We start from the raw sequence: 70,996 nt of genomic DNA, 5'->3' as shown, positions 1-70,996 counted from the left end.
TTCATCTTCTAGAGCATCCAGGATGGAGAGATGGAGGAAAGGCTCAAAGGTTCATCCTCTAGAGCATCCAGGATGGAGAGATGGAGGAAAGGCTCAGAGCTTCATCCTCTACAGCACCCAGGATGGAGAGATGGAGGAAACACTCAAAGCTTCATCCTCTAGAGCATCCAGGATGGAGAGATGGAGGAAACACTCAAAGCTTCATCCTCTAGAGCACCCAGGATGGGAGAAATGGAGGGAAGGCTCAAAGCTTTGTCCAGCAGAGCTCAGTGGTGGCTCTGGCAATGCTTCCCCAGTGGAGTGAGCACCTCATATTCCATATTTACTTGTTTAAATCAGTCACAAGCTCTGTGCCTTCCCCACATGTAGAGCCCATCAATAGCAGCTTTATGCAGGCAGGAGCAGAACCTGGGCACTGGAGCAGCAGCACAGTGTCAGGGGAAGTCAGTACAAATTGCTCCATCGGCTGGACATTAAAGCAAGGAGTGATATCACTCTTAAAATAAGAAACTTCATGTAATGTGCTTTAATGGCTGAATAATTGCTGTGAGCAAAGAAAGAGGCTTTTGTGAGGGAGGATCAGTGAGAGCCAGGAGTGAGTGCTCATGACATCACGGCAGTGCACAAGAGGAACTTTATTCTCACAGCTCCTCCAGAACGGCTCCTCGAGCTGCCAGCCCCAGATAACTCAGTGGGAGACTTTAGAGAAGAGTTAATAAAATGATTGATTTACAGCTGGAAAAAATTACAGCCTGAAAACTGGCAGGCTGACATTGTTTGAAAGATGTGCTAGAAACCTCCCCCACTTTTTTTTTTTTTTTTTTTTAATGGGAAGAAGGTCATTTGCACCTAAATTTGGAGCTTGCAGCGCTTGAACTGGTATTTTGGGGGGCTCACTGTCAGTTACCCTTCATGGGAAACAGTTCTCAAACTATTATCATCCTAATTTAGCTGTGTAAAAATAGATCTTAAAAGTCTGTACCTTCTTATGGGAAGGAGTAGGTTTAAAATATTTTATTTTCATTTACCAGCTGTGGATCAGACCCAAAACCTTTATGTGTTTCTTATTGCAGGGTTTGAGTGCAGCATGTTTTCTTTACTTGTTAGGAAAAACTGTCAACTTTGTCTCAACTCTGTATATATTTTTAAGGTGGTTTACAAGCACAAGGCAAACTAAGGGTCCTTTCACAACTTTTGGAGCTGGTCCATCATATTTTTTTTTTTTTTTTTAATATTTACTTTGTAAAAATACTTCTTAAGGTTGAAAGACATAATTCACTGTTGATAGAGACAAAATCCTGGGGACACTGCATTGTGTCTTTGCAGAGAAATAGTATTTTTATTTTTTTTTAATGAAATTTCTCAGGCATGATGGTAGAGACAGCTCCAGGAGCTGTTTGCAGCAAAAGGCAAAGGCATCCATAAAAAGTAGATGTTGAGAGGCAGCACTTTTATGCTTTCAATCTTCAACCACTCATTTAAAACCAGATTTTTATTTTTGGTGTCAATATGTTTGATCCATCAGTTATGCAGCCAATAAGGCACAAGCCTGGCTTTCAGAAATCCTTCATGGGCTTCCAAAGATGAAACAAAACTTGCTCCAGACTGGATTTGACTCAGACTAGACGTGGAAAAAAATAAAAAAAACACCTTCACAAGTGCGTGTGTGACTTGAGGGTAATCGTGTAAGAGGCAAGGAACAGAAATTAGAAGGACGTGGTGTTTATTGCAGATGAAGAAAAAGAAAGGAAAATAAGGCCAAGCATCAGCAATAGACACTTTGGGGTGTATTGCTGATGAAACAAACGCTGTGACATTGTGTCCACAGCTCATCTCAATCATTGAAGCCACTTCAGAAGGCGAGTGTCTGAAAAAGAACAACACAATTGATGAGCTTTAGTCTCTCTCAGGGAGAAGTGTAGGCTCTGTGTTGGCTTTTGCATGAGATAATCATCAAGCTGGTTGTATTTTTAGAGAAGAATAAAAGGACCAAGGTGAACTGCAGAGGGAGAGCAGCTGAAGAGGTTTTAAAATTTCCTGGTGTTTGAGTCTAATGGACTCTGAAGGCAGATGAGTTTTACCAAGAAGTCACATCTTTATTTAAGGCATATTGAGATCTTATCTTCCTCAGACAAAAATCACTGGTGTATCAACAGTCTGTTATCACATTCTTTTGGAGTCTTGTCAAGTAAATCTACTTAAGGAGTTGTGCTCTGTGCTAAAAACCTCCTAAACAACTCAACAACTCTCCCACGCTAAAAATAGCCCTCAGTTTTACCTAAATCTATGCTGACACGTCAAATTAATTTCATTTCCTCCTTGGGAATGAGAGCCAAGTGATGGCTTTGGAATAAGGAAGCTTTTGGCAGTGTTTGGATTGATGCTCTCCTAACTTAGGGCAGTGGAGGAAAACACCAAGTGGAAGAGGTAATTTCAATGTACACTTGGTTGAAAGCTCCTCATGAGAACAAAAAGGATCTTAACAAGCCCTGCAGCTGATCAGGAAGCCAGCAATGTAACATTCAGAGAGGAAGTGTAAAACAGGACATTTTAAAAGAACACAAATGCACAAGTGCCACATCAAAACCAATTGGCTGAAAAACGGTCTGGCATAAAAACGGATCACAAGTTAAACGTGGGCCAAAATCACAATATAATGCAAATCCTCAGTCAAATCTCAGCCAGGGATGGATGAAGGGAACTTCTTTGCTCCAGGCTGAGGCCAGGAGAGCTGTGAGGTGCAGGAGGGGCAGCTGGGGAAGGTCAGGGTGTTTGGTGGCTGTGACAGCAAGGAGGGGCAGGCACTAATTAACCAAATTAGCATTTCTGGGGGGTCTGCAGCCTGGAGGAGCAGTGCAGGGGCTGAATCTCTTCCCTTTCTCTGGAAAACTCCTTGGAGCAGCTCCTGGTGAAGCTGAGCAGCAGTGCCATTCCCAGGTGGGCAGCAGGGGATGCTGTCCTGGCAGCAAAGGTCCCAGCAAGGACTGGGCAGGGCCACCACTTAAAAATGGTTTTGTGACTCTGGGATTCTTCATCTGGAGCATTCTCGTGATACCAATTTAATTTCAGTGCAAATGTTTGTGTCTTTGTCACAATGTTGTTTCTTACTGAGTATTTTCTAACCACAATGAAAGTTTTTCTTTCTTTCTTCTTTTTCTTCTTTTCCCATTTCTGGGGAGGGGAGGTACAATGATTAGCAAAGCAGGCAGTCAGGCAATCCTTTAAAATGCCAGACTGATCTTTTTTCTTTAAATTAAACCCCCAACTAAAACAGAAACCAGCAGCTCAGGGGTGGAAGCCACAGGAAGATTATTGTTAAGAAGAGAAGAACAGGAGGATAAAATGTGCAGCTTTTGAAAAGTCCTTTCTGTAATGACACAGTTCTCTCTGTTTGCAGATGACAGAATAAATTAAAAATACTTCTGCCAGTCTAAAGATCCTAATTTAGGAAGCCAAAGTTGCCTAATGGACTGGAATATCATCTCCATGTTTTCAATTTCCTCCATTTTACCCAAATCATTCACTTCAATAATTAAGGGATAATGAACCAAACAGTTTTCCCTTTTATACCCAACTCTCTCTGGCTAGAGATTCGAAACAATCATTAAAAATAAAAGGGATTCCTGTCTGCAGAACATGCCTGCAGATAATGGGAATATCCTTCACCTTCCCTCTCCTGGCTGCCCTTCCATCAGCTGCCATTCCCTGGGATGCTGTTGGGGCCATCCTGGTTCAGGATGATCCATCCAGACCCACATTCCTCACACAGACACAGCCTAGAAATGGCTTTGTGTCCATCCACACACACAACCTCATTGATTAGGTAGAAAGAAAAATGGGCTGATCTTAATTAAAGCACTTCTTAAACTTTCCTTGACCTCTCCCTGATGCCATCACCTCTGAGCTCATCTTCCTCGGCCAGCCTGTGGCAGGGATCAGGGAAAGGCAGGGCTGGCCTTAGCCAAGAGGTTGTGCAGAAATGGGGATTTTCCACAAAATTGGGATTTTCCACAGAATGGGGATTTTCCACAAAATGGGGATTTTCCACAAAATTGGGATTTTCCACAAAGTCTGCACTTCTTGCCTTTTTCAAACTCCAGTGCGAATGCAGGATAGACCCCGAGCAGTTCAGACAGGAAAACATTCCTAAATCTTGGCATTCAAAAGCAGCTGGATGGATTCACACCACCTGGGTGTGGGGATTCCTCTGGACAACCCAAGGCCACGAGTGTCACCTTCAGTCCCTGTCCCCAGCAGGGAGCTCAGTGCTGTTCCAGTGATTCCCAGCCTGGTGCTGATGCCTGGAGAGGCTGAGCCAGAGCAGAGACTGGACAGAGTTACAGAATAAAGCAGGGATTTATTCCAAGGATCTCCTCCATGGATCCACCTTGGGTAGCACCAGAGCCCAGCCAGGGCTGCACCCAAGGTGAACCAAAATGGCCCCAAAATGAACCCAAAATGAACCAAAATGGTCCCAAAATGGTCCCAAAATGCCCGGCCGGGCACGGGGTCTCTCCCTGGGATCAGCTCTGCTCCATTTGCACCTTGCAGTTCATTGTCCCATCCCAGCTTTAGCCCCTGCAGTCCCACCCTGCTTGTTTTTCTCTCTCCAGCCCACGGGGTTTGTGCTCCTGGGCTGAGATTGGGATCATTTGTCCTTGGTGCCCAGCTGGAGCAGGAATTGTTTTGTCTCCCTGCTCTGTGCACAGAGCTCAGCATCCCCTGGTGTGAGCCCAGACCCACACACTAAAGCAGCACAGAATGTGAAAAATAGAAAAGCCAAAACCTGAGGCATCAGTGCAAGCAGCAGCTCTCCTGGCCCATGCCCAGCACTCAGCTCTCTCCTCCAAGGAGACTGAGACCCTTCAAACATCTCAGAGACAAGGAGCAAGGTTTTTAAAAGTGGTTTGTGTGACAAAAGTGTCAATCAAGACAGATCAACATTTGATATTTGAAAATATCAAAATTATTTCTGATTTTTTTCCTAAAATCCACCCAGTGCCCATTGCCTTCCCCCATCATGGTTTGCTGCCCCTGACTACCAGAGGCATAAATAAATTAGTTATGAGTTTTTCCAAGCAGTAAACTTTCTTCTTTGAAAAAAAAAAAGAAAGAAAAAAGAAACAGCAGTATCTAAGAGCTTTCCATGCTGGAGTCTAGGAGCTTTTCAGAGCCATGAAGTATTTATTTTATTTTCTCTCTCTCTTTTTTTTTTTTTTTTTCCATTAGGTCCTAATTCTCAATATTTTATAAGAAGTTAAATTATCCAGGAGAACTGAGTTTTCATTTGGGGAGAAAATAAAAATCCCAAAAGGCGTTTTTCTAATTAAAAAATGACCATCAAGCACAGAGTGCAATGAGCATTTTGGATGGAGAGAACTGAGCACACAAGGAACCGAGCACAGACTTTAAAAAAATCAGAACTGTTTGTTTTTCCCTCAAAGAGGATCAGTTTTAAGAACTGAGCAGGCTGCAGTTAATTTAGACTCCTTTGTATTTCACCCCAAAAGCAGAGCAGTGCTTTTTATTCTTTCCTTTCACTCCCCTCTCTGAGCCCTCCTGGCTCCCCACGTGCCTTCACCCCACCACTCACCAAGTCCTCTGGGGAGCTCCAGGGAGGGGGAGAGGGGCTGGGAGAAGGGAGATGTGTTTTGTTATAATGAAGCCACCCTAAAACAGGTAAAATGTGATAATTCACTTGTGGGGGTTTTTGGAAGGAATTTGAGACAGGACCTCTGAATTGTTCTTGATGATGGGGTTTATTTTTCTTATTTTCTACATAGGCAGTTCAGCTCACATCTTCACAGCATGGCTCAGAAGGCCACAAGAGCCTCAGTTACAAGACCTTTTAAGGAGTTATTGACCAATAAAGCACTGCCAACAAGGATATTTATGTTTTTGACCCAATCTTTAAATATTTCGTCCTATACACTCATGCTACAGTGTTGGCTTTCTTAGCCAATCTTGTTATGGCACACAAACCCACAGTGCTGCATTCTAAACTCCTTGTTTACCTCTGGAACTGCTTCATTTTTTCTATATTTTAAACTCTAAAAGCCTAAACTTTCCTTAGCTTAACATGTCTCTGCTTTAAACTACAGATCCACATTCTGGCTTCTAGCACCTGAGTTTGGGAGGTTTTCCAAGGTCTCAAATCAAATCCTGGGTTTAATTCTAAGCTTGGCTTACAGGCCCAAAGTTCTGAGTTCCTTGCATTTTGGGTTCCACAGTAAAACCCCAGTTCTGGGTTTTCTCATGTGACAGATCAGTTTGGTCTGCCTTGGCACAAGTGTAAATAAATGATGGGCAAAGAGCAGGGGGGAATTCCCACCCCAGGAAAAGAGGGAATGGCCAGATGAGGATACAGGGGACACCAGGGAGGGAGAGCAGGTGGAAGAGGTTTTACAGAAGCTTCTGTGATCCAGAGAGGAGCTTGATCAGAGGATCCACATTTACCCCTGAAAGAATTTCCCACCAAGGTCATTGACATAGAAACCAAGAAAGAAAGAAGGAGAAATGAGAGAAAGCTGAACTGCCTGTTCCAATGAGAACTTTGTTTGTCTTTCCTGACCAATGAGTAAAGGGTGAACTGTGCAAACCCAGGGCACTGGGAATATTTCTTTGTCTGCTCTGGGGTGCCCTGACCCCCAGGGCAGCTCTGACCCTGACCCTCATCCATGGAGAAAGCTTCCCAGACCCCAAGACAAACTGGAATCCACAAAAGTGTGCAATAGATCATAGAGAGCAGTGTGGGTGTGTCACTGGGTGAGAAATTTAGATTTTGGGGTTTTCAGTGTGCTGTGGGTGGCAGCAGGATGGAGGGCACAGGGTGTCATCCTGGGCTTCTTCATGCTGCTCCTTCCTCCTTCTCCATGGGTTTGGGTGGCATTTTGTAATTGGGCAGAAAAGTCCCCATTGCAGCTCTGTGGGATCAGTTATTGGGTTAAAAGGGGAAATGATCCAGGTGTCAGCTCTTAATTGGATAGTTTATTCCTAAAAGCCCTTGCACCAAGAGACTGTTGGCCATTTTGTGCCTTCTCATGAAAAGCTGCAGAACTCGGGGTTGTGAGGCTGTTTCACTGATAAACAATAAACACCTGAGTCCCAACATGAACTGCTGTCCCCAGTGCCTTCAGTCCAGACCCAGAGAAACCCATAGCAATCTTCTGAGCTTTGAGGGAATGTGTAAAAAACATTCATGCTAGAATAAAAACAGTTTGAAACCTTCTGAAAATGGAGTGTTGCTTTGGATGGTGGCTCTCTCAACTATAAAACCCACCTGAACAGTCCTGGGTGGGCACATCCAGCCTTCCACCAGTTCACTCTAGGCTGAACTCTGTCAGGGGAAACCCAACCCTGGCTTATTTCAGACCTTGCCTAAGCATAAAAAAACATCTGCTGTGACCCATTTCAGTGTCAGAGCTAGCTGGCCTCTCTGCTGACACACCCAAGGCATCTCAGTGTCACAGATGTCACAGCTGTCCTCCCAGAGCTCTGTGCCTGCCCTGCTGCCTGTGCAGAGGCTGAGCTGGAGCAGGGAGCAGCACTCACATGGTTGGGGGTTGGAATTTGCCATCACTTTTCTCATTATTTATATTCAGATGTTATTAATTATGACCTCACTTGTCAACATTAAGCTGTTTCACTGTCCAAGAGGCAAAGCTGGGTTGGGCACAAAGAGTTTTTGCTTCCTTGTGATGAGCCAGCCACCTTCTCTCAACACCATCCCCATCTCACCCCCTCTTTGTCCCCCAAATCGGGAAAGAATTTGCATTATTCCTCTGAAAGCGTTAATTGAGAGGAGAACAAATGGAGTTCCAGGCAATTTGAAGAAGCCTCATTACTGCCTGAGGGCTTGTTGTGAATCAGTGTCCATCAAAGCAGCGATTGCACCGCCCTGGCCCGGCACCAACACCGTTCTGGGCTGGGGAGAGACGGGGTTTTGTTCTGCAGGAGACAGTTGTGCACATCTAATGATGCCCACTGCAGCCAGCCAGCTCCTGGCTGATTGCTGCACAGTCCAGTGCATCCTTTCCAGCATCAAACCCTTATTATCCAGCAGCAGGACCAAGCCCAGGGCCTCCACCCCGTGCAGGGGCTCCCAGACAATGTCACACTTCTCTGCCTGGAGACCACCCGCAGCAGGAGGTGCCACTTGCAATTAGGAGGGGTTTTTTTCTGCTTTGCCTGACTTTTTCCCAGCTGGAGGAGAGCTCCAGCCTGGGCCAGGGTGAGCTGGGAAGGCTTTGCAGAGAGCCCAAAGGGATGAAGTACCTCCGGCTGCACAGGTTTTCAGCTGGGCTCTGCAACACCTCCTGGAGATTTTTTAATTTTTTTTCTCTTTCCTCTTGCTTCTCTTCTTTCCCTTTGGCCCAAATTCCCACCTTCAGTCACTTTCAGTTCACTGGATGGGATGACCTCCTGTATCTCCAGGCGTGTGAGGTGTCTAAGAAAGGCACAAAAGTCAATGTGGAAAGGAGGGAGTTTAAATCAGGGTTAAGGGTGTTCCTGCCTCTCTCCATTACCCTTAAAGACATCAACCCATCGACCTCCTTCCTCCATAACTCACTGCCTCAAGGTGCTGCACTACCCTGAGCTGGCTGGTAATTCTGAGAAGGATCTAAGGGATGGAAAGAGAAGAGTTTTCCCAGCAGCATGGACCCAGATATTTTGCTTTCAGCCCATTTATGCTCCTGGGTGAGCAGTGTAAGGGCTATAAGCAGGATAAGGGTAAGCAGAACAAGCTGCCCAATCCTCCTGAATTCTCAGAATTCCCCTGATGCTGGATCACTGCAGATTCAGGGATCATCTCCCCAGCTCTGTGGGAGGATCACTGAATTCAGACAGAGCTTAGGGACACCCCTTTAGGGGTAAGGGCAATCATTTTAACAGCTTGCTTTGTGTTTGCTCCTTGCCAGTGATGCTGAAATAGGAAAGGAGCTGGGCTCTGCTTTGGTAGGCTGAGCTCTGCATGTGCAGCTCATCACCAGCACTGTCCTCCTACAAGAGCCCAGCTGACTCAGAGTGCTCCTCAAACAATCCAAGAGTTTCCTCTAAACATTTACAACCAACAAAATGTGCCTGTGTACATCAGCAGAGAGCTAGGCAGAGCCAGGGCAGCTGCTCCCCACATTCCTGCTGCAGCCTGTGTATATTCCAGTGCTATTTACATTTTCAGTTTTGGCTTCCTGAGAAGGTTTGGCCAACTGCAGGCCTGGGGCAAAGAGGAGGCATTGCCCTGGCAGGGCACAGCCACATCCTCCTGCCAGGCAGAGGGGGCACCTGGGGTCTTTACTTGTGAGTTTTGCCTTGTCTTTTATATATTCTTTGTATTTGTAGCTTTGTAGGCTATTATTGTAGCTTAGCTTCAGTCTTTCCTACAGCAAATCATATTCCAAAATCCCTGCCCTGTCCTGGCTCTCCTTAGAAACCAAGGTTGACACCAGCTCTCCGTGGCATATTTTTTATAAACAACGTTTAGTCCTCAGCAGAGGGAGGAAGATTTAGAACTGGGGGATGACTTCACTGAGTGTGCTTCTAATTGGGGATTGTTGTCAGATATGGAAATTTGCAAAATCTGTAAAAATTTGCATACGTGATATGCAGGGTGTGCATTTTTTGGTTTTTTTCCACCTGACAAATGATGCATCTAAGGATCCTTATATAAAGGTAACCCCTTTTATCACCCCAACTGTGTCTGGCTCATAATTCTAGGACCAGCAAGAAAGGCATCAGTTGTCCTTATGAAAAAAGGTACTTGCACTTGGCAACCTTACTGGAGTGTCCAGGCTGTGGTCTGTGCTGGACTTGTACCTAATATATTTATATTTTTAAGATATTTTATTATTACTTTATATTTTATAATTTATCACACCATTTTGGTGCGACAAAAACCATTTTGTGTGATAAAAACATTATTTGAGGCACACCTGAGGTCCCTGGGACCTCCCCAGCAGGCAGGGATGCTGCTGAGGGAATATTGCACACCATGGAAGGCTGGAGAGATCCAAGGAAACCACCTTGGACATCCCAGCTTCACCTGCACACCAGCGTGGCAGCACTGCAGCTCCTCTGCTTCCAAACTGTGCACAGCCACTCACAGGAGTTCAGAGATTTTCAGAGCTGGAGAAATTGTGTTGGCTTCAGCCAGGAGCACCAACCCCTCACAAAGAATGCAGGAAACAGTCTGGCTTTCTGCTCAGCCTGGTTCTCACCAGCTCCTTCTAGGAATTAATGAAGCTACCAAAGGCTGGGAGGAGAGAAATTGCCATCCAGCCCATGCTGGGCTCTGGGGAGCTGTGTTTTTATCAGGCAGCGTGTGATAATTTCAGTCTTTCCCTCCTTAATGATGTCTTGGAGCAGCACAATTCCCATCTCAGAGGAGCCTCAGTGCCCAGAGAAGCAATTCTCAGTGTGTGTGTGTCCTCCTGGATCCCAGTCCCCTTGGGAAGGCTGCACAGCCCCAGGAGCAGTGGGACACTGCCAGGGCAGGTGTCTGCAGCCCTCTCACTCCTCCTGGCATCAGGTGAGCCTGCTGTCTATCACCATCACATTTTCTGGAAAAGTCCCTCCGCCCAGGATTTCTCTCTGGGGAAATTGAGAAGCCTCAGAGGAAAGGAAAACAATAATTATCTCATTTGCTTCTCCTGTGTTGTGCTGCTTTGGAATGTGGTTTGGAGATTGTTTATCCAACAGGTGGTTGTTTCATCGGTTTCATGGGAATTGATTTGACTCTTTGGCCAATCAGGGCCAAACTGTGTTGGACTCTGAGGAGAGAATCACAAGTTTTCATTATTATCTTTTTAGCCTTCTGTAAATATCCTTTCTGTATTCTTTAGTATAGTTTAGTTTAGTATTCTTTGATATAATATAGTATAATAAAATAATAAATCAGCCTTCTGAGCACATGGAGTCAGATCCATCATTCCTGCCTTCCTCTGGAACCCCACAAATACAAATCTGCAGCTCATGGGTGTGGGTTACAAGGAGTGCTGTCCACAAGGTTAACACTTTGCTCGTTACAAAATATAAAATATGTGAGGCTGCTGGGGCTGGTTTTGCAATCTCAGAGCTTTCTGATTTCTGCTCAGAACATGCCTTGAAGCTGCAGGTAGTTGAGAAGGTCAGGTGAAGAGGAAAAGGGCACTCTGGGGTTGTATCTGATGCCTCCCACTCCCTCCCTTCTTTTTTCCCTGCCTGTGCATGGAGGGGATCCTCAAAGCAAAATAAATATATTTATATTTGTTTCATTCCAGGTGGTTTTTTCCTTTGTATGGAAGAATAAAAAAGCCTTTTCACACAGTGAGACACAAGTGATCTTACACATTAAACAAAATGCTGACTATTTAAGGCCAAAACCCTCCAGGGGGGATTTTTAGAGCATTGCCATAGGACCAGAAGGGAATTGGAATATCCTGTGCAATGTGCTGAAATATCCTATAACTCCTTCTGCAGGGCATGATCCCATAAACCCAGGTGTCCCCCTGGTAGAACACAGGGACCTCCTTCTCTCCCCCAAGCTGCCTCCCATTCACTTTAATTATCTGTGTTTAATTTACCTGCGCCACAGCAGGTACCTTGCACGGTTGGTCACCTTTAATGGCTGCTCACCAGGAGAGATTTAATTAAATTAGCAAGTTCAAAAACAAACCTGGAAATGAAGAGAAAATAACCCTGGCATGTTAACCATAAAAAACTCCATCCCTTAATAGTGACACTAACAAATGATGCTCGCTAGTAATTTTCCAAATGACCAAGTCTGATATCTGATGGAGACACAGGGAATTCTGGTAATTCCCTTTTAATCATTTCCCCTCACATGATGGCAAGTGGGAACTGCTCACCAGCAGCGCAGTGCTGGGCCCAAGGGGAGAGGCAATTCTTGATGGAAGACAAGCTCAGGTTTTGTCTTGGTGCAGCATCAGTGTGACCAGAGACAGAGGGAGAGCAGAGTGCAGCAGGGCTTTAATCAGAGAGCAGGTTCAGGCTGCCAGGCTCAGCAGAGCTGGCTGATCAGCTTTGCTTCCGTGTGGCAGCACCTCCAGAGAGAACATAAAGACCTGAGTGGTGTAAAGCACTGCAATTTCATAGCAGTTAACAGCAAGAGACCATAAAATCTGTGTTGCTTTTTTGCTTTAGCCTCCCCTGGAAGATCCATCTTCTCGTGCCCACGTGAGTCTCTGATGAATCCCTAAGAGCTGTGAGTTTATTTATATTTCTGTGCTGCTCATCCCCTGTTAACTGCCACCATCTGCTTTCACCTCTGCGAGTTGTGCTGTGCATCCCATCTTGGACTCTGCTTCCACTCCCAGATTTCATAAATAAACCTCACCAAAAAGGCAGTGGGAGCTGGCACTGACTGCAGCATCTCTCTCCATCAGCATTTGCACTCCTCTAGCAGCTTTATCCTCTCCTTGCTCACCTTTCAGGGCAGCTTTCCCTTTGTGTCACCGTCACATTTTCTGAAAAATCCCTTTGCCCAGGATTTCTTCTCCTGGGAAGCTGAGAAGCCTCAGAGAAAAATGAAAACAATAATTATCTGACTGCTTCTCCTGTGTTTTGCTGCTTTGGAATGTGTTTGGAGATTGTTTATCCAATAGGTGGTTGATTCATTGGTTAGTGCTGTGAGTTATTTTGACTTATTGGCCAGTTAGGGCCAGGCTGTCAGACTCTGGAAAGAGTCACAAGATTCATTATTATCTTTATAGCCTTCTGTCTGTATCCTTTCTGTAACATTTGGTGTGTCATTTTATACATATTTTATAGTAATATTAAATATAATAATATTTAATTATTATATTGAAATATAATAATAATTTTTAAATTATTTGATAACTATTTTATATTTACTATACAATTTTGGTGTGATAAAAACCAATTTGTGTGATAAAAAATATTATTTATCACTCCATTTCAGTGTGATATTCTATAATTATTTTCTATTTTATAATTTGGAATTTTATATTTATCACACCCTTTTGGTGTGATAAAAACCAATTTTTGTGACGAAAGCCACATTATTTCTCACACCATTTTGGTGTCATATTTTATAGTTATATTTTATAACTTATATGTATTTCTATATATATTTAAATATATTTTATTATTATTATTTTCTATTTTGTAATATATCACATCATTTTGATGTGATAAAAACATTATTTATCGTGCCATTTTAGTATGATATTTTATAATTATTTCCTATTTCATAATTTGTAATTTTATATTTAACACACCATTTTGCTGTGATATTTTATAATTATTTTTCTATTTCATAATTTGTAATTTTATATTTATCACATCATGTTTATATTTATGAAATTAATGTATGGAAAGCCCAGCTCAGGCCTGCAGCAGAGCTCACAGCTGGGCCAGCTGCTGCTGAAAGCCTCAGTTTGATTTAGTTTAGGTTTCAAAGGCAGCATGTAAACATTCCCAGTGAAGACACTTCTTCCAAGGGGCTCAGCCAAGTGGGGTTTCCTTCTCCCTGTTTATGGGAAAGCATTTTGTTTAGATAAAAACCAAATCAGCAAATCCCCACATTCCTTTCTGGCACATCTCAACCCAGCCCCTGGGTCGGAGGTTTCAATCTCCATCTCCTGGGATGGAGATTTAGCACAAACTGGAGGGAAATTTGCATTATTAATCCTTTATTACCCCCTGGCAGAGGCACCACAGCCTGGTTTAGGTGATGGAGAGGTGGGAAACGCCACTGGTGGTGCAGCCTGCAAACCAAGAGATCCATCACAGCAGAAATTCCTTTTTTGAAGGACTCAAACACACAGCTTGTCTTCAGCCCAGAAGGTTAAAAAAGCTGAGATTGCTTGCACTGTGTCCTCAAAAATACAAAATAAGAGTTTGCAGGCTGCAAACCAAGGTTACCCTGAGATCCATGACAGCAGAAATTCCTTTTTGAAGGACTCAAACACACAGCCTGCCTATAGCTCAGGAAGGTTAGAAAAGCTGAGATTCTTTGCACTGTGTCAAGAACTATGAAATAAGAGTTACCTGAGATCCATCAGTGCAGAAATTCCTTTTTGAAGGACTCTTCTTGCCCATGACTCAAACCCACAACTTGCCTTCAGCCCAGAAGGTTAAAATTTAGAAGGTTAGCTGAGATTGTTTGCATTGTGTCCTCAAAAATACAAAATAAGAGTTTGCAGCTTGCAAAGCAAGGTTACCCTGAGATCCACCACAGCAGAAATTCCTTTTTGATGGACTCTTCTTGCCCATGGCTCAAACCCAGGAAGGTTAGAAAAGCTGAGAGTGCTTGCACTGTGTCCTCAAGAATACAAAATAAGAAAGTTTCCAATTCTGCCCTTCAGGGCAGGTTGAAAATTCACCTCTACATGAACACCAGAGAAAAAATTTATACTGTGTCACACCATCAAAATAGGTACCACGTTGTACCACTCAAAATAGGATTTAAGTGAGAATTAATTGGTACCTGTACCTCTGAGCAGGGTGAATTTCCCCTGGGCTGCACCAGTTCTGCCCCAGCCTTTTGTGGAGTTCTTATTTCTTTCATTAAAGGGCCCGAAGAAGGGATGAAGATCCCCACTGAGAACAGCTGGCTAATTTTTGCTCTTTATTTATAGCAACTCAGGTCAACATCTGATTTCTGGCAAGCAAAGCCCCAACATCTGCAGGAGGAGAGGCCTCTGCCTGCCCCAGCTTGCTGGAATTTTCCAGCTAGTGGGAGATATTTCCCCAGCTAATGGGAGATATTTCCCCAGTTAATGGGAGATATTTCCCCAGTTAATGGGAAATACTTCCCCAGCTAAAGGGAAATATTTCCCCAGTTAATGGGAGATATTTCCCCAGTTAATGGGAGATATTTCCCCAGTTAATGGGAGATATTTCCCCAGTTAATGGGAGATATTTCCCCAGCTAATGGGAGATATTTCCCCAGTTAATGGGAGATATTTCCCCAGTTAATGGGAGATATTTCCCCAGCTAAAGGGAAATATTTCCCCAGCAAATGGGAGATATTTCCCCAGTTAATGGGACATATTTCCCCAGTTACTGACAGTCTGTTGAGGTGGGGATGGGGTGCCCAGTGGTCATTTTTTGGATGCATGGCTGGGTGTCACAGGGCAAGTGATTGAGGGAAAACCCAACCTGATGCAGAGGTGGCTCCACAATCATGCTCCAAGGAGCCAGGTTTTATTTCTGGGTCTGTTTTAAGGAACAGGAGCCTCCTAATCTGATGTTGGACGTGTCCAGTTTGCTCCCTGAGGTGTGGGAAGGGTCTGATGTCACTCCCATGTCCCCACTGCCCTACAAAGATCTACCCCCAGTCCAGAAACACTGATATCATGGTTTTCTCAGCAGCAAGGCCCCCAGAGTTTTGTGCAGCAGGTCAGTAAATCTGTTTATCCCCACACAAGGTCCAGTGCTAAGGGGCTTCTCCAGCTCATCCATGAAATGTCAAGGAAAAAAAAAAATTCCTAGCCATACCTAGCTATATTTCCCTTAAAATGTTTCTGCTTTTCAAGTCAAATTTGAGGAAAGAATCTCTGATTGGAAAATCCTGGAGGAATGTTCTGCTGCAAAACACCATCCTCCCTGGCAGAGAAGCTTCCCAAAGTGGCACCTCAGACTCCTCCCAAGGCAAAGAACATTTCCCTGGTGGAACCTGGGCATTTTCCTGCTCTCACACACAAATCCTGGACTCCTGTGGGTGCCATGGGTGCCCTGGGGGCTGGAGCATCCTGGTGTTCATCCATCCTGAGCATGATCGTGAGCACCACCGCTGCCTCCTTAAGGGCTGGTCCTTCTCCCTGCTCTTAGGATTTGACCCCAAATGATTCCAAATGTCATTTTGTAGGTGATCAGTGGCACCAGCACCCAGGGAACCTGCAGGGTAGTGGCTGTTTGTCCTCTGATGTTCACAGGGCTGGCACTGGGGGTGAAGGTGAGGAACAAAAGCATCAGGACCTTCAACTGGATTATTAGATTGATTTAAACCAGTTAGATTTAAATCAGTTGATTTCAATCAGTTAGAATGATGATTAATAATTTTAATTTGATTAGATTAACCGTGATCAAGGTGAAACCCTCAGACAGAGGGGTGGGAAGGCCCAAAAATGGTTAAAATCAATCTGAGAGACTCACTGGAGCAGTGACCTGGCAGCTCTAAGCCCCCAGGACCCTCCCCATCCTCAAAGTCCAACCCCAAACAAAGGGAGCCAGCTCCTGAGTGGGGACACTCTGGGCACCCCAGGGAGGAGGCATTGCAAGGGTTAAGGCTCTTGGCAGCCTTTCAGTGGCACGCAGCAATAAAATATTTTATGGCGTTTTTACAATATTGTGCAATGGGATTTCCAAACCTCGGAAGAAAACAGAGCACTAAAGCAGGATGCAGCTGAGCAGGGCCAGCCCAGCAGGTGAGGGTTTATCTCCTGCCCCTCCTCTCCCAGCCCTCCCTCCACCCTGGCTGCAGGCAGCACCTCTTGCTCCCCGTGCCCTGGGCCAGCCCAGCTTCCCTTGGCTGCTTTTTGGGGCTATTGAAAACCATTTTGTGTGATTTGTCAGAACCCAGGACGTTCCTCTGGCTGCCCTGGAGGACTCCAGACCCTGGCAGGGGGCTCAGAGACCTTGGCACAGAGTCAAACCCACCTGTGCCTTTGATTTTAGCCCCTGGAAACAATTCCCAACTTTGTGTGAGGAGTTACAAGGCACAAGGGTCTGAGTAGAATGACAGTGAATTTATCACAGGGTGAAAAAGCAGAATTTTGGGGATTTAGAATGGGGGTTCAAGAGGGAAGATGGAGGAATCTGGGTGTGTCCTGTCCTTCTTATCCTTCTTCTTCTCCTCCATCCTCTGCTGTGATGGTGACACTTCTGGATTGGTTTAGAGCAGAGACAGACTGTCTAACACAGGTGAGAGGTATTGAAAAATTATTGTAAATAAAAGTACACATAGTTAAAATTATTTCTTAGCATAAAAAGCAGTAGTTATAATTATTTCTTAGTATAAAAAGCCAACACCACCCCAAGGGTGGTCAGTGTGCCACAACCCGACCTGCTGGACAGATCTCAGCAGGTCAGAGAAAGAATGATAGAGATGAGAGAAAATAAACAACCTTGAAAAGCAGAGCTGAGGAATCTCAACTTCTTCTTCAGTCACGGGGCTGGGAAAAAAGAGACTTTTTAATACTTTGGGAGCCATTTCAATCACAGAAAACCCAAGGCTTCCCAGCACATCTGGGCTGGGTTTGTGTTTGTGCCACATATTTCCACAGTGAGCACATCTTACATGTTGCTGCAAACAGCCCCCAATAAACACCAGGGCCAAGTGTGCCTGGATATTACAGCATGTTAAACACCCTCCATCCCCATCCACGGCCTCCTGGTGGATAAATAAAACAAGAAAAGGAATGAGAAATAACATCTCCTCTTAAAAGAACGTTGTAAAGACGACATCTCCTCTTGAGGTGGGTTCCATTGCCCATCAGGTTGGCTCACCCAGGCTGTGTGATCATTTTTCCCAGATATAGGATGTGGGGTGGCTCTGGACCAGAGGGTTCTTCTGAAGATCTCCTCTCACTGCTCCAGAAATGATGTTCCCCTCTTGAATGTGCTGGAGAAAGAGAAAATTGCTCTGCAGTTCCAAGGTGAATTTGAGCAGGACTGTTTCTGGTTCTCAGGGATCAGAGAACACTCCTTGCAACATGCAGGATCTTTAATCCCCAAAGCTGGGTGGTGGAAAAGGCCCCTTTACCTCCCCCAAGAAAGATCTTCCTACCCCATTTCAACCCTTCTGGTAACAACATGGGGCAGGAATTTACTTTTATAGCCCAGGCAGCAAAGAGGTTCCTCTGTAATCACTTTATTCCAGGAATTGGCACTCCAAGAAAAAATCCCAAACATCACAAAGCTTGGCAGAAAATTGTACAAATTGGCAACACTACATTCAGAGTGAGGCAAGCTAAGAAAAGCCTAATCCAATCTTCTGCTTTAGAGGAACAGCATGGTGGAAACAGAGAGACAGACTGCCTGGGGTGGCTGGGAAAGAAAGGCTTGTCCCAGCATGGGATGTGTCCAGGTTCTCAGCAGAGCAGAGTCACAGAGGAAGCCCCAGCGTTTGAACCTCTGCAGGCAGAGACATCTCCTGCCACGGCTGATTTGTCTGATCAAACAGAGCAAATCCCTCTCTCTGATCCTGCTGATGGCTCTAAATTGCTTTAACCATTGTGAAATGAGCCACACAATACGTTTTCAATGTAAGCAGTTTTCTTTTTTCCCTCCTTAACAGCTCTTTGGCCCGACTTCAGCGGGAGGTTCAGCTCAATTGGAAGGTGCTGCTGAGGAACTGGTGTGTGTGAAGACTCACCTGGATTGCTTGCACTCTTTTCTTTCCTCCTCTGGATTCCTGAAATGCCTTTTATCACACAGCTCCAGCTGTGCCCAGGGATTCCTCGCTGTGGGTGCTGCACGCTCTCACACCAAAGCACCTTTGTTTGTTAGGGTTTAATTACAGCCTCATTAGGCAAGAGGGTGACCTGAATGGGGTCAGAGTGGGGCTGGACACCTCCTCTCCCCAAAACAGGGTGCCCCTTGCCTGATGGAGAATGTTGGGAGTTGTCACCCCTGCCATCAATCCTGGTTGTTCCAGCCCCTCCTTCTCTGCAGCTCCACTTCTCCAAACCCAAACAGCTCCACAGGTACAAGCAACAAGAAGAGTTGTGTCTCATTCACACCCTCTGAAAATTCCCTTTGCTCAGGATTCTTCTCCTGGGAAGCTGAGAAACCTTTGAGAAAATGGAAACAATTCTGATCTCATTTGCTTCTCCTGTGTTGTGCTCATGTGGAATGTGTTTGGAGATTGTTCACCCACAGGTGATTGTTCCAGTGCATTCTGCTGGGAGTTGTTTTGTCTCTTTGTCTCTTTTGTCTGGTCAGGACTCTGGAGAGAGTCACGAGTTTGCATTATCCTTTCAGCCTTCTGTAAGTATCCTTTCCGTGTTCTTTAATATAATTTAGCATAGCATTCTTTAATATGATATAGTATCAAAGTCTAAAGGTCATGGGAATTTTAGGTGAGACACCAGGAAAAAATTCTTCCCTGAGAGAGCAATTGGCACTGGAATCACCTGCCCAGGGAGGTGGTGGGGTCCCCACCCCTGGAGGTGTTTAAAAAGGGGCTGGATGTGGCACTCAGTGCCAGGGTTTATTTGATGAGGAGGTGCTGGGTCATAGCTTGGACCTGATGATCTCAAAGGTCTTTTCCAGCCTGTGGAATTAATGAATTAATTCTGTGATTCTGTGCAAGAAACCAGCCCCAGGTTCAGCTGAAACCTTGGTAAAGCCAGGTTTAAATTCTGCTTAGCCTCAGACACCTCATCCTGGGTGAGGCTCCTCATGTGTCTGGACCAGCCCAGGGCCCTGCTGCCAGGCAGCAGCTGGGACCTGCTGGAGGATGGAGCAGCTGAGCCCTGGCTTATTTTATTTTTTTATATTTTATTTAATTTCATTTTTATTTTATTTTATTTTATTTTATTTTATTTTATTTTATTTTATTTTATTTTATTTTATTTTATTTTATTTTATTTATTTTATTTTATTTTATTTTATTTTATTTTATTTTATTCTATTTTATTCTATTTTATTTTTCTCTTCCTGCTGACCCACCAGTGAGTGCTCCACTGCCACGACCAGCATGTGCTCCCCAGGTCAGCCACTCACCAGGAACATCACCAGCAAAATAGCAAACAGATGTCATCCAAGATCATTCATAAATATTTGATAGCAGCCTGTGAGCCCTTTGGTGAAAGACAGAGACCTCAGCCCCGCTCCAAGCTAATTACTGCATGCCAACAAATGCTTCTAATTGGGTCTGTGGCAGTGACAACAGCACTGGCAGCAGCAGAGAGAGCAGCCTGCTGGTGTGGATGTGCTTTGCTGTGGATACCCCTGGTGATAAAATGTAAATTGGGGCTGATGCATAAGAGTTGGGAACTTCTGTTGTGCCTCATTGAATTAACACAGGAACCTCAGGCAGGATGGAGAGGTGAGGGGATGCAGGAACTGCTGGGAGGGCACAGGCAGGATCACTTTGCATTTGGTGTTTGCAGCCAGCTGGACCCCAGCAGGCACCATGGAGTGAGGAAAGGGACATTTCCAGGAATCTGACCCTGTGCTGAGTGAACATCCTGAACCACCATGCTGCACACAGGGCGTTTTCCAACAGGGATCCTGCTGCAACCAGAGCAGAAATCCCATTTTCTCAGCTCTTTCCCAGCGACAGAGATGTCAGCAAATAGGAGATACGAAATGAAGGGGCAGAGGGTGCAGGATGCTGTTCCTGGGCTGCCATGTGTTTGCCACACACCACTCGTCTCCAGAGGCTGCAGCTCTGTCCCCATGTCACCAGGAATGATATGACACTCCACAGTTTGAGTTGAAAGAACTTTTTAAGATCATCCAGTGCCACCCCCTGCCATGGGCAGAGACACTTTCCTTTAGACCAGGTTGCTCCAAGTCCACCCTGGCCTCGAATTCTTCCAGCAGTGGGGCAGCCACAGCTTCTCCAGGCAAGCAGAGCATCTGCCAGGGTCATGAACAGTGTTTGACCCCTCTGGGTTTGTCCCAGTGCAGTTGGGGCGTTTGGAGAGAGGAGGCTGAGGGTGATGGGTCTGCAGCCCCCACGGGTCCTCAGCTCTCTGCTGGAAACCCCCTGTGCTCTGCCTGTCTGCAGACAGCTCCATCCCCTCCAGCTGCCCCAGCTCCTTCCCCTTCAGATGGCATTTCAGAAATCCTCCCTGCTCAGAAACAAAGCAGCTCCAAGAGCCCAGTGCTCCATATCCGTGCTGATGGTGATGCTTTAAGTGGCCTTGTGGTGGCCAAGCTCTCCTCTCTTGAGCATCCAGTGAAAATAAATCCATCAGACTGGGAGGCTGCTGAATATCCTGGCATTTTCTCAGCTCTTTCCCAGCGACAGAGATGTCAGCAAATAGGAGATATGAAATGAAGGGGGAGAGGGTGCAGGATGCTGTTCCTGGGCTGCCATGTGTTTGCCACACACCACTCGTCCCCAGAGGCTGCAGCTCTGTCCCCATGTCACCAGGGATGATGTGACACTCGATTTGTTGCTGCTTCCAGAGCATTTTGAGGTCTTGGTTTGAAAGGAGCTTTTATTAAACTTCCTGCATGCTAAGAACTGCCTAAAACTAATAAACAGGGTTTAAAGAAAGTGATTTGGGGACATGACAGCAGTTTGGTTCTGCGTGCTCTTGGGGGTGTGTGTGTGTGTGTGTGCACCAGTGCCTGCAGCTCACAAATTCTCTTGAGAGCCCCCTCCTTGTGGAAGGAAAAGACTCCTCCACGAACATAAGACTTGAAATGGCAATATTTGATATGCGAGCATTAATCCCCTCTCCAAGCAGCCCGTTTATTAAAGCTGGGCAAGTTTGGTTTTTGAAGCCGGTTTCTCAAGATGTCATTATCCTCCTGCTGCAGCAGATTAGCGGATTGCTGGGAGGATGCAATTTGAGCTCAATTAATTCTGCTTCAAGTCCCAATTCAGTGGTGCTAAAGAGCTCTCCAGCCCTCTCATCAGGCTCTCCAGCACTGCAGGAATGCTGCCCTGGGACTGGGTTTGCACCCCATGCCAGGCACTGTTTGCACCATCCCTCCCTCTTTTCTGGAGGACTTTTTGGCTTAGTTACCCAACCTTGTGTCCAGGGAGCAAACACCGAGCTGGTCTTGCAAAACACCAACCTCAGCATTCAGTTTTTCTTTATTTTCTTTTGCTATCACTTCCCTCAAGCTGCTGAAACTGTTGGCATTCCCACGCCTGCTGGATGCAGCCATGAGAGGGAATGGCAGAGCTAAGCAGATAAACTAAAAAAGCAGTGAAATAAAGTCGTCACTTCACGAGCAGGGTTTGGTTTCTTGTTTTTTATTCCTTGGGTAAGACTTTTCTTGACTGACATAAGCAGGATTAAACCACTGATTTAACCTGGCATGCCCAGAGCCTGCGAGTCCTCGCTCGTGTGCTCGGGTTTGTGTGAGTGGAAATTGGGGTCCTGGCATGTGGGAGGTGAAGGCTTTGTCAATCATTCTTCCAGGCAGGAATTGTCATTTCTTTCTGTGTCTTTGCAAATCCAGGCCTGGAGCCAAGACTGCCCAAATCATTATTAATCCTGACCTAGTTTACAAACAGGTATCAAGTCCATTTCCTTCCTCTCTCCTCCTTCCTTGCTCTCCCTCTTGTGCTCACTAATACATACTGCACATCCTCTCTCCTGCTTCCAGCCAGCTTCATCACAAGGAGCCCACCTTATTTATTTATTTATTTGTTTGTTTGTTTGTTTGTTTGTTTGTTTGTTAAATAGGAATTCAGACCTTGCCAGGATATTCAGCAGCCTCCCAGTCTGATGGATTTATTTTCACTGGATGCTCAAGAGAGGAGAGCTTGGCCACCACAAGGCCACTTAAAGCATCACCATCAGCAGGGTGGACTTGGAGCAACCTGGTCTAAAGGAAAGTGTCTCTGCCCATGGCAGGGGGTGGCACTGGATGATGTTAAAAAGTTCTTTCAACTCAAACTGTCGAGTGTCACATCATCCCTGGTGACATGGGGACAGAGCTGCAGCCTCTGGGGACGAGTGGTGTGTGGCAAACACATGGCAGCCCAGGAACAGCATCCTGCACCCTGTCCCCCTTCATTTCATATCTCCTATTTGCTGACATCTCTGTCGCTGGGAAAGAGCTGAGAAAATGGGATTTTTGCTCTGGTTGCAGCAGGATCCCTGTTGGAAAACGCCCTGTTTGCAGCATGGTGGTTCAGGATGTTCACTCAGACAGCACAGGGTCAGATTATAGATTTATAGTTGTGTTTTATCACAATTAAAAGGCAAATATCATGTATATATGTTAAGAGAAGTCTTATAGATTTATAGTTATTGTTTTAGAGCTTTATAGTTGTATCTTACCCCCTTGTGTTGTTATCAGGGGTGGCCTGGGTTTGGGACATTTGGGAGGGTCAGATTGTCATTAATCAAGATTTAAGGAAGAGATCACCACTGGACAAGGAAGAAGGGAATGATGGACAGAACTTTGGGAGGAACTGAAGGGTTAAAAGGCAAAACCTCCATGGTTTCCCATCCTCTGCCCCCAGTGCCATAATATTTTCTCTCTTCACTCTTCTGTTGTATTTTTGCTGAGGTTTAATAACCCTTGTACATTTCTGGAGGTGAGCAGCATCTCTCCCAGCCCTGATCAGCCCCCTGTGCTTGCAAGGCTGGGGAGGTTCGCAGCCATCGATGAAGGACTGGATCAATACACAATCTGTCTCTCCTTTGTGGCTGGGAATCCTTCAAAAACCAGTTAGCTGCTGGGCCAGGCCCAAAGGAGGATGCTGCAGCTGGGGTTCATGACCCTGGCAGATGCCTGCTGCTCTGAGGCCACCCTGCCTGTCCCCAGTAACCCCACAGGGCTTTTCCCAGCCCTTGGGAAGGATTGGGGGGCACAGGAGGGGCTGGGATGCCAGCACAGGGATATCAGCTTCCCATCCTGAGGCAGCAGAGCCACCTGCACGGACCCAGCAGCTCCAAACTGGAATAATCCTCACCCTGCAGGGTGATCCCAGCCCCAAGCCCTTGGGAGGAATGGTGGATTTGTCTTTCCAAACCAGCTGTGGGTCTGCTGGTGGATAAAACCAGCACTGGGAGAGAAAAGAAATAATGTGGGGGGGGGATTCCACTGATTGGTGGATGGGAAAAGATATTTGCTTTTACAGATGAACTGCGGGTTTGCTGATAAATGAAATTGGATATTGAAAGATGAAAGAAACAATGGGGAAAACCCCCTAAATTCAGTAAGAATTAAAAATGAAAAGGGAGGGTTGTACATTAGAGGGGAATCTCTGGTATCAGGCGTTCTGGCAAGTCTGAACCTCTCAAGTACCTCAGGAATGGGGAAAGAGAGAAGGGAAATGTGGCTGGAAATTGGGATAAAAAGGAGGCTGAGTCCTCCAAACATTTGAGAGACCCCAGGGGATGCCCCATGGCCTCTGCCTTGATTGGAATAAAGCCCAAAGGACTCCTCTGTCTCCTTGTTGCACATAAACCTCTGATGTTTGTGGATTAATTTTCCTAACACCTTCTTCAGGAGAGATGAAAGAACCAAGGCCCCCAACATCCTCCGTGCCAGGGCTGTCCAGAGCTGCAGGGAGCAGAGCCACAGCCTCCACTCTGAGAGGCTCCATGATGCTTTCAAAACCTTTCTTTACAGCCTAACTCTCCCAGGAGAGCCTTGGGAAGTTCATCATGAAATGGGGAGGAGAATGGCACAGGTGGGTTTCAGTGCCACACCTTCCTGCTGGAATTTCCAAGGCATTTTGGAAAGTCTTTCAGCCATTCCGTTTCAGCTCATAACACCCAGCCTGAGTGGAAAGAGGAGAAGCAACTTCCAAAAACTGCAGCTCTGGGTCTCACTGCCAGCTCAGGAGCTGAAGAGACTCAGGGGAAGAGCAGGTGGGGAGGAAATGCTTTTGGCAAGGAGGAAAAGAGCAGAATAATGGAAATTTTTCTGTGGTTATTTGTTTGGGTTTTTTTTCCAAATGGGAACTCCCTGTGAAACGTGGGTATACTCCTTGAGGATCTTTCCCAGTGGTGCCAATGTCACTGGAGATGTTCTACCATTAAAATGATAATTACTGATCTACTCAATGAAACACACCTTTGCCTCAAGCCTGGCTGGAGCACCAACCTTCCCTTTGTGATGCTGCTGCTGGAAAAGCAGAACTCCACCAAACCCCTTAAACAGGGGGGTTTTAACCCCTGAACTCCACCAAACCCCTTAAAATGGAGGCTTTCACCCCTTAAACAGGGGGGTTTAACCCCTTAACTCCACCAAACACCTTTAAATGGGGGTTTTAAATTCTTAACTCCACCAAACCCCTTAAAATTGAGGTTTTAACCCTGCGACTCCACCAAACCCCTTAAACTGGGGGGTTTAACCCCTTAACTCCACCAAACCCCTTAAACAGTAGGCTCCAAATGGTTCACCCAAGAGTTTTAACCTCTTAACTCCACCAAACCCCTAAAACTGGGGGTTTTAACCTCTTAACTCCACCAAACCCCTTAAAATTGAGGTTTTGACCCCTTAACTCCACCAAACCCCTTAAACAAGAGGTTCTAAAGAGCTCACCCAGGAGTTTTAACCCCTTAACTCCAACAAACCCCTAAAACAGAAGGTTTAAACCTCTTAAACTAGAGGTTTTAACCTCTTAACTCCACTAAACCCCTTAAAATTGAGGTTTTAACCCCTTAACTCCACCAAACCCCTTAAAATGGGGGTTTTAACCCCTTAACTCCACCAAACCCCTTGAACAGGAGGTTCCAAATGGTTCACCCAAGAGCTTTAACCTCTTAACTCCACCAAACCCCTTAAAATCAAGGTTTTAATCCCTTAACTCCACCAAACCCCTTGAACAGGAGGTTCCAAAGAGCTCAGCCAAGAGTTTTTACCCCTTAATTTCACCAAACCCCTTAAACAGGAGGTTTTAATCCCTTAACTCCACCAAACCCCTTGAACAGGGGGTTCCAAAGGGTTCACCAAAGAGTTTTAACCCCTTAACTCCACCAAACCCCTTGAACAGGGGGTTCCAAAGGGCTCACCCAAGAGTGAGGATCAGCTGCACAACACCACCCAGAAAGACAAACCACCTGGCACACCTCTAGAGTGATGAAACCCCAAAAGGAAGGCGATTTCCCAGTGCTGTGGCTCTGCCTGGTTTGTGCAGAAGCTCCAGGGGCCAGTGGTGGCCAGCCCTGTCCCACTGCTGGCCAGTGAGGTGTGCTCAGTGAGACCCTGGCCATGATTCTCATGCAAATGGGCCAGGCTGCACGAACAGATGTGAAACAGTTTGTTTCTGCTCTTGCTGGCTTGTAAAGAAATAATGCAACTGGAATGGGGTTAAAAAGGGGGCCAAGCAGGGTGTGGGGGGAGAGAGTTTATAACAATGGCTTCTCCCTTGGTGGCCCAAAGTGGTGGAGTTTATGTCAGGCTGTGCCAAATTCCTATCTCTGAGTGAGCTGGACCGGCCCAGTCAGGCTTTGAGGTAGGGGCAACACACAAATATTATAAATATAGGGAAGTGTGGAAGCTGTGTCACGTCCAGTGTGGAGCCATCAATCATCCCCTTCCCGTCCTCAGTTTATAAAGTGGTTTTTGATGGTGCTCAGGCAGTTTACACCAGCTGTGGGGACAGGCTGGAAAAGCTGACTGCATGCTCCAAGCATTTCGTGTCTGCTCTTGGGGAGCAGCAGCAATGAGGTGCCCTGGCAGGTTTTGTTGATATTAGCAGCCAGAAAAGAAGTGAAATCCATTGAGGCAAAGGCAAGCAGAGCTGACCTGATGGCAGCCCTGATGGAGGGGGGTGCCCATCACCTCCCTCTCTGAGCATTGCTCAGGCTGAGGAGAACAAACCCCAGGGGGACACAGAGAGTGGTGATGCTCCATCCTCCCGAGATGTTCTTCATCATGGAGCTGCAGTCACTGGGATTCCCATTCAGATGTAAATGTGTTTTAAATGAGTGTGAGCCTTTTTTTTTTTTTTTTATCTGGGAATATCCATGCAGAGAAACCCCTGAAGAAGCAGAGCCCCCTGTGAGAACACGCCTGACGTGCTCAGAGCTCACACAGTGCAACCACTTGGGTGCCCCCCGCAGCAAAACACACACCCACAGCTCTGCCTGTGCTCCTGAGGGCTTTTGAACACAAATACTCACACAGGGACAGCAGCATCCCTTGGCAGCACACATCCTGAGACACCTCTGACAACAGCTCTGAGCTAACCTGGATCACTGGCCGGGGTCTCTGTGCAAATCACCAACGGGATGGGACTGCTGGGAACGTTCCCTGAGCTGTTGTATTTTCCAGCATCAGTCTCATTCCATGGGTATGACAATGGGAAGATGCCAGCAGCTCACATCCCCAGCAGCAGACCAAGAACTCAATGTTACAGCTCACTTTAAAAGCTTTTTGCCCAATCACACAAAGCAAAAGCACATTGACAGTAGTTCTATCCAGGTACCTTTGGTTAAACAATGCCTGCTCATTTCATACACAATCCCTGCCTGTGAGCCTTCAAACACAATGCACACAGCTCCATTATTAAGGGTAGAACTCCCCAATATCTCACTAGATAAACTTTCCTGCAGCTCAGGGAGTTATTCTAGACAAGCATTAATGCACAGACCATTGTTGTAGTTGTCCTTACTTTTCTCCTTCTTACACAATTTTTCTACTGACCAATCTCATGGCTACTGCTGAGCTCTAACCACAGTTCTGCTGTCTCTGAGGCCTTTTGCAGCTTTCCCAAAACCCTCTGATTTATAAAGTCCTGTCCTGCTCCCAGCACTCCTCCCTGCATGGAAGAGGTGACCACATCCCCTGTGTCCATCCCACCTCCCCCTGGCCCCAGTGCTTCCCTCAGCCAAACCCCAGCTGTGTTGGGAAGGGTCTGTTTGAGCTCTGGGAAGCCCTGAAGGTGTTTGGAAACAGCCACAGAGCTGAGGCTGCTGGTGCAGCTCAGTAATTACATACTCAGGGCATGCTGAACATGCAAATGAGGCCTCAATTAGAGCTCCCAGCTGAGAAATGCTCAGTCCTGGGACTGCCTCCAGCCCCTGGGACACACTGCAGGTGGCTCTCAGGGTCACACCTTGCTGTGGTTGTGTCCAGACACCTCCTAGAGGGGCCCTGGGCTTACACACAGGTTGGTGTGCAGAGTGAATCCCGGCAGATGGATGAGCATGCCCTGTCAAACACCCAACAGGGCAGCTTTGCCCTCCCTGGGGTTTTTCAGGTATGCTTAGCATGGCCCTTGCCCCTGTTCAGCCATTCTCAGAGAGCTCTTCACCCTGTGCTGGAGCACCCCAGGAGCAGGGGCTGGCTGAGGGTGGGGTGCTAAGAGCACAGGATCCAGCCCAAACCCCTCAGGGTGAGGCAAGAAAGCCAAATTTCCCATACAAGGCAGGAACGTGCATCTCTTGTTCCCCCTTCCAGCAAGAACTGAGGCTGTGCTGCTGCTCTGCTTCCTTTTACAGTGCTCTGCTCAGCCCAGCAGAGCTGTCACAGCCCAGCTGTGGCAGTGCCACAAAGAGGGGGCACCCAGGGTTTGCCAGCTCTCTCACCCTGTGTTGCATTTGTGGGGTGCCCCAATGAAGGAAGGAATGGTGGATCTGACTCCATGTGCTCACAAGGCTGATTTATTATTTTATGATACTATATTATATTAAAGAATGCTATACTAAACTATACTAAAGAATACAGCAAGGATACTCACAGAATGCTAAAAGATAATAATGAAAACTGGTGACTCTCTCCAGAGCCCTGACACAGCTTGGCCCTGACTGGCCAAAGAGTGAAAACTCACCTGTGGGTGAACAATCTCCAAACACATTCCAGACCAGCAAAACAGAGGAGAAGCAAATGAGATAAAATTGTTTCCCTTTTCTCTGAGGCTTCTCAGCTTCCCAGGAGAAGAATCCTGGGCAAAGAGATTTTTCCAGAGGATGTGAATATGACACTGCTGCTGTGCTGGGGAGGCACCACTGCCCCTTTCTCTGTGCTCACCCCACAGGGCTTGGTGTTTTCTGGGTGTGAAAACCAGAAATTGATAGATTAGGAAAAAAAATCACAGGCCAATTTTAGTCTAAATGCTGATGTCCTGATGCACAATTGCTCCGTAAATGAGATTAAGGGATTCTGTTGCTGGGCCAGCTGTTCCCAGCTGTGGTTTTATCCTTCCTGAGGAGAGTGGGGTGTTCCACAGGTATTGGGTGAAAAGAGCAAGGCATGAGCACCTCCACATTCCACCTCCCCAGGTACCTTTGCTGCACAAAGGGCAGATTATCCCTAAAACCTGCTGGGAAGGGTTTTACACCCAGGCCATCACTGGTGCAGCCCTGGCTGTTTTTCCCAGCCTTTTGGAAGCCTGATTCAGCCCTAAGCATGGCCTGATACCCAGTGAGGTCCATTTAAAGACTGTCCTTAACTCCAGACCTGCTTGGTTGAGGCTTCACAGAGAGACAAAGCATTTTGTGGAGGGACAAAGTGAAGCTGAACAACTCTCACCCCCATGTAGGGCACACCTTTCCCCCAGTCCAGTTGCTGGGGTCATTTTCATTTTTCATTTTCATTTTTTCCAGCTGGAATGTCCATCCTGGACTGGGGAGACCTTACCAAGTATGTCTCTTCATCCAAACCACCCCCAATCCACAAAACACACCACTTTCCCCAAAAGCACATTTTTAACAGAACCAAAACATTTTATCAGCAGTTAGTAGCCAGCCTTCCCTGTGTGCTCGATGAAGAACCATAAATGCAGATTTAGGGTTTAATTTTCCTTGTATTGTTTTCATTGCTTGACTTGGGTTTTTTTTTGATTTTGTTTTTTTTTTAATGGAGAATAATATTAAAAAGCACAAAAGGCCTGGAAGGTATTTATTGTTGTTCCAAGCCATAGCCACTCACAACTGTATCAAACCCAGCACGCAGAGCACAAATAAAACGAGACACAAACAAAGGTAATAAAAGAGACAAGTATCTGTTTCCAAAGCACTGGAAGAGCAGCAGGAGTGTAACTACTTCATGTTCCAGATAATATAGCTGTCTGGAGGGATCCTCAGGCAGCTATACCAGGCAGCACTTTATGGGTTCCCCTTGGAGAGCTCTGGTAAATGTTTGCCTGCAGTGGCTCAGGGCTGTTGGGAACACCCCAGGCTGCCAGCCCTACAGCAATCCCACAGCCTGGGGTGTCCAGGGCACCCCTGGGATTCAGACCTGGCCAGGATATTCAGCAGCCTCTCAGTCTGATGGATTTATTTTCACTGGATGTTCAAGAGAGGAGAGCTTGGCCACCACAAGGCCACTTAAAGCATCACCATCAGCACGGATATGGAGCACTGGGCTCTTGGAGCTGCTTTGTTTCTGAGCAGGGAGGATTTCTGAAATGCCATCTGAAGGGGAAGGAGCTGGGGCAGCTGGAGGGGATGGAGCTGTCTGCAGACAGGCAGAGCACAGGGGGTTTCTGCAGCCGTGGGGGCTGCAGACCCATCACCCTCAGCCTCCTCTCTCCAAACACCCCAACTGCACTGGGACAAACCCAGAGGGGTCAAACACCAGCACCAGGGCACGACAGACCATCCCAGGATGTGCTGGGTTATTCCAGGAGTCGTTTTCCAGGAAGGGAGTTGCTGATGCATGAGCACTGGGGTGTAAGAGGTTGTTTCAGGTGTGAGGCTCCCCTGTGTGTGGCTTTGTGCCCAGCACAGTGTCCCCACCCCTGCTGCCTGGCCTGGCTCCCAAGCTGGCAATCCATTGCTCCCCACAGCTCAGTGTCACATTCACATTCTCTGGAAAAATTCCCTTTGCCCAGGATTGTTCTCCTGGGAAGCTGAGAAGCCTCAGAGAAAAGGAAACAATCTTATCTCATTTGCTTCTCCTGTGTTGTGCTCATGGGGACGGTGTTTGGAGATTGTTCACCCACAGGTGATTGTTCCATTGCATTCTGCTGGGAGTTGTTTTCACTCTTTGGCCACTCAGGGCCAAGCTGTGTCAGGGCTCTGGAGAGAGTCACCAGTTTTCATTATTATCTTTTTAGCCTTCTGTGAGTATCCTTTCTGTATTCTTTAGTATAGTTTAGTACAGCATTCTTTAATATAATAATAAAATAATAAATCAGCCTTGTGAGCACATGGAGTCAGATCCATCATTCCTCCCTGCCAGGGGGCACCTCGCAAATCCAACTGGGTGGATGTCATTCCAGCCCCCCAGAATGACAGGATGCTTTTTCCCTTGGGGTAAAAGCCAAGCTGAGGGCCGGGCTCAGCACCCAGCTCCCACAGTAAGTGCAGCTCCTTGACCTGCCAGGGTAGTTCTGAGCACCCAGACCCCTCAATGCATCCCCAGCTCCCATTCCCAGCAGCTCCAGACCTTCCCACCCAGCAGAGCTCTCCAGGCTCCCAGCCTGTGTGCACTGCTCAGCCACCCTCAGCCTCAGAGAGCTCTTCCCCCTCTGCTGATGGAGGAAATGAGCTCTGTACCTGCTCCTGCCATGGCTCCAGTTCAGTCTCCTCCTCTTTCTGGTTCTTATTAATTCATGCTCCTGATCTGAGGCCTCCCAGATGTCCTGCTGCCTTGTGCCAGCTCTCTAATCAAGCTGGCCCCATCCCAGCTGGGCAGGAGGGATCAGGAGCACGCTGCATTCACCCTGTGCCATGGCCAGGCAGCAGGTACAGGGATATGTGGCCTCCAGCCCCAGCCAAAGCAGGACTCAGATTTCACTGCCTTTCTGCTCACAGGTCTGCTTGCTTTTGGGCACAGGCATTGCAAATTATACAGCAGACCAAGCCATTTTGCCAGGTTTAAGAGAGTGCAGAGTGAAAATAGCCTCTCAAAACTTTTCTTTTTTCTTTTTCCCCTGGTTTACATGATATTTCCTGCGTGTACTTTTGTCCTTCCAAAAGAAAAAAAAAATTATTAAAAACCAAAGCAAAATCCCATCCCTACATTTTTTAGTCTCTCTGGCTCAATATTTCAAGACGTCTTTTCAACAAAACTACCAGGACTGGAGTTGATGATCAGGTCTCCATCACCTGTCCCACCTGCTTGGATTCTGTTGATGCTCCATGGGGATGCAGCTCCTGTTCCCAGTGCCCTCATGGCTCTGCTGCTGCCCTGAACACCCTCAGCACGTGCTGCCCCCTGTGCCCCCACAATTCCTATTCTTAATAATTTGACTCTGCCAGGCTCTGGGCATCCACACCTACTCTGCCCCTGTTGGAACCCAGGAAATTCCTCTGACTGCCCTGGATGGTCAAACCCCTGCCAGGGGGCTCAGAGACCCTGGCACAGAGCCCAGGACCCCTGTGCCTCTGATTGTGACCCATGGAGAAAATTACCAACCTTATGTGAGGATCTGCAAGCCAGGAAAGTTTAAGCAGAATGATAGTTAGCTTATCACAGAGTAAAAAATGATTTTTGAGGTTTTTCAAATGGGGGCTCGGGGTCCCAAGATAGAGGAGTTTGGGCATGCCCTGTCCTTCTTCTTTCTTCTTCTTAGCCTCCTTCTTTTGGGTGATGCTGGCACTTTTGGATTGGTTTAAGGTAGAAACTCACTGTCTAACACAGGTGATGGGTATTGGGAAGTTATTGTAAATAAAACACATGTAATTTTTAGTATGAAAAGCCAACACCACCCCAAGGGCAAACTTGACCCTGCCAGACAGATCTCAGCAGGACACAGAAGGAATGTTACAGATAAGAGAAAATAACAACCTTGAGAATGAGAACAGAAGAATGCTGACTCCTCCTTCGACTGCCAGGCTGGGAAAAGAGACTTGTACACATCTCAGGGTCACTGTGAGCAAGAAAAATTCCGAGATGCCCAAAAAATCTCAGTGGGTTTGGAAGCCCTCGGGAGCTCTGGGGCCAGGGCAGCAGCCCCGGTGCTCCTGCCAGGGCTGGGGATGTGGCAGGGCACAGCAGCAGCTCCTCCCTGGCCTCTCAGCCGGCTCCAGGGCTCTTGCCAGCACACCTCAGTGGCTCTCCAGAACAATGCCTGTCCCTACAATCTAAAAGCAAAAAGCCCTTGAACTTTCTGTCTGATTTCAAGGCGGGGAGAAAGCCCAGGAGATTATTGGGATCAATAGAGGATTTGGGTAGAACAGGAGCTGTCACTGCCTCCTCCCTCTGCCCTGGCTCTCAGATCCTTGGCCACTGCTGGCCTGTCCCCATTAGCCATTGTTCCTATTCATTTTGAATGAAGGGGCTTTTGTTGTAGGAGCCGATGTGGGGTCACAGCACCCCTCGGTTATCAATCTGTTTCACTCTGCTCCGTCCCATACTCCATCTCCCCAGCACAAAGGGATGTTTTCTTCAGCAGCAGCTTCCTGACAGGCAGGGGTTCCCTTTCCCTTCAGACCTTATAATCACTTGTTAAGTTGCACTAGCCTCGGGCTCCCGGGCCCTTTTCCAGCACAGTCCCAGTTTAACCCCTGATCCCATCTGTGCCACGGGTCACTGGGAAAGGGGAAAAAATACAGCACTCCCAGTGGGGCTGGCAGGGGCTGTGCAGGCTCAAAGCATCTGAGGTGCAAGCCTTCCCCTTTCCCACCTGGGAACGTCAGATGGGGGAAGCAAAGCCTTCAGCTCTGGTTTGCCAAGGGGCAGAAGGGTTTGGTTGCTTGGTTTAAGCCAGAGGTCTCTCCTGGTGAGCAGGTGAGGTTCTTTAGTGAAGGGCATCCCAAATCAGCCCGTTTGGAGGAGGAAGCCTTGCTGCTGCAAGGAGCATTTTGGCACCAGCCATGCCAGGAGAGGAGCCCCACTCACCCTCAACACCCCAAAGGGACTGGAGCAGAGTGGGGGCATTCCTGGGAAGGTGGGGGCAGGAAGCGCTGTAATAAATAATAAATAATAAAACTGCAAATAAAAGTTAAAATAATAATAATACTCAAACTGTAAATAGATAAAAGGAGAAAGGAACAGGGCAAAGTAAGGAGCAAACAGGAGCACAGAGGAGAGGGAGCCTGCCAGTACCGTGCCAGGGCTGAGCCCACGCCAGCAGCAGGATTGGTGCCAGGGAGCTGTGAGTCACAGCCATGGGGGTGGCACAGTGCCCTCCACCCTGCCAGCACTCTGGGGACAGTCACCAGTGCCCATGGGGCCAGCACAGCGTGCAGGGCTGCCCTGGGATCCCTCCCTTCTGCTGCCAGGCTGGGTCTGGGATGGGGGCAATGAACAGCTCTGAGAAATTTAATCGGCAAAGAAAGAAAGAGGCTGCTCTGCAAATGGTAACTCAGTTGTGCAAGGGGCTGAGGAAAATGAAAAGTAACTTTTGCTGCAAGCTCTAGGTTGTTAAAAACCCTGAAGTTATCCCTGAGAAGGGTTATTTTTGCAGCAGGGCTAAAATAGATAAGAGGAGTAAGTTCTCAGCACTTGATGCCATGATCTCAGCCACATCATTTTTCTGGCTTTATAGTACACTGTTCATCAAATGGTCTCTGTAGCAAGAAAAACCCATTCAGAAATAAGGTCCAAACCAGTCTGCTGCTCATAAAGAATCTCAGATTTGCAGCTGTACTAACAGAGTCCACAGCAATACGGGTGGAACTGTTTCCCTGTATTGCCCTTTCTAAAGCATTAAGACACCTTCCTTCTTGAAGAGCTGTTCCTGGCTGCAGAATTACTGGTGCCTTCAGCCCCAGGAGGCAGAAACCATGAGTCAGGGTCTGTAAAAATATCACAAGTTTGCCTTAAATATCGTAGGGCTCTTTTAAATATAGATATATTTAGCTTATTGCTTTCTAGACACTGAAACTTTTTATACAGGCTCTGGTCATATTTTCCCTAGTCAGCTAGTGACTCTTTAAAGGAAAGCTGAGATTCACACAAATATTTCCAGGAAAAATGCTGCAAACATAAGTCTTGCAATGCAATCCCAGCAGATACATGCTCTGTGCTCTTTCACACCTACTTCACTTATCTTTTCTGGTTTTCCCTGTTTGAAACTACCTTTCTTTTTTTTTTTTTTTTTTCCAAACAGAAAGTGTAGCACTGTTCGAAGTGTCTAGGAAAAAAAGTATCATAATGAGAATAATAAGAAGTGAAACCACTTTTACCCTTCTGCAGGGCCCAGTCCAAAGCCCATTGATGTCAGCACAGTCTTTTCATTGACTTCAATGAGCTGGATCAGAGCACAGATTTATAAAGGCATTTAGGTTCCTAATGATGTAAGGAGTTGCCTAGAGGTGTTGGTGGCCTAACCTGCTTATAGAATTTTTTAAATCTGCTTACATATTGGAGCATTGAAATACCTGAAACACTACAGTATTTTGAAGTGACCAAACACATTAAAATCTAGTAGAGTAATTCACTGCAAATAGCATTTGTTATTAATTTTGGTCTGTTTACTATTTGGAAACACATTTTTATTAGCCAGCCAGCTCTGCAGATGGCTGATTATAATTCAGTGCAATTTTTCTCCCCTCTTTTCATTGCATAATTTGTGGATACACCAGCTTTATTTCCAAGTAGTTGAAGTTTAAGTCCTCAGCTAGGTCCACACCAAACAGAAGGAAAAACAAAAAAAGATCTAAGTCAAGTGTTTCATGTGCGAGTTTGTTTGAAAATTCTGTAATCTATGACAAACATTTCAAATTAAGAGGGCATTCCCACAGGCAATGAAATAACGAAGCCCTTAGAATCAGGCAGCCGAGCCACGAAGCTGAGAGCTATTTCCACATTTTATGTACTCTCAAAGGAGAAGAGCAAATTCCAACAGCAATATCGTGTTGCTTTTGTAGATATTTCTTACCGACCGTGGGCCGGATCCTGCAGCCAGCCTAGGGGCAGCTTGTGCAAATTAGGGGGGAAAAGTCCGATTTTGGGGGTTTCTGTGCTGTGCTCGGTGCGGAGCTCGGTGGAACTGCTGGGTGCGATACCGTGAGTGTGTTTTAAACCCGTCTGTGGTTTGCTGAGCTTTAGGGGTACTGTTCTTCCGTGCAAAGGCATTGTGTCTGTCAGAGTGGATTATCGGGCACATCAGGAATTTGTTCTCAGGTCCGGAGGGATGCAGGGGGGGTTAGTTCAAAATCTGAGTGGCCGGACAGCGCGGGCAGCCGAACACCGGGGTCTCATCGCACCGCTAGCGCTGGGCAGAAAAGTCCTGCGGGGTTCGGCTGCCAAAAGAGGCTGCCCGTGGGCAGCAGGATGTCCCTGTCAGCACCGAGAGGAAAACTAGCAAAGAGTTCCCAGCTCTCCTCCCTGCCCCGCGGGGTGGACTCAGGGCATCTCTGCACCCTCCGCGACAGCTTCTGGGGCACCCCCGCACCTCCCGGCACAGCCTCCGGGGCATCCCCGCATCCGTCTGCCTCCGGAACAGCCTCCCGGCTGCCCACGCATCCCCCGGAGCATCCCCCGGAGCATCCCCCGGCACGGCCTCCCGGGGGGTTCCCGCATCCCCCGGAGCATCCCCGCATCCCCCGGCACAGCCTCCCGGACACCCCCGCTCCCCCCTAAAGGGCTCAGCAGCAGCTTCCCAACGGGTCCGCCCGCTCCGGGGGCGGCTTCGCCCCCCGCCCCCGCCGCGCCATTGGCCCCGCCGCCGGCAGCGCTCCGCCCCGCTCCCGGTGATGCCTCGGCCGAAGTTTTCCGCGGCGGGCTCCGCACGTGGGAGCCCCGCGTCGAGCCCCGCCACCGCATCCCCGCCGAGCCCCTCCGGAGCGGCAGCGGCTCCCCCAAGCCAGCCCCGCTGTCCCCCGCGGGGGATGCCGCCCTGAAGCGCCGCCGCGGCGGGGTCCCCGCGTCGGGGATGCGGCGGCGCGCAGCCCCCCGGCCCTGCGGAGCGCAGCGCGGAGGGGCCGCGCCGGGGGGCGGCCGCGGAGCAGGAGCATGGCCCGGGCTCCCCGCCGCCTTCTCGGGGTAGCATGGCCGTGAGCGCGGCGGCCGCCCCCGCCGCCGAGCCGCTGCCCCGCAGCATCTTCAAGAAGTTCCTGGTGATGCTCTGCTCCCTCCTCATGTCCCTCTACGTCTTCTACTGCCTGGCTGACCGCTGCCAGACGCTGCCCGGACCCATCATCGCCGCCGGCGCCGCGTCGGAGGAGGACGAGGGCGGCGGCGGCGAGTTCCTGGGCGGCTCGGCCGAGCTGCCCCCCTGGCAGGCGGCGGCGGCGCGGCGGAAGCGGCTCCTGCAGCGGCTGAAGCAGCGGCGGCGGCGGCAGGAGGCGGCGCCGGGCGCCGAGGTGCCGGCCGGGGGCGGCGGGAGCCGGGCCGGCGGCTCGGGCGGCGGGGCGGGCACGGCCGGCACCCTGGCTCTGCTGCTGGGCGAGGGCAGCAAGCGGCTGCCGCAGGCCATCATCATCGGCGTCAAGAAGGGCGGGACGCGGGCGCTGCTGGAGTTCCTGCGGGTGCACCCCGACGTGCGCGCCGTCGGCGCCGAGCCCCACTTCTTCGACCGCAACTACGAGCGGGGACTCGCCTGGTACAGGTACGGCACGGGCGGCGGGACGCGGCCGGCGACGGCGACGGGGACGGGGATGCAGCGGTGGCCGAGCCGCCAGTGCCCCCCGCTGGCCGCCGCTCCCGGCAGCGCCGTCCCCGCTCCCAAACTACCGCCGAGCCTTTCCTCAGCCCCGCGTTCCTTCCTCCGCTCTTCGAGCACTCTTCCCCGCAGCCCCTCGCTCCACCCGTTCTTCCGTCCCTGCTTCCAAATCCTCCAGCCCTCCTCTCCCGGCTGTCCGCATCCCGGAGTGCCCCAGGAGCCTCCTGTCCCCCAGCGCTCCCGGGATCCCTCCGGCGCTCCCCGCTGCAGCCCGGCTGTTACCTGCTTCCAAATTCTCCAGCCCTCCTGTCCCCGCATCCGTCTCCCGGCTGTCCCCATCCCGAAGTGCCCCAGGAGCCTCCTGTCCCTGCATCCCCCTCTTGGCTGTCCCCATTCTGAGTGCCCCAGGACCCTCCTGTCCCTTCATCCCCCTCTTGGCTGTCCCCATTCTGAGTGCCCCAGGACCCTCCTGTCCCTTCATCCCCCTCTTGGCTGTCCCCATTCTGAGTGCCCCAGGACCCTCCTGTCCCCGCATCCCCCTCCCGGCTGTCCCCATTCTGAGTGCCCCAGGACCCTCCTGTCCCCGCATCCCTCTCCCGGCTGTCCCCATCCCGGAGCGCCCCAGGACCCTCCTGTCCCTTCATCCCCCTCCCGGCTGTCCCCATTCTGAGTGCCCCAGGACCCTCCTGTCCCTTCATCCCCCTCCCGGCTGTCCCCATTCTGAGTGCCCCAGGACCCTCCTGTCCCTTCATCCCCCTCCCGGCTGTCCCCATTCTGAGTGCCCCAGGACCCTCCTGTCCCCCGGCGCTCCCGGGCTCTGCTGCCCGCGGGGTCCGTGACACGCACAAAGGGAGGAGCGGTGGGTGCCCCGCTGGCCCGAGGGCTGCGCGGGGATGCTGAGGCACAGCCAAACCCTGCCACGAGAAGCACGGGCCCCCAATATCTTTATGCTCCCCCAGCTCTTTGCAAAACCTGTGGCTGACCGCTGACTCTGAGCCTCCCCATCGCCTCCCGCAGCTCCCAGCCCAGCGCTGCAGCCCCTGAAGCCACTTTTCCTGCAGTCAGTGTGGACAAAACCCCCCTATTCCCCACGTAAATATTTCAGCATCCCACTAGTGACTAACCCAAAATGTTACTTCCAGGAGCATACCCCACACGCTGACCTTGCCTTTGAAACACTAGCAACGGGTTGATCGGGTGGTTCTCCCAATGAATTAGTGTTTTGTTAAACAAGCCAGTAAACGTTAAAGCCAAGAGGGTTCTCACTGAAGTTGTTCAGGTCTTTTTTTTTTTGTTGTTGTTGTGTGTTTTAAAGTTCGTAGAGGAGCGTCGTTCCGGCAGATTCCTATAGGAGGGCTTGGTTAGGGTGAGAGTGAAACTGATGTCTCCAGAAGTGTGTCCTGTGTTTGTGGCTTTCTTGCATGAACAAGCAGACGGGAGAGGATTTGGGTACCCCTGGAGTTTGTTTTACTTTCGCATAAAGCCCGGCTGTTAGCAGAAAGAAGAGGATTTTGGCTCAGCTTGTGGTGACAGCATTGAGATGTGGAGTAGGGTAGTGCTGGCAGTCCGAGTGTTTATGTAAAAGTCTTAACACGTGGAAGGGATGAGCTTCCTTGTGTATCTGGCAGTGTCAGAAACACGCTGGGTTCCTGCAGCCTGCAAAGTGTGACTTCTCTTGAGAAGAAAGATTTCCTTTTGTGTGGGCCGAAGCTGTCTACAAAATTATATTTTTAGTCTGTGCTTATCCAATTTCCACATGCTGACCCTGTAGCAGAACGGAAACGTTAAAAATGAATCTGAAAAACCTCAAGAACTCTAATCAAGTCTTGACTTTGAAAAATAAACACACGGCCGTGGGGTGGCATCGACTGAAATTTATGGTGGATATGCAGAAAAGCGCTCATTTATCAAAGATGCTCTGGAAGCTTTGAGGAGCAGATGGCAGCGGGACAGACCTGCCTCTGGAAGCAGTCCCTGAGCGAGGAGTGCAGACCTAGACAGAGGAGGAGCCACAGGCATTTAGGGCACAGTGCAGCCCTGGGTGTCGGGGATATAATTTTCCAGAGGTTTGGTCCTGATCTTGCAGCTCTTTTTCACTGCTGGCCGTGCTGCCCCGTGTGCTGTTTGTGTAATCATTATGTTTTAGCAGTTGGCACATGAGCTCTCCCATTAATTGCTGCAGTTTGTTTGTTCTGGTATTTGATGTGCTGAGTTGAGTTTCATCTTTTTTTTTTCCTTTCCTTTTTTTTTTTTTTTTTGTTTTATTAGCCCTGTGGAGGCTGAGGTACAGTGAATTCTTTGTGTGGGATTATTCCTTTGAGACCTAATCTTGCTGGCTTTGCTTGTATGAGTAATCTTTGCTAACACAGGATGGCAGAGCTGCGGTGCCAGCACGCTGGTCACCACTCACAAATACTCATTTACAAACCTACCTGTCTCTCTGCAGGCTTTGTTGTGATCTTTGATGAGGGTTCAGGGCTGGGGAAATGGCCAGATGTTTGCCAGAGGTCCCCATTCCTTATCTTTGGCATCAGAGGCTTAGGTTTCATGTGTGCTGCTGTTTCCCAGCAGTCAGACTAAACAGGTTTGGGGTCATTACAAGGTATAAACACTTGGGTTTGTTTTCAGTGCCCCAGGAAGCCAGCACAGGCAGCCAGTGCCCAGGGAACAAAAAGCTGGTGGCTGTTGCAGAGGTGGAAGAGGCAGCCAGCCTGTGTGGCTGATGCTGCTGTCACAGGGACAGGATGGCTCTGGGGTTTTGGCCGTGAGGAGAGCCCTGATTTCCCCTGGAAATGGCAGAGCTGCTCCCTGTGAGCAGGGGGAAGGGCTGAGCTGTGGCTGCAGCAGCGGGTGATGTCCTGGAGCAGCCAGCCAGGTGTACCTGTGAGCCTTGGTGACATGCTGGGCTGCATGGAAACATCATCCAGGACATAAAGGGAGTCACAGTGGAGCTCCTGGAGAAGCTGAGTTTGTAAAAACCATCTGTGGGATTTCCCTTGGTGAGTGTGGGTTGGATATCAAGGGCTGCTGTGTGCCCAAAGGAGCTTTTTCTGGTTTGGGTTTGAGTCCCCTCATCCAAGTGGGGACAAAAGGAGGGAGGGGGCAGCCCACAATGCTGGCATTGACTTCAGTGCTGAGCTGGCTGCTGCAGCCCTGAACAAGGCTATTGAGCCAGCAGAGTTCAATAGCAGGTGAGCACGGGCTTTAACAGAGTTCAACCGCCAACCCCCACCCCAAAACGGCTGCACAGCCTGGGGAAAACTCCCAGGAACAGGGGCTGAGCCAGGCATGTAAAGAAAAAGAAAAAAAAAAAAGCCTGGATTAAAAGGAAATATCTGTGTTTGCGGGTGATGCTGCGAATGTGGCTCCTTCCCTCTGATCTTTTGTGAGTCTGCACTGATTGAGCTGCCTGTTGGAATGCCATTATACTGTCACTCACCCCAGGAACGTTTATTTCATATGTTTGAATCTGCCTGCCTCTGAAGCACCAACGCCACTTTCACTAGAGTGAAGCCAAGTTAATGTCATTAGATTACATCTGATGCAGGGGAAGATGAAAGATAATTCAAAGTTACTCCATCAGGTTGGGAGTTTAAATCTCTCTCCTCCTCGATGCTTCCAGAGCTGGGGAGTTCTGACTCCTAATTAATGTCCTCTTGGGATTTCTTTCCAGATTTTTTTTTTTTTTTTTGCTTCTTTGTAATCTAGGCAATGATATTTCTGAGTCAAAGGGAACAGAGAAAATCTCAGGTGCTGAAGAAGTCTGAGGTGGAGGAAAAGGGGGATTTTTGGGAGGGAAGATGCTCCCAGCAGGAACAGAGAACATCTCAGGTGCTGAGGAGGTCTGAGATGGAGGAAAAGGGGGATTTTTGGGAGGGGAGATGCTCCCAGCAGGAACAGAGAACATCTCAGGTGCTGAGGTCTGAGATGGAGGAAAAGGGGGATTTTTGGGAGGGGAGATGCTCCCAGCAGGAACAGAGAACATCTCAGGTGCTGAGGAGGTCTGAGATGGAGGAAAAGGGGAATTTTTGGGAGGGGAGATGCTCCCAGCAGGAACAGAGAACATCTCAGGTGCTGAGGTCTGAGATGGAGGAAAAGGGGGATTTTTGGGAGGGGAGATGCTCCCAGCAGCTGTGAGCAGCTGCATCCCCCCTCGAGCTGTGTCCCATCCTCCGTGCCTGGAGCCAGGGTGGAATCAGAGCCCTGGGATGGATGGATGGATGGATGGATGGATGGATGGATGGATGGATGGATGGATGGATGGAGGAGTCAGGCTGCTCCTGGGGCAGAGGTTTGGCTGCTCCTGGGGCAGGGGTTTGGCTGCTCCTGGGGCAGGGGTTTCCAGGTCTGTGTAACCCTGCAGAGCATTCTGTGAGTGAACGAGTGTGGGAGGGAGGGGAGGAGTGTGTGGGTGATGCTGTGGGGACATCAGGGCTGTAAATACAATTTGTGGAAGGTGGAGCAGGACTGGGTGGCCTTCAGGAGGAAAGATCTTGTTGCAAACCTCCCCCGTAAGAGGGAGATGCTGTAGCAGCAGTTGCCTTGAAGTGATCATCATCTCCCCACCTTCCTTCTGCAAAAAACAGCAGCTGTGATCATCTCCCCACCTTCCTTCTGCAAAAACAGCAGCTCTCTGCTGTGTTCAGGGTGTGCCCAGCACAGAGCATGGCTTGTGGGATTGGACATTAAACCAGTTTGGGTTTTCCACTCCCTGCTGCAGGTAGGAGGGGCTGCTTTAGCAGTTCCTTCTCCTTGTCCTGGGAACATCTCATCTCCCAGACACATTTGACTCACTAATAGCATCAAGCACAGCCTGAAGCAGTTTCCCTGGAAATTGCAGCCTTGGACAGCCACATGCTGAAGAGGATCAAGGTCCTTGTTTATTTATTAGCTGTGTAATCAAACACCTCCCGAACCGAGCTGGCAGGGCCAGGTACTGTATAAAAAGGAAACAAAAGGTGGTTGTGGCCCCAAAGCACAGCTAATTCACTGTAAACAGCAGATGGAGATGGGCTGAGCCTGTGCTGGCTGGGCAGGAGTCCCTGCAGATGGAGGATGAGGAGGGTCTGTGGGTGCCTGAAGGGACCTTTCTTTGCTGGGGAAATCAGGGCTGGAGTTTTTGGGTCTGTATAAGACACCAGCTGGTTCTGGTGCTCAGGTGTTTTGCCACTGCCTGGCAAGACTGGGATACTCCAAGGGTTTTCAGCAGAAATCTGCAGCAGTTTGGGGGTTTGGGGAGATGTGGTGGCGTGCCTCAGTTTGCCCAGGGGTGAAGGGAAGGTCACTGCCCTGTGCTGCAGGGATGGAAGCAGCAGGGCTGGGGTGGGACAGCTCTCTGCAGCACAGACAGAGGAGTCACAGGGCTTCTGATGGGGTCAGTGCCACCCAGAGCTGCTGGCAGAGCAGCTTTGGCTGTCCCCTTGTCCCTGGAGGGACTCTCACTGTCCAGACACTCCTTCAGTTCTGCAGGGAACTGGGGCTGGGCTCTTTCCCCTGTTACTCCTTAAACAGACCCCAAAGGGTTATTGGTTTTTGGTGGTTTTTTCAAGCATTTTGTGTCTCTACGTATCCCTTCTGTTTTCTGTTAATGGAGGAGTTCATATCTGGGGTTTGTGTCTGTTCCTGATGATGGAGTGAGCTCTTGAGTTGGCATATTAGGAGAAGTCGACCACATTCCTGTCACAAAGCACCAAAATAAATACTGCAGATTTTACTGGACTTCTTTTTTCCAGATGCTGTGGTCTGAACAGGGGAGATTCAGAAGTCTGTAGCCCATCCTCCTCCTCAGTCCTGCTTCACACCCCAGTCCTGGAGAGAGCAGCACCTTCCTCACCCCCCTGTGCCTCTGCCCCTGCCCGAGGTGTTTGCAAACAAAGCTCCCCTGGCCCTGTCTGCTGGTGCTGAGCAATTGGGAGAATTCTTGGGCTGTCCAAGAAGTTGTCAGTAAAATTCTCAGAGCCAGCTCTCGTGGAGAGCAGCCCAAAGCTCATAAATGAGAGTTCATTTATGGCAAAACTTGGGATAAACGTTGGAGAAGCAGCAGATTCACCTGCTTTAGCCACTTTGTGGGTGTCCAGCTGTGCTCACAGCCTGTCCTGCTGCCCTGGGGGGGCTCCTGGGGTCCTTCCATGGAGTCTGGCCACACCATCCCCACCAGGATGTCTTTACCACAGCCCAGCTTGGATTTCACCTTTTGAAGTTTAGAATAGGAGCAGTGAGGTCTGGGGAGGGGGAAGGGAGCTGGTGCACTTCCAGAGAGTTCAGGGCAAAGAACCAGTGCTCAGAAAACCTGAGAGGAGCCCCCTGTGTGACACAGGCATGGAAACTCCTGAGCTGCTAATGATGCTGTTCCCCTGGAGAATTCTGAGGTAACCCAAACTGCTTTCACAGGGAAACAGCAGCTGCTGGAGAGGGGCAGCAGGGGCAGGGTGTTGTGGCCGTAAATCTTTGCAAATTCTCATTATGTGCAGGTATTGTGGTCAGTGAAATTTGTGCTGCTGGGGTTGGGCACTGGGGTCATCCCAGGGATTGTGTCTGTGCCTTTCTCCTGCATAACCCACCTCCTGGGAAATTCACTTTTTCATGGTTTGGGGTTAAGCACGTTCAGCTCCACACCCACCTGAGCCCTGTGCCAGGAGCGACGTGAGCAGGAGGGTGCCCACAAGTGAGGGAATAAATAGAGCTGCTCCAGGAAGTGAATTATTCCTGGCATTTCTTCCATTGAATAATGTGCTTCTGCAGCAGGAAATCTTTCAGCAGAGAGCAATTGCTGGTTCCCTTCATGCGTGGCAGGACCATCCTTCTTGCTTCCTGGAAGTGAGGAGACTCGTTATGTGCTCCTGCTCTTGCAGCACCATCTGTTGCAGGATTTGAAGATCCCTGCTCAAAATCCCCCAGGCTGCTGGCTCTGTCTCTGGTGGGAGATAGAGGAGGAACGTTTCCCTGTCTCCCTGCTGCCCCAGGGGAGCTTTGGAAGCCTCGTGGTTGTTTTCCCCAAGGCTGAGCAGCTGTGCCTGAGTGTCACATAAGGAAATCCCCCTGGGGTGATTCCAGGCATCTGGGGACCCTCCTTGCACCAAACTCCTGCAGCTTCAGTGGGATCCTGCCTGGCTCCCAGCTCTGCCCATTGTCTGTAGTTCCTGAACAGCTGGATCATGTCCATCCACAGCCACCCTTCTCACACCATCCCCTGGGGACAGATGTTCAGGTTCAAGTGCAGCATCACCACGGGAAGCTGGCTGTTTATCCATTTAATAATTTATTTCCCTCTCCAGTGGGGTCTTTTTTTTGTTAAAAATTGCTGCAAAAAGCCAGGCTGATTTGTTCTGCCATTGCCTGTTGGGAGAGGGCTCCCTCCCATAAACCAAGCTGTCTGGGGAAGCCTTTTATGGAAAATCAGCAGATCAATAATTGTGCCTACTGTGTCTTCCCATGTGTGGCTCTGTGTGTTTGTATCTGCAGCTTTCAACTCTCAGTGTTGCATTTTTTCATCACCATTTCACTTCTGCCTTCATCATCCTGTCGTGTAACACAGAGCATCTTTTGTCATTCATTCCACACTTTTGCACAGCCTGAGCTGGACTGTTTGGGAAGCCTGACTGCAGAGGGCAATCCCAAATGTTGGCTCTGTAGAACAAGTGAGAAACATCTGGATTTCCCAGTTCTGTGTCCTGACTCCTCCAGCTCAGAGTCAGTGAGTGAAAGGCTGGAGCTGTGCTGCCCAGGAGAGATGTTGTGCCAAGGAGGTGCCTGATTGTATTTGCAGGGATGCCCTGATGAAGGAAGGAATTATGTGTCTGACTCCATGCTCTCAGAAGACCAATTTATTATTTTTATAATGCTATATTAAAAAACACCAAACTACATTATACTAAAAATACTTACTAAATACTAAAAAAATAATAATAAAAACTCATTACTCTTTCTAGAGTCTCGACACAACACTAATTAATTAATAAAACAAAACAACTCACGCTAAAATTTAATAAAACAATCACTTGTAAATAAACAAGCTCCAAACACATTCCACACATAAACACAAGACCAAAAACCCAAATAAAATAAAAATTATTTTCTTTTTTACTGAGGCTTCTCAGCTTCCTAGGAAAAAAAAAATCCTAAACAAATTTTTTTTTTTCAAAGTATATAAGTATCACAGGTGTGGTGAGCTTCCCTTGGCATCAGCCACGTCCTCCAGGCTGCTCCTCAACCTGCTGCTTGTGCTGACAGCAGGAAAAGTTCCCCTGACACCTCTCACAAGGGTTGGGGGTGCTAATCCTCATGTCTGGGCTGACTTCCATCTCTGCTAATCCTGGTCTGTGTCCCTAAAAATGAGTTCTGCTGGCTCCAGTTGCCCTTGTCCCCTGCCCATGGACCCACCCCAGGGCTTGGGGTGCTCTGCTTTTGATTGCTGAGAGATGGTTGTTCTGAAAGCCACTTGGGGTTTTCCTGCCTGCAGAAGCTGCGTGTCACAGCAAGGCACAAAGTGAATATTGCACAATCACCCCGTCCCCCTGCCCTGCTGAACCCCGCTGGGTGAACGGGAATATTTGCCCTTAAATGTTTGCCTGGCGTTCAGCATTCTTGTTCGTGTGTGGCAAAGGTTGTCCCAGCCTTCATCACCTCTGAAGGAGGATAAAAGCCACAAAAGGAAAATCTCAGTGCCTGCAGCAAGCAGAGCACAGGCAGTGGCATGCAGAGCTGGGGCTGACAGCTGGCACAGCTGGGCTGCAGGGCTCGGGGAGCCCTGGCTTGTCCCTGCTCATTCCTTGGGCCAGAAGCCTCTTCTGGAGGGAGGAGGTTTCATGGGGTGGGTACTGAGGCAGGGGCTGTCCCTCCTCCCCTCTCTTGTCTCCATCTGTCCCATCAGCAACAGGTTGGAAAGAAGCAGAATTAGAGACTTCCTCGAACAGTGTGAGATTAAGCTGTGAAATTGGCTGCCACGGGAGGTTTTTAGCTAAAAGAGTCCAAAAAGCACCCTGGAAGTGCTGGGCAAAGAGCAATGCACCAGGAGCTGCTGAGTGTGATGGACCAGAAGCAAAGTGCAGCTGAGGGAGCTGCCAAATCTTACCTGGGAGGGACCCAGGGTCTGCTCCTGCTGCTGGCACAGGAACGAGCTTGTGGCTCACGGGGTGACCCAGGGAGCCTCATCTTCCCACAGCCCTTACTGCAGGGGAAATGTGGTTGGTGTTGTTCTGTGTTTGTGTTGCCCACAGAATGATGAGCTTGGAAGAGACCTCTGGGATCATTGAGTCCAACCTGTGCCCCAACACCTCAGCCAGACTACAGCACCCAGTGCCGTGTCCAGCCTTTTTTAAACACATCCAGAGATGGTGATTCCACCTCCTCCCTGGGAAGAGCACTCCAGTACTTTATTATTCTTTCAGTGAAAAATTTCTTCCTGATACCCAACCTGTACCTTCCCTATGCAGCTTGAGACACCAGTACCTCCCCTGGAACAGCCTCCTGAGGAATTCACTTGGAGAGGCTGGGGCAGGGAAGGGCTCCCAGGCTGACCCAGATGCTGCACAGAGAATTAACGCAGAGTTAATTGAGTTTGACCGTGCCCAGCGCCCCGGCGGGGTCAGCCCTGGGCTGCTTTGTTTGCTGTGGGACAGCTTGAGCTCTGCCCTGCCTGCACAGGGGGTCGTGGCCCCTGTCACATCCCAGGGACCTGCTGTCCCCGTGGTGTGATGTGACAGGGGCAGTGAGCTGTGAGCTGTGCCTTTTGGGGGGGCTGCACTGTGGAGTTTCATCTCTCCCAGCTCCCTAATTGCACTCGGGCTCGCTGGCAGAGTGACAGCACCTCGGGATTTCTGCTGCTCACAGTCACCCCCAGGTGTGTCACAGTCTCTTTTCCCAGCCTGGCGGTCAAAGAAGGAGTCAGAGCTCTTCAGTTCTCGTTCTCAAGGTTCTTTATTGTTTCTTACCTATAAAATTCTTTCTCTGTCCAGCCGAGGTCAGCTCAGCAGGACAGACAGAGGCTCTCTGCCTGCCCCTGGGGTGGTGTTGTTATCTTTTCATACTAAAAACTACATGTACAATATTCACCATAACTTCCCAATACCCATCACCTATGTTAGGCAGTGAGCTTCTACCTTAAACCAATCCAAAAGTGCCACCATCACAGCAGAAGATGGAGGCCAAGAAGAAGAAGAAGGAGGAAGGCTGGGCACACCCAGATCCCTCCATCTTGCCCCCTGAACACCCATGCTAAAAACCCCAAAAATCTATTTTTCACCCTGTTACAAAGTCATTATCATTCTACTTTCGTGGCTTGCAGATCCTCATATAAGGTTGGTAATTTTTTCCATGGGTCATAATCAAAATCTCAGGTGTCCTGGGCTCTGTGCCAGGGTCTCTGAGCCCCCTGGTAGGGGTTTGGGCAATCCAGGACAGACAGAGGGACGTCCTGAATTCTGACACCTGCAAACCCCTGGTCACAGCTGATGGCTGGGTGTGTCCCCATTCTTGGTGCTGCCATCCCTGCAGTCAGTCAGGCTGTGGGGATGCATTTAGGGGTTGTTTGACCCCCTCAGCTTCCAAAGATGCATCAGCCAATGCCACCACATTTCTCCTCACAGAGAAAAGCAAGGAACAATTCTTCCCAAGAATATTTCTGGGTTTTACATTCTCTGAACCTCAGAGAAAGGAAAAACAATTCTTATCATTTGCTGTGCCCGTGTTTGTGTCAGAGTAGAATGGAATGTGGAGATTGTTCACCCACAGTGATGTTGTTTTGTTTGTCTGTGTGTGTGTGTTGGGACTGTGGGCTGACACTCATGAGTTTCAGAGCAGGGTGTGCAGGGTTTAGTGCTTGGCAGATTCAGTTTAGATGTAATGTAATATAGTGTAATATAATATAGAATAATATACTATAATAAAGTAATTAATTAGCCTTCTGATAAGATGGAGTCAGATGCATCATTCCTTCCTTTGTCAGGGCATTCCCTGCAAATTCTCTAAGCCAGGATGTCCAGGGGTGTTGGAATTTCAGCATTTCACCCTATGAGATCACACATTTCTAACCAACTACACACCCAGTGCTATAAATCAATTTTGGAAGCCGTCTCCACAGCCCCATGTCAAATGCAGTGCTCTCCTGTGGGTCTGTGCCTTTCAGCACAGAAAGTTTGGAGTTCTCAGCATCCAAGGGTCCAGCCCAGGGGCAGCTCTGTCCTGGCAGTTCTGCCATGGCACACACAGGAAGGAAAGTGCCCTGTGCACTGAAACCATCCCATGTGCTGTCCTCAGGGAGAGGGCACTTGCACACCTCCAGATGTGGGAGTGGAACCCTGAGATGATCTCACTCCTGCCCTGGCCAGCTTTTTCCAGCCCACTCCCAGCCCAGAGCTGTAAAGGAGATTCCAGCAGGATCCTGGAGAGGAGGAGGGGGCCTGGGCACTGTCCTGCTCTCCTCCCCTTGCAGCACCAGCGCTGGGCAGTGCCAGAGGCTGCAGGCACATCCCTTGCTGGCAGCCCCAACCTTGGTACTCTGGGGGAAAAGAGTCAGGAGGGAGCTCTGGGGAGAGATCAACAGCTGAGCTGAGGCAGGGCTGTGGTGATGTGGCACATTTCCTGGTGATGCTCCTGTTGTAAATCAGAGATGACTCCGAGGAAGGGGACAGAGAATGATGCACCTGACTCCATCATCAGAAGGCTAATGAATTACTGATGAATTACTTTATTATACTGTACTGTGTACATTTCATCTGAACTGAATCTGCCCTGCACTCACTCTTGCTCACACTGCACAGAGCTGCACCCATCCCTGATTCTTTCTGCACCCATCCCTGATTCTCTCTGCACCCATCCCTGATTCTCTGCACCCATCTCTGATTCTCTCTGCACCCATCCCTGATTCTCCCTGCACCCATCCCTGATTCTCTCTGCCTGTCCCGTGACAGTCCCACACACACCTGTCCCTGAAGGCCAAGGGAACAAAACACCCTCACTGTGGGTGAACAATCTCCAAATTGCATTCTGCTTCAGCACAGCACAGGCACAGCCAGCAGGATAAGAATTGTGTTTTCCTTCTTCCCTCTTGTCCCACAGCTCCTCTCTGCTCAGAGGACATGTGAATACCACATGTTCCTGCTGCAGGGGGTGGTAAACCAACGTGGCAGGTACAGATCTACCTGCACCCCCAGCTTTGGAGCAAAGTGAGGGCAGGGACAGTGGGACACCCCCAAGGCACAAGCCTTGGGTCACCGTGCCATTGCTGACTCAGCCACGGGCCCTTCCCTCTGCAGAGATTTCCAGGAATGCCCTCCTTAGCATCTCCCACCAGGCAAATCATAGCCAGCATATGGTTAGGGAGAAATTGGATTTACCCTGTAATCGAATCAATGTTCAATAACAGGAATTCCAACTCCGAGCTCCGTGTTTAAAGTGCTGTTGGTCTCTGGAGCTCGCTGGAGTTATTTAATCTAATGAAATCCCATTACTGGCTCATGAGGGTGCTCCACAGGATGTCCTTCCTAGCAAGGAAAGCAATGGCTAAAGAATTGGGACAAATATCCAGGGATAAATATACAGTAGGAGAAGGGGCTGAGTGCAGTATGTTGAGGGTTTCACCTGGCAAGAGCTCAGAGCACTTTGGCTGCATCACTGCAGTGGTGGCTGTCACTGCTCAGGACATGCCCAGGCTCCTCCTGTCACCTCCCTGGGCAGGCTGTGCCACCTGGTGCCACCTTTTCCCTTTTCCTGGCCCTAACAGGGGTTTTGTTCCTTCACCCATCTCAGTGCTCCTCCCAGCATCACACCTGCTGTGCTTGCTGCACTGGGCTGTTCTCAGCACTGCCTCTCCCAGTGCTGCTCCTGGCTGTGTTGGGCTTTGATAGAACCAGGGAATCACCAAAGGTTTGGCTTGGAAGGGGCCTCACAGACCTTCCAGCCCAGGTTTGTACAAGCCCCATCCCTCCTAACCTTGAACACTTCAGGGATTTAAGATGGTTTCCCCCAAACCTGCTGTACTTTTCCCATCTGCATCAAGCAATTTTTCCTAATCTGCTTTACAGAGGGAGACAGGAGCTGTTCCAGGTCACATTTCCCACGCTGGCTCTGTGACAATTTCTGAGCCTTCAATCAATTCCATCCCAGCAGAGTCAAGCTGAGCCCATTGCACCAGTTGCTTTCCTACATGCTGAGCTCGTTGTATTCAAATATCCTGGAATTCTCTCAGCAGAAGGCAGGGACTCTGCTGCTGACAAATACCAGCCAGGCTGCATCCTGTGTGCAGGGGGAGTGTTCCTTCCCCTGCAGCACGTGCTCCAGTTTCCCTTTATTGCTTCTTTCATGAGACTGATACTTATTCTGCATCACTCATTTGCTACCAGGATTGGAACCATTAGAGCAGAAAGTGACAATTTTGAGAAGTGTGGGGTAGGAGACCAGTGCTGCCCCAAATGAGAGGGATCAAACCTGACTTTGGGGTGTAAATTCCTGTCTCAATCTGTTCCTCACTTTCTAGGACAGCTGGGTGGCTGTCAGGGGTGCTCAGCATCCTCTGGAGGAAGGAGAGGACACATCTGGCTCAGTGTCAGTGGATGGGAACGAGGGGTTGTGGCTCTGAGTTATCTTGGGACATCTTCAGAGCTGCCCATCCCCAAGGAACAGCTTGTTTCCTCGAAAACCATCTCTGTGCTGAAAAAAAAAAACACATTAAAAAGGAGCATGTCTGGTAATTTAATCACGTTAAGTGCTCCTAAAATCACGTCTGCACTGCACAGCAGCATGCCAGAGCTCTCTGGAGGAGCAGATGTGGCAGGGTTGGGTGCAGAGAGATGGGGCTGATGCCTCAGGTTTTGGCTTTTATGTTTTTCAGATTCTGTGCTTTTTTAGTGTGTGGGTCTGCGTTTCCTATGAGGGGATGCTGAGCTCTGTGCACAGAGCAGGGACACAAAACAATTCCTGCTCCAGCTGGGCACCAAGGACAAATGATCCCAATCTCAGCCCAGGAGCACAAACCCCGTGGGCTGGAGAGAGAAAAACAAGCAGGGTGGGACTGCAGGGGCTAAAGCTGGGATGGGACAATGAACTGCAAGGTGCAAATGGAGCAGAGCTGATCCCAGGGAGAGACCCCGTGCCCGGCCGGGCATTTTGGGGCCATTTTGGTTCATCTTGGGTTCATTTTGGGGCCATTTTGGTTCATCCTGGGTTCATTTTGGGACCATTTTGGTTCATTTTGGGTTCATTTTGGGACCATTTTGGTTCATCCTGGGTGCAGCCCTGGCTGGGCTCTGGTGCTGCCCAAGGTGGATCCATGGAGGAAATCCTTTGAATAAATCCCTGCTTTATTCTGTAACTCTGCCCAGCCTCTGCTCTGGGTCAGCCTCTCCAAGGCATCAGGGCAAAGGAGGGATTTCTGCAGGAGCAGCCCTTGTCCCCTGAGGGGTGGCACTGTGTCCTCAGCCCCTGGGTGAGGCTGGCAGTGTCCCCTGCCCTGGGGTGGCGTGGGAGCAGGGGCAGTGCTGGCTGTGCTAACGAGGAGCTGCCGTCCCCACCGTGGCTGTGCTCATTATGCACGTCCCTTTCACACCACCCTCATTATTCCCCTGCTATCTAGTGTCATTAAGATATCAAGTTCATTTAGGTACATCCACATTGGCAGTTTAATTATGTCTGGGTACTACTCTGTATTTTATTCATGGACTATCTGGGGGCGGTTGTCAAACACAAGGCCAGGAGATAAAGGTTTGGTGGCTGCAGAATGCTAATGTCCTGCTGGCTCCCTTTTGACAAATACACATGCCAGTTATTGCCAAACTGATTATTTCATTCATTAACACCGCATACATCAGCTCCCTTCACCCGCTATTATTGTGTACATTCATCTTTTCATAAACAATTACCTGACAAAGTTGAGAGAGGCCAGGATTGGGGGATTAATGCCGTGCTGGGAAGTTCCTGGTGTGGGTTAGGAGCAAGGTGCTGGGGGTGTGTAGGACGCTCTGTCGGCCTGATGGCTTCATTAATCAAATTAGGGACAATGGCATGTGGCATGTGTGCCCTGCTTCCCAGCAGCCTGTTTGTGCTGTGCTCCCTCTTGGGCTCCCTGACCAGTTTGTGGTGATGGGGTGGGTGAGGTGGAGCCCAGGGGACCCTGTGGGAAGGCTTGGAGAGCAGCCAGAGCACAATCTGCATTTCTCATTATTATTATTATTATTTTTAATAGTAGTATTACCATGATTATGATGAGGAATATTTGCGTGAAAACAAACACTCTTTGTTTATCGTTTCTGTCTTTTTTCCAGCTTCCTCATGCTGCTTTTTCCAGAATTGGAACCACTAGGGCAGCAAGTGACAATTCCCTTTTGAGCAGCCTGGTGCTGCCCCAAAGGAGAGGGGTCAAACCTGCCTTTGGGGTGTAAATTCCTGTCTCACACTGGAGCAGCTCCCCGGGGACAGCTGGGATGTCTGCAGCTGGAACCCTGTGCAATAGGACTAGGGGTGGTGGTAGGAGTGATCAGGACATCTCGAGTATGTCACCAGCTGGGCCACAAAGCCCCCAGCACGACTTCTTCCTACAGTTTTTGACTGTAAAAACTGGAGATAAAGGAAAAAAAAATATCAGGGAGATGAGAGCAGTGAAGAGTAACCAGAGTGATTCCTGCAGCTTTCCTAGAGATGGAGGTGAGACCCACCAGGAGGGATCACCCACATCTCCAGCTCCTTCTGTCCAGCACAAACCCCGTGGAAGGGATCAGACCTGGAGCTGCTCCCAGCCCTCCCCCTGAACACAGAGCCCACAAGGCTTCAGTGAGGTGTCTTGTTTTATTTCTGTTTTATTTCTGTGTCCCCTCAGCTGTTCCTGCAGGCAGAGTCTCTCCCTGGTGTGGAGGAGGAGCAGCTGCAGGAGGCCACCAATAGTGCCAGGATCAATTCAGCTCCTCACTCAAGCAGACACGCTCCAGAAGCAATGCTTCAGGGGTCACGCTGCTCCAGTGCACGATTTGCAAACTAAATAAAGGATCTGAGTGAGCTTTAAGTGCCTAACTCCCTTAGGCCCCTTTGCAAAAAGCCCCACTGGAGCAACTAAGAAGCTTTCACCGTGCTTTTGCAGGAGCATTAATCCCCCTTGCTATGTCAGGTCTCTTTGATCACACTTCAAAATCTTCATCTCCAGGGGTCCTGCCTGGGCTTTCCAAAGTGGCTTAAGAGCAGGAGACCTGAGCTCCCAAGGCTCAGAATCCTTTTCCAAATCCCTCCTTGCTGGCATGGAGAGATCACACCCCGTGTCCCCCTTCCCTGCAGGGTGGCACCCACCGTGGGTGGTGGGTGGCTGTTGGGTGGGCTCTGGGGTTTAGGGTGCCTGCTGCTCTCCAGAGTGTCAGGCTGGGCTTGGTCAGTTCTTGCTGTGCTGCCTGAGGTGTGCCCAGGGAGGTGTGGTGGAAGAGGAAGGGAGTTTCGTCCTTGGATGCTGAGGAATGCAGGTGAAGGAGGGTTGGTCTTGCTAAGGTGGGCAGCCCTGCCAAAGGAGAGGCTGGAGTCATCCTCAGGAGCCTCCAGCCCCCCTTCAGAGCTGGGTGAGGAACAGCAGCTCCAGGATCCACATGACTCAAGTTGACTTGTGAACCTGAGGTCAATAATCGGGTTTTTTTAATCCATCCATGTTCTGGAGAACACTTTCTTTCTTTTTCTTTTTCTTTTTCTTTTTTTCTTTTTCTTTTTCTTTTTCTTTTTCTTTTTCTTTTTCTTTTTCTTTTTCTTTTTCTTTTTCTTTTTCTTTTTCTTCCTTCCTTCCTTCCTTCCTTCCTTCCTTCCTTCCTTCCTTCCTTCCTTCCTTCCTTCCTTCCTTCCTTCCTTCCTTCCTTCCTTCCTTCCTTCCTTCCTTCCTTCCTTCCTTCCTTCCTTCCTTCCTTCCTTCCTTCCTTCCTTCCTTCCTTCCTTCCTTCCTTCCTTCCTTCCTTCCTTCCTTCCTTCCTTCCTTCCTTCCTTCCTTCCTTCCTTCCTTCCTTCCTTCCTTCCTTCCTTCCTTCCTTCCTTCCTTCCTTCCTTCCTTCCTTCCTTCCTTCCTTCCTTCCTTCCTTCCTTCCTTCCTTCCTTCCTTCCTTCCTTCCTTCCTTCCTTCCTTCCTTCCTTCCTTCCTTCCTTCCTTCCTTCCTTCCTTCCTTCCTTCCTTCCTTCCTTCCTTCCTTCCTTCCTTCCTTCCTTCCTTCCTTCCTTCCTTCCTTCCTTCCTTCCTTCCTTCCTTCCTTCCTTCCTTCCTTCCTTCCTTCCTTCCTTCCTTCCTTCCTTCCTTCCTTCCTTCCTTCCTTCCTTCCTTCCTTCCTTCCTTCCTTCCTTCCTTCCTTCCTTCCTTCCTTCCTTCCTTCCTTCCTTCCAGGGAAGACTGTTTTTCAGCTTTCTGGAGACTTTTACCCCCTTTGCACTTGACTGCTTCGCTCTGGGAATGAAAGCACAGAGCCCTTTCCCAGCCATTAAAGTTTCATTTAGCAAGAGGACAAAGGATTGGCAGAGGAAGGATGAAGAACCACTGCAAGAGTAAACTTGTGTGACTCTGTGTATTTTAGATCACAGCCTGAGGTCAGGCTCCCTTTTTTGTAATACAAATAAAGGTTTTTTTGGCCATGCAGCAGCAGGAGGTGTGTAGTGATACATTAAAAAAGTCACTTCTCAGCATAATTTAAGGAACAACCTCTGTTCTCCACGGTGAGGTCCTTTGAGGTGTCTGGGTGTTTCATAAAACCCCCAGCAGGCACAGACACACACACAGATGTGCACACACAGCAGCCCAGGGCACGCCACAGGAATCTCCAAAACTTTATCACAATCTCTGCTGAGGACTCCACAACAATGTCCTGGCTGACAGATCCTTTTACCTCTGCTGATAAGGGAGAAAATCCATCTCCTTGCTCCCCAGACCCCAGCAGCCAGTTCATCATCTCCAGAGACACAAGGGTGTCCAGGTGTGGCTGGAGAAGTCCCCAGCCTGCTGCATCCACTGCCCATCTCCAATATTATTTCTCTACCTTCAGCTGCCTTAATTTAGCTGGTTTAGTCCCTGCACTCATTTTCAGTCTCTGGAATTTGGTGGCATTTCTTCAGAGGGAAGGAGAATGGAGGAATGATGGGTTTGTTGGTTTTTCTTTTGTTTTGTTTTGTGTTTTTTTCACAAATCACCTCAATATAGTGTTTTTTCTGTGTCCTTCCCATTTTCAGACAACATTTTATTCCCTTTTATGTTGTCTGCAGCTTCTCAACCACCACCCCTGTCTCCAGCTCCATTTCCCACCCTAACTCCTCTCCATCCTTCTCCTTTTCCATGGGGGGAGCAGTGAGTGTGCCTGGCCTGCCCAGGCACCAAGGAAAAATGAGGCAGACATGGAAAACGAGCAAATTGCATTATGTATTGCAGGCAATAATGCAGCTCCCAGGGGACAGAGATAATGTAGGGAGAGACAAAGGAACAACAGTTTTTGCTGGCCTGAGCACTCACTTGATTGTGGCCTTTCTGGAATTATTCCTGACTTCTCCTGGGTGATTGCTTGTGTCACTTTTTTGACTTTTCACTTTTGTCAGGCTTGAATCGAGCCCCAGGGTATTGTATTTGTGGGGGGCAGGAAGGATAAATCTGACCCTGTGTTCTCAGAAGGCTGATTTATTATTTTATGATATAATACATTAAAGAATGCTATAGTAAACTATACTAAAGAATACAGAAAGGATAATTACAGAGTGCTAAAAAGATAATAATGAAAACTCCTGACTCTCCAGAGCCCTGACACAGCTTGGCCCTGACTGGCCAAAGAGTGAAAACAACTCCCAGCAGAATGCAATGGAACAATCACCTGTGGGTGAACAATCTCCAAACACATTTGAACACATTTTGAAGCTTCTCTTCTCTTCTCTTCTCTTCTCTTCTCTTCTCTTCTCTTCTCTTCTCTTCTCTTCTCTTCTCTTCTCTTCTCTTCTCTTCTCTTCTCTTCTCTTCTCTTCTCTTCTCTTCTCTTCTCTTCTCTTCTCTTCTCTTCTCTTCTCTTCTCTTCTCTTCTCTTTTCTCTTTCTCTTCTCTTCTCTTCTCTTCTCTTCTCTTCTCTCCTTCTCCTCTCCTTCCCTTCTCCTCTCCTCTCTTCTCCTCCTCTCCTTCTCCCTCTTCTCCTCTCTCTTTCTCCTTCTCTCCTTCTCTTTCTCTCCCTCTCCCTCCCCTTTCTTTATCTCTTTTGCTTTTTCCATCCTGCCTTTCCACCTTTCTGAGACATAAGCAAATTCCAGGAAGGCATCAGTTGTCTTTAACACCCAGAGGAAAAATCGAAGGGAAGGGTTCAATTACCCACATGAAAAATGAGTCTCCTAACAGAGCTCTATCCATTTGCTAGTTGTGCTTGTTTTAAAACTGAATTATAGAGACTGCACATTTTTCCAGAGACAAATGCATTAATTTTTCTCCAAACAGACAAGAGAGAAGCAGAGGGAAAATAAGATAATAAGAGTTTCCACAGTGATTTATATGCCTTTGTGAAAAATAATGGGGGCAGGCAGCAGTGTGCTCCAGCAGCTGGGAGGAAGGGGCAGGGGGGTGGCAGGGACAACTGCAAGGAAAACTGCCAGAAGTCCGAGTCTGATTGTTGATTTTAGATGATATAAGATCACTTTATGTCTCTGACTGGCTTGAAAAATCTCTCTTCCTCTCTCTCTCTCTATATATATACACACATATAAAATACAGACCATATGATGCACTTAAAGGCAGCCCAGCCTGTGTGTTTATACAGGAAAGGATTGTGTTTCTGGCCGACCTCTCCCCAGCCCTCCTTCTTCTGACCAAGGATAAACTGGGACCTTTAGAAAACAAAGTGGTGGCTGCAATTTTTAACAGATTTGCTCTTGTATATATTTATACAGGGCAGGCAAGCCCTTCCCCAGGGCAGTCTGCTTGTGCCTGTGGGCAGAAACCAGGGGGGTTGAGTTTATTTTTTTTTTATATCTGTTCACTTTGGTTTGATTTATATGGTAAAAGAGATATTTTTATTATAGTGCACAGTAAATTGGGTTTCTTTATTGCTCATGAGAGCTGTTTCCCAAAATTGGACTATTTATATAGTGCACTGATTGCAATGTATTTCTGATCTTGATGTCTAACTGTAGGGAATAAAAAAAAAAATTACAGAAAATCAGATTTTTTTTTAAGAAAACCTGCAACTTGTCTTGAAATAAGATTAAACTTTTCTTGAGAGGATGATGTGGCTCTCAGCAGCTCCCAGGAAATCATCTTGGTTTGGTGACTAAAGACTTTTGGTGGGAATTGGAGGCTCTGGGAGGTTTTGAAGCAGTTTTGTGGTTTGTCCATTGGTGTAATCCACAGGAAACACATCCGTGGGGCCAAAGGCCACCCTGGCTGTGCTTCCTCCACTGATGTTTCTCTGCAATTACAGGAATGATTCAATGAATTAATTCCCAGTTGGTTTCCCAGCAGAAAATCCTGCAGCCTTCAGATGGATGCGAGAGTGGAGGGAAACGATGCTTTAAAGCAAATCTTAAATCCATTCCAGGGCAGATGGTTAATTGTGTAGTTCAATTTATTTGCCTAATGCAAATCATGTCCCATTTGCCCATGGCGCCAGGAGAACCAGATTCCTGTTTGTTTTTGCTCAAAGCTGAATTTTCAGGGAACATTCTGCAGCTCCCATATGAACCTCCCATTTATGGCCTCAAAGGAGGATGACTTGCACACAGGACAAGCAGCATGGAAAGGTGCTGGGATGAGAAATAAGAACCCAGATTCCTGTTTGTTTTTGCTCAAAGCTGAATTTTCAGGGTACATTCTGCAGCTCCCACATGAACCTTTCATTTATGGCCTCAAAGGAGGATGAGTTGCACACAGGACAGGCAGGGGTTCCCATGGAAAGGTGCTGGGATGGGGATAAGCTGCCAACACCCTGTTGGTTTGCAAAATTCAGCCTCTGATGCTCATGGCTCCAGAGCTTTGAAGGTGCTTTGGCCTCCTCTTTTCCCATTCCCAGGGTCTGTGGGGTGGATTCCTGCCCTGGGCCAGGAGGGAGTTTCTCAGGGAACTTCCCAAAAGGGCCTAATTGAAGCCTGTAGAGATTTTTTTTCACAGATTCATGGCTTTTCAAAGGAGAAATTTGCATATTAATAAGAAGCTGTTCAGACTGATTGGCTTAATGTGTTTGGTGTAAGTATAATTAAATGTCAAGGGAAATATATCATGAAGTAATGGAGCTAGAGTTAATTTATCAAAAAAAAAAAAAAAGAATCCTGAAGAGGGAGACACTTCCAATAACAAACAGTTCTTTAACCTTCCTCCTTAAGATGATTTGCTTAGTCAGGGCTGAAATATTTGGTCTTGGAGATCCTTGAGTGAGAGAGACATGAGGTTGGTTTGGGGATGGAAGTTTTTCCATACTCTCCCAATTACAGAGCCTTCTGTCCTGGCTCAGCATTTTTTTTAGATCCTGCACTGCATTAGTGCATAACTCTAAACTCCATATAAAGTGCCAGCTACTGCCTGCACATTTTGGTCAGACAGAACAATCCCCCAACCCTGGCACAGAAGGATCCTTTAGAAGATGCCAGGTGGTGTCACCATTCCCACACAGAGGATGGACACGTGTTGAAGGGGCTGTGACCAAGAGCCCTGGGGCTCTTCATCCCTGGGGCTCTTCATCCCTGGAGCTCTTCATCCCTGGGGCTCTTCATCCCTGGGGCTCTTCATCCCTCTGGCTCTTCATCCCTCGGCTCTTCATCCCTGGGGCTCTTCATCCCTGGGCTCTTCATCCCTGGGCTCTTCATCCCTGGGGCTCTTCATCCCTGGAGCTCTTCATCCCTGGAGCTCTTCATCCCTGGGGCTCTTCATCCCTGGAGCTCTTCATCCCTGGGGCTCTTCATCCCTGGGGTTCATCCCTGGGGCTCTTCATCCCTGGAGCTCTTCATCCCTGGGGCTCTTCATCCCTCGGCTCTTCATCCCTGGAGCTCTTCATCCCTGGGCTCTTCATCCCTGGGCTCTTCATCCCTGGGGCTCTTCATCCCTGGAGCTCTTCATCCCTGGAGCTCTTCATCCCTGGGGCTCTTCATCCCTCTGGCTCTTCATCCCTGGGGTTCTTCATCCCTGGGGCTCTTCATCTGTTCCTGGAGCTCTTCATCCCTGGAGCTCTTCATCCCTGGGGTTCTTCATCCCTGGGGCTCTTCATCCCTGGAGCTCTTCATCCCTGGGGCTCTTCATCTGTTCCTGGAGCTCTTCATCCCTGGAGCTCTTCATCCCTGGGGTTCTTCATCCCTGGGGCTTTTCATCCCTGGGGCTCTTCATCTGTTCCTGGTGGGCAGAGGGCTGGGATTTACCAGCAGTTAGCCACTGGAGAGAAAACAGCTCTGGAATACCCCTTCTCCAGAGGAGCTGGAGGTGCCACCTGTGATTGCCTCAGCTGCAATGAGTTTCTTGTTCCAGCAGAGAAAATCAATGCCTTGCAGGGCTAATGACCCCAGGGAGTTTCTGCCTGTCAGTAGCACTTAGGCACTGCTGCTCTCCAGATGTGCTTTCCAGCAGGGTGCTGGATTTTTTGGGGACCTCTGGGCACAGTTTCCTCTCCCAGGCTGGTGATGGGATGCTGGGACACGGGCATCACCTCTCAGCACGAGGAGGCCCCTGGGCACTGTGCTGCCCCCAGAGCAGCGGCCCAGCCCGTCAATAATTCATCAGAGCAATTAGAGAGAGGGTTTGCGTGCTGTCCTGAGCTCTGATCCACACGCTCTCCATCCCAGGAGGGCAGGGGGTGGTGAGCAGAGCCCCCTCCTCGTGTGCCCTGCTGCCCCTCCCTGCGCTGCCCCAGCCTCTGCAGCCAGGGCAGGGGCACCTTGGCACCTGTCCCCCTCTTCTGGGGGTGCTTCCAAGCCTTCTGCTCTCTGCATTCTTCTAACAAGCGTTCTCACACGCTTTTCTGTAAATAAAATGGGTTAAAAACATTGGTTTGCGTTCTTTTCTGGAGGAGGAGGGGAAATTTGATGGACTGTGGGTTGGTCCAGTGTCACTGGAGAGGTGGCACTGTCACCCTCCAATCCACTGCCACTTTTAAAACTCTATAAATATTGAAATCAAAAATTAAACTGCCCTTATTTTTACCTTGGAGGTTCCAGTGTCCTCGTTGCTTTATTTCGTGTCCTAGAGTGACAGACCCCAAGGGGAGTGACCCCATGGGCAGTGACACCAAGGGGAGTGACACCAATCAAGCAATCACCTGTTGGTCAACAATCTCCAGACCACATTCCAAAGCAGCAAACACAGGGAGAAGCAGTCAGATAATTATTGTTTTCATTTCTCTCTGAGGCTTCTCAGCTCCCCAGGAGAAGAATCCTGGGCAAAGAGGATTTTTCAGCAAATGTGACAGTGACAGGAGGGAGCTCACTGCCCTGGGCACAGGGACCATGCCAGGGGGGCAGGACATCCTGAGGGAGCAAAGGGAATTGTTTCTAGGGATTGTTTCCTGACAGTGGGAGTGAGGCAGTGCTGCTGGACACCTTTCTGACCACAGGCAAGGGAAAAACCCCCAAATATTTCAGCAGGTGACACCCTCATCCTGCATGGCTTGCAATGCTTCCATGGGGATGGAAGAGCAGAGACAAAGGAAATTCCAAGGCCCCTGACTTGTCTTGTGAGGGTGCAGCATCCTCTGAGAGGTGGCAGTTGTACCACAGATCCCTCCAATGACGCCAGAATTTCCCTGAGCTTTATCTTTGTGCAGAGAGAATGCCTCTGCAGCAGGATGGGTAAGGAGAGCAGACACCCAGGGCTCCTTGTCCTCTCCCAGGGCTTTTCCTGCCTCTTGTTTTGCTCCAAGCTCAGCTTAATCCATCCTCATTAAAATCAGTGGCAAGAGTGTCCTTTTGCTGTTGGGTTTGATTTTACATCCAACACCACAATGACTGATTTTCTTTTTTCCTTGCAGACCTCTCTGATCTTTGGCCCCTCTCCTTTCAGCTTCCTCAATCTCACAGCTTTTCTTGGAAGTATTTTTTTTTTCTAATTTCTCTCAGTTTCCTGAAATGCATCTTTCCATGTATTGATTTCACCTGAGATCTGAAGGAAGGCAGAGCAGGAGGCTCAGCTGACTCCCATGCACACTCACAGCTCATCAAAGCAAACACAGAGCCTTGTGAGAGCTGCTGGGGCAGCACAGCCCCTGGGCTTAGCAGCTGGCCTCATGGGAGGGAGGAATTAATCTCTTTAGGCAGCACTTTTGAATTTATACATCCATCCACGCTCCTGGTTACATGGAGTTATCACTCCTGCTAGAGCATCTTTCTTTTCAATCATCTCCTGAACACGCTGTAATGGCACTTCTGGGAGTGTGGGCTGGAGCTGGGGGAAGGGGAGTGCTGGTGAGAGCTGGGTTTGGGTTTTTTATAAATTCCTGCTTAAAATGATTTGGAAGAAAAAGAGAGATGGCAGGGTGTGGGAAGCCAGGAAATTCCTCTGGCTGCTCTGGAGGGCTCCAGACCCTGGCAGGGGGCTCAGAGACCTTGCACAGAGCCTAAGACACCTGTGCCTTTGATTTTAGCCCATGGACAAAATTACCAGCCTGACATGAAGATTTACACGCCACGAGAGTTTAAGTAAAATAATAGTTAGTTTGTCATGGGGTGGAAAAGTAGAATTTTGGGGATTTAGAAGGGGGGTTCAGAAGCCAAGATGGAGGAATCTGGGCATGTCCTGTCCTTCTTCTTGCCCTCCATCTTCTGTGTGATGGTGACACTTCTGGATTGGTTTAGAGTAGAGACAGACTGTCTAACACAGGTTAGAGGTATTGGGAAGTTATTGTAAATAAAATACAGGTAGTTGTTAGTATAAAAAGATAACACCACCTCAAGGGCAGGGACTGTGCCCCAACCCGATCTGCTGGACAGATCTTAGCAGGTCAGAGAGAGAATATTAGAGATAACAATGAATAAACAACCTTGGAAACCAGAGCTGAAGAATCCTGACTCCTTCTTCGATTGCAGGACTGGGAAAAAGAGACTTTCTGACACCTGGGGGTCATCCTGAGCACAGAGACTCCAAGAGTGGGGGAAGAAGAAGAAGATGACAAAGTAGAAGAAGAAGATGAAGAAGAAGAAGAAGATGACAAAGTAGAAGAAGACGAAGAAGAAGATAAAGAAGAAGAAGAAGATGAAGAAGAAAAGAAGATGAAGAAGAAGATGAAGAAGAAAAGAAGATGAAGAAGAAGATGAAGAAGAAAAGAAGATGAAGAAGAAGATGAAGAAGATAGATGATGAAGAAGAAGAAGATGATGAAGAACAAGAAGATGAAGAAAAAGATGACGAAGAAGATGAAGATGACGAAGAAGAAGATGAAGAAGATAGATGATGAAGAAGAAGAAGAAGAAGAAGAAGAAGAAGAAGAAGAAGAAGAAGAAGAAGAAGAAGGAGTTTCTGGTGGCAGCAGGGGCCCAGGGAGCAGCACACACCCCTCTGGGGCTGTGAGTGAGGTTGCCCCAAGCCAGGATGCTGGCTGTGCCTCAGTTTCTCTTGGTTCCATAGCTCCATGATGGAGAAGGCTCTGTGTTTCCCCAGGGCTGCCAGCCCTGTCACATGCCTGTCACCACCGTGTCTGGCTCCTTCCTGGAGGCACAATTCTGGCACTGTTTCTGGGGAGAAGTCAGAGATGAAGCAAGCCCCCTCAGACAGTTCATTTTCCCTCTCTGCCCTGCTGCTCCACCCTGTCTAGAGGGTCCCATCCACCCTGGGACCTTGTTGCATTTCTGGGAGCAGATCTGGCCCTTCCTTGCCCTTTTCCACAGCACCCAAGCTGATTGCAGAGCCGTGGGGCTCTTTCAGAAAGAGCAGCAATTTTTAAATAACAGTTTTCCCTGCAATGACCCCTTCAGTGGCAGCACTTAAAAACAGCACTTGCCACCATGACAGACTTCCTTTCCCACCCCTGCCTCAGGCTGGGCTCTCCAGATCCCAGCCAGACCCTGGACATTCCTCCAGAGGAAAATCAAGCTGCAGCAAAGCTGCTGAGCAGGGAAAAGCTGACAGAGGCAGATTTCCCCTTTGCAGTTTGCTTTAAGGGGTTTGTTATTACATCCATGGGCAGCTCATCCCAAGCCATGAAAGCAGAGAGGGTCCTTGGGTGCTCTAAAACCGCATTATTGTCAGTGGTGATTCCCTTTGTCTTCACATCTTCAGGATGTGTGGGACATCTTTCATCCTCCTCAGCTTGCTCATTCCCCAGCCTGAATGTCCCAAATTCTTGGAGTTTCCCCCAGACAGAACCCCTCAGCAAAGGTTTGACTTCTCTGGGAGCACATCTTTGCTCAGCCCCTGTGTGAGGTGGTTGCAAAGGGAATTGCTTTAGGAAGGGCCATTCCTTGCTCTCTCATTTGTAACATAACAGCCTGGGGTTTGGTTATTATTGCTGTTTTTAGCTGCTGTTGGCTTTTCATTGTTGCTTTTTTTGATAGATGGCTTCAATTTTGCTGGCATATTGCTCAGGTTTGCAAAGCAGATGCTGCTGCTGCTGCTGCAGGACGGTGGCAGCGAGGCGGGCAGGGAGCAGCTGGTCACATACGGGGTCAGGGCCAAGGGGGCAGGGTGTGGGGGGCTGCAGCTGCCAGGAGAGCTGCTGGTGGCATGGGGGTGAACCCCCCAGGCATCCCCCAGCCCCCCTGGGAAGGACAGGAGCGTGGGAAGATCAGCTGTGGAGAGGGAAACTGCTGAGGATGGATTTGTGTGTCCCCACGTGATGGGGTGGGAATCTGGTGTTTTGTGGATGCTCTTGAGAAGGCTGAGCTAGAACTGAGGCTGGGCAGAGTCCCAGAATAAAGCAGGGATTTATCCAAAGGATCTCCTCCATGGATCCACCTTGGGCAGCACCAGAGCCCAGCCAGGGCTGCACCCAAGATGACCCAAAATGGCCCCAAAATGCCCGGCCGGGCACGGGGTCTCTCCCTGGGATCAGTTCTGCTCCATTTGCACCTTGCAGTTCATTGTCCCATCCCAGCTTTAGCCCCTGCAGCCCCACCCTGCTTGTTTTTCTCTCTCCAGCCCACGGGGTTTGTGCTCCTGGGCTGAGATTTGGGTCATTTGTCCTTGGTGCCCAGCTGGAGCAGGAATTGTTTTGTCTCCCTGCTCTGTGCAGAGAGCTCAGCATCTCTCCTGATGAGAAGCTCAGATTTACACACTGAAGCAGCACAGAATGTGAAAAATAGAAAAGCCAAAACCTGAGAGCATCAGTGGGTCTGGGAGTGGTGCAGGAGTGATGTGTGTGAGGGGTGGGATGTGGTGTGGCATGCTGGAGGGATGAGGAGGACGGGGAGAGGAGCTGGGCATCACCTGCTCCTGTGGCTCCTGCACCTTCCTGCTGTGCCTTGTTTAACATGAAGGAGCTCAGGGTATCCAGCCACCAAATCCTGTGGCTCTTCAGCAAATCACACCCAATCCTGGCCCAGGAGGGCTCTGAACTCTCAAGGGGACCATGGAGCAGAGGGACCCTGGCCCGAGCCCCAAACCCCTTCCCAGTTCACTCTAGGAAAGCTTCCCAAAGCAGCTGCTGTGTGGGATGCCTTTGGGTGAAAGAAGGAAATTGCTGAGGTCAGGGGGCTGAGGTTGCACATTTTTACGTGGCACCAACTTGCTGCCTCCTTGGAAATCCCAAAAAATAAATTCTTGCATCCTGTCCCTTGAAAATTCCCCTGTCCTACAGGAAGGGAGTGTTGTTACTCCAGGAATTCAGTGTTATTCCAGGGAATTTAAGCCTCTGTGCAGGAAACCCCAATGTGGGCAGGGAGGAATTTAAAGGGGTGGAGCATTGGGATGGTTGAGATGTGCTGTGTTCCTGCCACGGCAAGAAGGGAGGTGGGATCCCACCCAGAACCAGAGCACACAGCCTCGAGCTGCACCAAGGGAAGTACAGGTTGGATATTAGGAAAAAGTTTTTCACAGAAAGGTGATAAAGTTCTGGAATGTTCTGCCCGGGGAGGTGGTGCAGTCCCCATCCCTGGGTGTGTTTAACAAAGTCTGGATGTGGCACTGGGGGCCAGGGTTTGGTTGAGGAGTTGGGGCTGGATTGGACTCCATGATCCTGAAGGTCTTTTCCAACCCAGTGATTCTGTGAATTCTGTGTGGATGCAGTGAAATCAGGTGTAATTCCAGGTAAATGGGCAGTGAAAGGAAGTGGGAAATAAAGGACGAGCTCAGGTGTTTGCAGGATTCATTAAATTGTTTTCATTAAACTGAATCTGCCCTGCACTCACTCTTGCTCACAACTGTGATGGTGTTCTCAGGGGTCCCAGGGTGAGGGAAGAGACAAGAAAGTTGACTCTGTGTTTAGAAGGCTTGATTTATTATTTTATTATATATATTATATTAAAAACTGTATTAAAAGACTAGAAGAAAGGATTTCATCAGAAGGCTGGCTAAGAATAGGAAAGGAATGAATAACAAAGGTTTGTCTCTGACTGAGACAGTCTGGACAGCTGGACTGGGATTGGCCATTAATTAGAAACAACCACATGAGACCAATCCCAGACCCACCTGTGGCATCCTACAGCAGCAGACAATCATTGTTTGCATTTTGTTCCTGAGGCCTCTCAGCTTCTCAGGAGGAAAAATCCTAAGGAAAGGATTTTTTATAAAACATGTTGGTGACACACAACTGCCCAGAACTGCACCCATCCCTGATTCTCCCTGCACCCATCCCTGATTCTCCCTGCACCCATCCCTGATTCTCTCTGCACCCATCCCTGATTCTCCCTGCACCCATCCCTGATTCTCCCTGCACCCATCCCTGATTCTCCCTGCACCCATCCCTGATTCTCCCTGCACCCATCCCTGATTCTCCCTGCACCCATCCCTGATTCTCCCTGCACCCATCCCTGATTCTCCCTTCACCCATCCCTGATTCTCTCTGCACCCATCCCTGATTCTCTCTGCACCCATCCCTGATTCTCTCTGCACCTGATTCTCTCTGCACCCATCCCTGATTCTCTCTACACCCATCCCTGATTCTCTCTGATTCTCTCTGCACCCATCCCTGATTCTCTCTGCACCCATCCCTGATTCTCTCTGACTCTCTCTGCACCCATCCCTGATTCTCTCTGCACCCATCCCTGATTCTCTCTGATTCTCTCTGCACCCATCTCTGATTCTCTCTGCACCCATCTCTGATTCTCTCTGCACCCATCCCTGATTCTCTCTGATTCTCTCTGCACCCATCCCTGATTCTCTCTGCACCCATCCCTGATTCTCTCTGCACCCATCCCTGATTCTCTCTGCAGCCATCCCTGATTCTCTCTGACTGTCCCGTGACAGTCCCACACACACCTGGCCCTGACAGGCCAAGGGAACAAAACATCCTCACTGTGGGTGAGTCTCCAAATTGCATTCTGCTTCAGCACAGCACAGGCACAGCCAGAGGGATAAGAATTGTGTTTTCCTTCTTCCCTGCTTGTCCCACAGCTCCTCTCTGCTCAGAGGGCCTGTGAATACCACCCATTTTGGCACTGACATGTCCCTCATTCCCCCTCTGCAGGGAGCTGATGCCCAGGACCCTGGAGGGGCAGATCACCATGGAGAAGACCCCCAGCTACTTTGTCACCAAGGAGGCCCCAGCCCGCATCTCCTCCATGTGCAAGGGCACCAAGCTGATCGTGGTGGTGCGCGACCCCGTCACCAGAGCCATCTCGGACTACACCCAGACGCTCTCCAAGAAGCCTGACATCCCCACCTTCGAGAGCCTGACCTTCAAAAACAGGACTACAGGCCTCATTGACACCTCGTGGAGCGCCATCCAGATCGGCATCTACGCCAAGCACCTGGAGAACTGGCTGCTGCACTTCCCCATCGGGCAGATCCTCTTCGTCAGCGGGGAGCGGCTGATCCGCGACCCCGCGGGGGAGCTGGGCAGGGTCCAGGACTTTCTGGGCCTCAAGAGGATCATCACGGACAAACACTTCTACTTCAACAAGACCAAGGGCTTCCCGTGCCTGAAGAAGGCGGAGGGCAGCAGCAAACCCCACTGCCTGGGCAAGACCAAAGGCAGGACCCACCCTGACATCGACCAGGAGGTGGTGCGGAGGCTGCGGGACTTCTACCGGCCCTTCAACATGAAGTTCTACCAGATGACAGGGCAGGACTTTGGCTGGGACTGAGGCTGAGAGAAATAATTTAAGAAAAGGAAAATATAATATAATATATATATATTTTTTTTACGTATCAGTAGAGAGGCGGGGACGGCGGGAAATACGAAATACGGAGAGAAAAAACAAATAATAGCTGTGCTGAAACATGGTTTGCTTTTTTGGTTTTTTTGTTTTTACACTGCTTTGTTTCCTTTCTTCCCTCAGAGAAGAGGTGCTGTGTACACCCAGAAAAGGAGGCTGTGGACAACAAACAGCCTGAGCAGCTTCCCTCAACAAGCCCAAGGTTTAGCACAGCCTCTGGGAAAAAAAACACAGGTGCAAAGTTTTTAGCAGTGACAGGGGTGCTTGGGGTAGCTCAGAGTCTTCCTGAAAGTTCAGCCAGGTTTTGGCTTGCAAGGGCCATTTTGGCCAGACCTCACCACTTTTGACAATAAAACAGAGGTGGCTTAATACCTAATTTGGCTTTCCAAATGTTACCTTAGGGGATTTTTTATTGCATGAAACGTTTGGTGAATTTTGCTTCCACTTATCCAATTTTTTTTTGTTTTACTTTTACCCCCCTTAAATCAAGCTCTTTTCATCAGCCGAGCTTATTTTTCCTCTTAAGGAAGCCAAAACCAATAATCCTTTGTTTTGTTTTGAGAGAAAATAATTTTGGTAGCCAAGAGGGAAAGAACACAAATGATTCTTTTGACTCTATAATGAAAATTGCCAGGTAGTCAAAAGCCTCATTCACAGGAGCTGGCTGGAAACCAGGGCTCCCTATTGCATCCCTTTTGCACAATGGTGTTCTAAGGGTTTATTTTTTCCTAAGAGGGGCCCATCTGAAGGGATTTTGGGGATGGGAAGGAGGTTCCACACGAGGATGATGCTCATGGCACACCCTGGAGGTGTTTGGGGCGCCCATCATCCCACCAGGCTCGTGCAGGAAACTTCTTGGTGTGCAGTGGACGTGGGGTAAGCCACAATGATGAAAGCTTTAATTGGGCCAGTCTTAAATAGACTGGAGGGAAAAGGTGAACAGTAATCATGTCCAGAAAGAGGAATGAGAAAACAAGAGTTCTTTCCTAAAGGAGAACTGAGGGGGAGCCTTGAAGGTCGTGGCACCAAAGCCAGGCTGTGCTCAGCCCTCTGCCCTGCTGTGGCACAGCTCAGTGCCATGTTCACCCCCTCACTGCTGCTGTCACCTCTTCCCCTATTTATGTCCCATTTTAAGGCCTTTTTTTGGCAATGTGCCATGCCACATCTGCACAAACACTTCACCTTGGAGCAAGAGGGAGGGTGAGGCACCACACAGAGCCCCCAACATCCCTTCTCTTGCCTGCCTCCCTTCAGCCCCTCAAAATTCTGAGGAGATCAGAGATGGTCACAGAGCTTTGGTTCCCTGGGACCACGGTCCCTCCCAGCATCAGGAGAACCTTGGGATCGTGGTACTGGTGTCACTTTACCCCTCCCCAGTGTGTCCCAGCAGGGGAGGGGAGCAACCTGCCAGTGCTGGTCAGAATAGGCATCAGCTGCAGCCAAAAGGATGGTGGGGAAGTATTGGGATAAATATTCTGAGAGCAAGGTTTTGGGGCAGGAATGGGGGATGGACTGCCTCCCATGCCGTGCTCTTTATTCAAATGGAAATTCAAGGTGGTGGTGAGGGTGAGGCATCAGTCACTCACAAGCATAACCAAACAGTGCCAGCACCAGCAAGGCACAAAATCTGAGGTCTTCCCAGCTGAAAAGAAGATTTTAGCATGCCATTTCTTTGGTATTTCAAGGGGAATTAAGGTTGGGATAATAGACATGGCTTTCACAAGTTATTTGGGTTTAAGCCCAGCTGGGATCTCAGCCCCACTCACTCACTCCACAGGTGAGATGGGGGAAAATTGGAAAAGTAGATCAGAGGAAACCTGTGGGTTGAGATAAAGACACTTTATTAGATAAAGCAAAAGCTACACACAGCAGCAAAGCAAACCAAGAAATTAATTCCAGGCTTCCCATGGCTGCTCAGCTGCTCATCCCCAGGACAGCAGAGCTCCCTCCCATGTGGAGTGGTGATTTGGGAAGACAAACACCCTCACTCCACAAACTTCCTGCTTCCTTTTTGCCCCACTTTTATATGCTGAGCATGATGCCATATGGTCTGGAATATCCCTTGAAGCCATCAGGGTCAGCTATCCTGGCTGTCCCCTCCCATCAGGGTCAGCTCTCCTGGCTGTCCCCTCCCAAGGAAAAGCCTCAGTGCTGTGTAAGAACAGCCCCAATAAAAACACCCCTGGGTTATCAGTTCTGTTCCCAGCACAAATCCAAACCACAGCCCTGTGAAGGAAATGAACCCTACTCCAGCCCCCAAACCAGCAGACAAACACAAACATCCCTTAGCAGTGTGATGGTTTAAAAAATCAATAGAGTTCTATTGCCATTTTCTCCCACACAGTCACATTTGCACTGCCATAAAGCAGCTTTATAGGGCCACAGGCTGGCCTCCCCATTTTGCACAAGCTGCAGCAATACCAGGCAGTTTTTACAGCTGAGCATCTGCACCTGCCACCAAATCCCTGCCTTTATATGCACACATCAAATGTGCCTTTAAAAACTCTTCCCAGCACATCAAGCTCAGCCACTTAGGAATACTTTCCCCTAAATGCCTCAGTGTTTTTCTCCCCCTCATTTCCAGGGGTTTGAATGCCTTGTTGCACACCTTGTAAAGCTATTTAGGGATCTGGGGCTGTGATTGATTGGTTTTGATCTGGGCCATAAGTAGTTTTGAAAATCCCTCCACATATGAACAATGTCTTTTAAAAAGAGGTCATGCAACCAAATTGCTTTGAACTCTAATAACATTTAAGCCTCTAAACTCTTTAGGCTTATTTGAAAATCCAGCCATGAAGTTTAGATTATTTTAACCTAAGAAGAATTGGAGGTAAACTATTGAAAACCACATCCCTCCTGGGCCTGCAGTGCTGAGCACGTGTATTGGGGGGGAAATCAAAAGTAGCTATAAATAAAAATGTGTTTTCCTTCAAAAAAAAAAAAAAAAAAAAAATAGGCAGAAAAATTGAAACAGAAAAATTGAAACAGAAAAATTGAAGGGGTCCCCGGAATGAGATGAGCTCTGTGGTGGATTCCAACCCAAACCATCCCCTGGCTCCATGATCTTTGAGGAGACAGACACAGCCACAAAGGGCACCACAGCTCTCCTGCACTGAGACCACAGGAGCTTGGGCTTGGGTGTGCTGGGCACCAGGTCTTCAAAGTCTTCAAAAATCAATTTTTTGAAGACCCCAAAGTCTTCAAAAATCAATTTTTCCCCCCATTGCTTTGGCACAGGCTGGTAGAGCCCAGTCCATTGGAGGTGAGATCTCCCTTGAACCCATCAGCAGCAAACCTGGAGGGTGGGGAAGCTCTTTTCTCTCTTTTCCCGCTGAAAAAAATCAGAGAAACGGTGTTTTCTTTACCTGTGCAGTTTGGCAGGTGTGTCTGCAGCTGTGAAACCCATCCCTGCCATTCCTGCTGTGCCCGTGGTGTCCTCAGTGCTGATTTTGTGCCACGGGGAATTTCCTCAGCTGCTGTGGAAGTGCTGCCACTCACAGAGTTAAAAGGAGTTTATACACCATGGGGATAACGTGTGAGACTCCTCTGCCTCATGCCAGGGTGGGTGCAGCACTGAGGAGTCAAATTTCCAGCAATAATTTGGCCTTTCCCACCCTGCACAGGGTGATTCTGGCTCACACTGGTTCCCAGTTCTCCCACATACACACTTCACAGCATCAAGTCTCCAGATGAAGAAGCCTTGCCCATTTTCCTAACCTTTAAAACATTCCTTGGGTTGTACACAGCAGTTTCTGGGTTTTCT

General features: G+C 48.9%; 1 protein-coding gene across 1 annotated transcript; it reads left to right on the top strand.

The window, feature by feature from the left end:
* Window positions 1-36,443: 36,443 nt before the first annotated feature.
* LOC311160992 (heparan sulfate glucosamine 3-O-sulfotransferase 3A1-like) lies at window positions 36,444-67,161 on the top strand (the record flags this gene model as incomplete). Its single annotated transcript, XM_084218218.1, has 2 exons — window positions 36,444-37,003; window positions 66,543-67,161. 2 exons carry the CDS (start codon window positions 36,444-36,446, stop codon window positions 67,159-67,161), a joined length of 1,179 nt encoding a protein of 392 aa, XP_084074344.1.
* Between the last annotated feature and the right edge of the window lie 3,835 nt (window positions 67,162-70,996).

This window comes from Fringilla coelebs (assembly GCF_963513975.1).
Source record: "Fringilla coelebs genome assembly, chromosome: 19".
NCBI classification, from domain to species: domain Eukaryota; kingdom Metazoa; phylum Chordata; class Aves; order Passeriformes; family Fringillidae; genus Fringilla; species Fringilla coelebs.
This window is presented reverse-complemented; position numbering and strand designations above follow the sequence as displayed.